The sequence below is a fragment of the Camellia sinensis genome, chromosome 10 (genome assembly GCF_055761805.1).
Source record: "Camellia sinensis isolate YWXY chromosome 10, ASM5576180v1, whole genome shotgun sequence".
Taxonomy (NCBI): domain Eukaryota; kingdom Viridiplantae; phylum Streptophyta; class Magnoliopsida; order Ericales; family Theaceae; genus Camellia; species Camellia sinensis.
The window spans coordinates 12,221,643-12,293,731 of NC_138970.1; the positions used below are offsets into that span (position 1 = coordinate 12,221,643).

At 37.7% G+C, this 72,089-nt stretch overlaps 2 protein-coding genes, 1 long non-coding RNA gene and 1 pseudogene across 8 annotated transcripts; all 4 read right to left on the reverse strand.

The window, feature by feature from the left end:
- Positions 1–7,725: 7,725 nt before the first annotated feature.
- On the reverse strand, positions 7,726–8,778 carry LOC145800150 (putative disease resistance protein RGA1). Its single transcript, XM_082889791.1, has one exon. The coding sequence runs from the start codon at positions 8,776–8,778 to the stop codon at positions 7,726–7,728; it is 1,053 nt and encodes a 350-aa protein (XP_082745917.1).
- Positions 8,779–10,424: 1,646 nt separating this feature from the next.
- LOC145801500 (uncharacterized) lies at positions 10,425–14,485 on the reverse strand. Its single transcript, XR_014343083.1, has 2 exons — positions 10,871–14,485; positions 10,425–10,774 (listed from the first exon to the last, which is right to left on the reverse strand). It is a non-coding gene; the product is annotated as an uncharacterized LOC145801500 (long non-coding RNA).
- An 858-nt stretch (positions 14,486–15,343) lies between these two features.
- Positions 15,344–16,542, reverse strand: LOC145801499 (elongation factor 1-alpha pseudogene; annotated as a pseudogene). The gene has a single exon (XR_014343082.1). The product of XR_014343082.1 is annotated as an elongation factor 1-alpha pseudogene (transcript).
- A 2,288-nt stretch (positions 16,543–18,830) lies between these two features.
- Positions 18,831–37,758, reverse strand: LOC114285292 (disease resistance protein RGA2). 5 transcript variants are annotated; one of them, XR_014343080.1, is made up of 5 exons: positions 35,391–37,758; positions 35,076–35,258; positions 20,383–20,461; positions 20,165–20,305; positions 18,831–19,240 (listed from the first exon to the last, which is right to left on the reverse strand). XR_014343080.1 is itself a non-coding variant. In XM_082893199.1 (2 exons), the coding sequence occupies exon 1, from the start codon at positions 37,652–37,654 to the stop codon at positions 35,399–35,401; it is 2,256 nt and encodes a 751-aa protein (XP_082749325.1). In that variant the 5' UTR covers positions 37,655–37,758; the 3' UTR covers positions 34,985–35,258; positions 35,391–35,398. The 5 variants fall into 5 exon arrangements, 2 of the variants coding, with proteins under 2 accessions (XP_082749325.1, XP_082749324.1); XR_014343078.1 differs by having other exon boundaries at positions 35,358–37,758; XR_014343079.1 differs by lacking the exons at positions 20,165–20,305; positions 20,383–20,461 and having other exon boundaries at positions 35,358–37,758.
- Positions 37,759–72,089: the final 34,331 nt, after the last annotated feature.

Genomic DNA, 72,089 nt, shown 5'->3' on the forward strand with positions numbered 1-72,089 from the left:
TTTTTAACTTTCTTTATGAGACAATTTGGAGGTTAGTCTATGTTTAGTCTATTGTATTCTTTAAACAAATTCTTTCATCCTTTAGGTACACTATTTTTTGTTTTTGCATTTTATATTTTGTGTCATTTCTCCATCATCTCTACCAACCATTATCTATTTTTTGTTTATAACTATTTTTTGTTGGTTAATATTGTTTTACTAGAATTTTTATACTAAAATGGCATGATAGGGTCATTTGTATAATAAAAAGTATGTCACTCATTATAAAGTGATAGATTAAAATCAATACAAAATCATTATTAATAAGTTTTTTGTATTGATTTTATGTTTGTATATTATTACTTTTTGTAAAAAAAATTAATTTGCTTTTAATATTTTTTGATATTATGATGCGTGTTAATTGACAGTTGGTATAGAGTATTACTTCAAAGGCATATAATAGTTTTTCAAAGCTATAAAAAGAAAATCTTATTTTTAATCTATTTTTCAAAGCTATTAAGGGTATTAGTCAATTATTTAATTATTTATCTTTCATATATGTAGCTCCTCTCTTCCTTTATGGTACTTCTCTCCCAATTAATTTTAATCTATCTTTACCTATCCTTATTTATATTATTATATAAACAAAAATATTGTACAATAATTAAAGTTGAAAGTCCTAATGTATTTTTTTCAAAATTTAAAATTGTTAAAATGCGTATGTTGCAATATCAATAATTTCTTCATGTTATAAATTTTATTTTAAATATGATAAGATTTGTTGAATGACTAATATTCAATTTTTGTAAAAAATTCCAATATGTTCCTTCCAAAAGTTAATATAGCAAGTCTACAAAATCATATTTTAAAACTCAAAATTATTAATATTTTTATTTATTTTTATTTTTGTTTTAAATAAGCATGGTAAAGTATAAATAGATATCCAAATAAAATTATACTTATTAATAAATATGGCATTAGTTTTAATTGTAATCACATCTTTTCAAAGTCCTAATTCATTTTTTAATTTTTGTTTGATATTTTAAATTATATGTTATGATGATTCTTTCTTACTCATTAAGTTTTTAAAATTTCTTTAATTATTTCCCTTTCAAAAACCAATATAACCATTTTTTAAAATTAATATATTTTTATTATAAAATAGTGAAGTATTAAAACTACGTTAAATTTTTTTTTTTTTATAACAAAGCATAATGCTAATTATTAATTGTCAATACAACAATATAGTAAAGGAACATTTGAAACAATAAACTTATATATAAAATTTTATTTACGAGAGACAAAATATATAAAAAAATTAAATATAATAATCATATTTTTAATAAATAATATATTATTTTATCTTGTGCATGGCACGGGTGACATACTAGTATTAATGTATGCTAATTTGTGAAGCTTTGCCAAAAAGTTGATAAATTGTTGTTCTGTATTTTCACACATTCTTTTCTAAAGTCTGCTAAGAAATTTTGGACTAGTTGATTTTAAAATCTTACGCTCTAGTCAAATCCATATCGAAGAATCTCGTCGTCTGATTACACCTAGAGTGTTTTTTTTCCTAAAATTTCCTAAAGTGGTGTATTGTGTGGTTGAGATTTAATGTTGAAAAATTGATGTGACTTGTCATTAAATCTCAACCACACAATGCACTACTCTAGGAAACTTTAAGAAAAAAAAACTCTAGAGGATCCTTGCTCGTCTGATTACCTATACTCTTCTTGTTTGGAAGAAAAATGTAACAACCCTCACCTTACTCTTGCCATATTTGCGTACATTCTTGCATGGTCTTGCTTGTTATGTTAATTTGAAGGTTTTATCTTGGCTTGATTTGCTTAAGTTGCTTGCATGATTTTGTCCCTTGCTTAGTGCGTGGGCGTAGCCGAGATCATCTTGAGTTTAGTCCGCCTTTGACCCTTGTACTTAGAACCATCTTGAGGTCTTGTTCAACCCCATCTTCACCTCGGGCATTCTTTGCCGAGATGTTCCGCACTTGAACCTTGTCCGCAGGCAGGTATGGCCTAGGCCGAGATGTGGCGCACCCCGGCCAAGGTGTGGCACAGCTTAGTCAAGTGTCGTCCTCCCTAGCCGATGTTTTTCTATCCTGTTGCTGGATCCTTGTTTAGAGCCGATGTCATCTCTTTGCCGATGTGTCTTACCCGAGCTTGCTGCACACGATTTGTCAGAGGCTGTCTTGTCTATCAATCACCTTTTTGGAGTTGAACCAACCCGATAATGCCACGTGTCCGAGCTGTTTGTTAAGGCAGCCGACAGACCTTGAAACAAATCATTTCTTGTCTCAAATCTTTGTTTTAGAGAGAGAAGCTCTAGAAAGGAGGAAGAAGAGTTCTTGAGTGAGAGTTGTCTTCCAAGCTTGATCTTTGTGGCTTGAATCGTTAGATCCGAGTTTTGAGGTTAGAATCTTGATCCCCTTTGATTATTCTTGCTGAATACCTAGCTGCATTGCATGATCGGATTTGTTTTGCATGTCATGCATCGTTTTGAAGTTGGTTTTAGAAAGAGAAAATGGTTTTTCATGTGTTCTTGAACAAAGTCTCATTTTGATTGAAGAGTTTGGAACGAAAACCATGTTTTTGTGTTTGTTCTTGCATGACCTTCTTGAATGGGTACTTAAGCCCATATGTTTTGAACTCTTGGCATGGAAACTCAGATTTTGTAACAAATTGTGAACTTGCATCCATCTTTCAAATGATCATGTTCTTCATATTCTCCAAAGGAAAACCCAGGTTTCTCCTGACTTTGTTTAGCGGGACCTCGGCCTAGCCCTGGTCAGTACCCGGTGTGTTTTTATGAAACGGGAGCAGTGATTAAGCTCCCAGCTTGTTTTGTTCTGTCTTTGACTTAGATCTGGCATGAATGCCGAGATCATTTGCATGTATATATATATAGAGCTTGCTTTGAGAATATGACTTGCCATGTGATTGTAGGTCCTTGATATTTGCTTTGAGCCTACACCTGAAGAACTAGGTGAGTGGTATTATTGATAAAGCTATGTTATACTTGTTTGATAAATCTTGTTGCCTTGTTTGACAAAGTATTTTGTTAGCATGAATAAATAGCTCTTGTTTTGATGTGCCAAGTATACTCCTCGTTTTGATGCCATCTTTGGAAAGGATACGGTCCTTGTTAAATCGGGCTACGGGCCTAATTAACACAAGTCCCTTGTGCTGGAGGACTCTAAACTTTCGCGGTACTAAGTATAAAAGGATACGGTCCTTGTTAAATCGGGCTACGGGCCTAAGTAACATAAGTCCCTTGTGCTGGAGGACTCTAAACTTTCGCAGTGCCAAGTATAAAAGGATACGGTCCTTGTTAAACCGGGCTACGGGCCTAAGTAACCCTTGAGACTTGTGATATTTGATTGATGAATACGGTTCATCCCTTGATTTGATTGATGAATACGGTTCATCCCTTGATTTGATTGATGAATACGGTTCATCCCTTGCTTCGCCAATGTTATGATATTTGAATGATGAATACGGTTCATCCCTTGCTTCGCCGATGTTTTGATACTTGAATGATGAATACAGTTCATCCCTTGCTTCGCCGATGTTTTGATATTTGAATGATGAATACGGTTCATCCCTTGCTTCGCCAATGTTATGATATTTGAATGATGAATACGGTTCATCCCTTGCTTCGCCGATGTTTTGATACTTGAATGATGAATACGGTTCATCCCTTGCTTCGCCGATGTTTTGATATTTGAATGATGAATACGGTTCATCCCTTGCTTCGCCGATGTTTTGATACTTGAATGATGAATACGGTTCATCCCTTGCTTCGCCGATGTTTTGACATTTGATTGATGAATACGGTTCATCCCTTGCCTTGCTAAGTATGATGTGTTTCGTTTTGTAGGACTCCGGCTATATTCATGCAAAACCTTTATTTTTAGTACCATTCACTGAGTTTTGTACTCACCCCTCTATATATATGTAGGTGATGAGCAGGACGGCGGCGACGCCTAGATCGTTTGGATGCTTGTTTCGGATTTGTACTTATGTCGGCTTGCTTTTGTATTTACGTCGGCGATGCCCTGTTTTGCATGTCTGCAAATCTTGAAAATCATGCTTCTTGACTTGTACTAGCTGTATTTTGTATATGTCGGCTCGAGAAGCCTTTTGATCAAGATGTAACATGTAATTTTACCTTGTTGTATTTAAGTTGTGAAGTTAATTGGAATGTTTGGCATTGCTTTGATTTATGCACAGCTCTTATGGACCACTGGTATATTGATTTATTGCTTCCGCATTTGTGAGCCCCCCCCATATTCATACTCTGATTGTGTTAAGTTTTGAAAAGTTGGCCTTCGGTAATTACGGATTACTGGCCATCACGGCACCAAACTACTAGGGGCGGTTTGGGGTCGTGACAAAAAATGAAATATTTTCCGGCTCTATATGCAATAACCCTATATGTGAGAGTCAGTGGTAAAGTCACAAGCGTCGATTAACAATCTGAGTTACAGAACATTAATCAAGTTTTGCCAAATGGGAATCACATGTTTGCATGAAAGTATAAATTAAGGACTAGCAGTTGATAAATTTGAAACACATTGAACAGGCCAATTAAGGTAATATTAGTAAGCTAAAGAGGCTAAGATGGACAATCCAGAGCTATGAAGAACATTTATTGAAAAATGCAGTAGTTAAATAAAAATAGGAAACACAAAAGTTCAGAAAAGTATTTCACAAGAACACTACATAGATAACACACCCAACAAAATCAACATTAATATCAGAATCCTGAATAACTTAGGTCAAGAGATTCAACACAAGTCCCTTTTAGATACAAGCCATTCCTCGATTGATTGTACATTGAAAACCTGTGACTTCACACTTCGCAGTTCTCTTAGTGATCTGAACACATTCATCGGCTGATTTTCCATTGAACATCTGTGACTTCAGGCTTCGCGGTTCTTTCTCCTAGTTATCTGAAATTAGTAATTTCATATCCATTTCGTGCACTCAGAAAATGTCAAGAACAATATTACATAAAACAAAAAAATATAAGCAATACTTTTTGAGTTCAAAGAGTTTGACTCACCTGGGAGAGCCATGAACTATAATATCTTGTACCCTTCAATTTATTGAAGCCTCCTAAGGCCTCTAAAGTCCTCCCACCCTGCCAAGTTAAGATTCGCACATTTACTAATCTCCAAATTCCTCAAGTTGGCTGGCTTCTTCATGTTATTTGGTAGAGAAATCAAATTGGGACACGCTGCGAAGGTCACTGTTGTGAGCGCGGTGAGGAGTTGCATCTCTTCAGGCAGAGATCTAAGGTTTTCACAGCCTATAATATGAAAGGATCGGAGAGAGGTCAATCGTTGAATCTCTTTCTCTGGCAAACAACTCTGTTGTGTGGTTAAGTACAACATATCAGTGTTCTTAATAGTAATGCATTTATCTTATGTGCCCTTTGCAAAAATGAAAATGAATCTACTTCACACGTTCTATTACACTGTCCATTTTCTTGGCAAGTTTGGTCTAACCTAATGCTATGGTGGGGGTGTGTTTGGGTGGTGCCAAGGACAATTAATTGTCTATTTCATTGGTGGATAGGTTGGGATTATAAGAAAGTGGTTAGGAGATTGTGGAGAGCCTTACCATCTATTGCTCTATGGTCCATTTGGAAGTTAAGAAATGATTGTATGTTTAACGGAGCGTAGCTATGTGGGTCTGAGTTATGTGAGACAATTAAGTTCAGATTTGCTATGTGGGTTAAAGCATCTTCTAAGGGATTCATGTACTCTACCATGGAATTAATTAATAATCTGGATCAGATTAAGCAATGCAGCTGAGGTGGATCCAGTTTGGAATTTTGCTGTGTGGATTCAGTTCTGGATGCAGGTTAATGGTCTGTGTTGGGCCCAGAGACTTGGTTGGTTTTGCTGACGGTCTGGGCAGTTAATTTGAGGTGCTCTTAGTCTTCAGAGGTTAGGTTGAGGGGCTAGCAATGTGATATGTTGCTGGAATCTGGTCTGCAATTGTGGTGCTCTGTTTGCTAAGGTTTATGCTGCTGATATGATGGATGGCTACTGCGTTCTGCAGATGGTGGAGTGGTTTGGCCTACAATTGGTATGTTGCTTTGTTGTGGCTGTAAGGTCTGAGGCTGGGGAGTGGTAATGCTAATGCCCTTTCTGTTATGCTTTTGAGATCCTGAGTCAGATGCTGCTTTGCTTGTGAGAGGATCTGCAGGTGGATGGCTACTATTTTCTGGTGTATGAATGGCTTACAGTGGCTGCTGTGGACTGCTGTATGTTAAGCTTTATTTTGCTGGACTGCCTTACTCAGTGGGTCTGCACCAGCAGATTGGTGGTGTTTTGCTGCTATGCGCTGTTTGTGGCTTGGTTTGTTGGTCCCTGCTCAGATAGGATCAATCTCAGATATGATGTGGCTCTAGGTTCAATCTCAAATTTGGTGTGTTGTTCTGTGGCTCTAGTTTCAATCTCAATATGATGTGGCTCAAGGTCACTAGCCAGGTTTGTTTCTGGTTTTGAGCCAGGTTCAATTCTGTTGCTAGTATGAGGTTGGTCTGTTTTTGGACTATTGGATTTCTTTGTTGTTCTCTTCTTTGTTTCTTTTCTTCTTGGGTTTGATTCCTCACCAAACTCCTGGGGGAGCAAGCTTGCTGCTCATCCCCTCCTTTGTTGATGTAATCTCTGCTTTTGTATGGTTTTTGCATCAATGAAGGTTCTCTTTGGCTGATCAAAAAAAAAAAAAAAGTACAAATGCCCGAGACTGATCAAGTTTCCTATTTTTTTGGGCAACTCTCGAATTTTAACACAATGCCAGATTCTCAAAGTCTGCAAATTGTAAAGTTTGCAAATAGCATTAGGAAGTGTCTCGATATTTGCATTTCCACTGAGGTCTAAAAACCTCAAATGCTTCAAATTGCCAATGGAGTCTGGCAACACTTTCAAACATGAGTTGCTGAAATCGAGAACGTGTAGATACTTGAACTTTGAGATGCATCTGTTAACAAAGCCCTGATTATCACCGGCTCCCACTCCTTGAAATGGAAATAAAATTGTCCGTAGATTCTCTAGTTCGAACAACGATTTTGTGACACCTTCTTTCCCTGAACAATCACAATCAAGAAATGATGCAAGCTTAACTCTCTCACAAATCGAACCAGAACGATAATTTGCAGTACTTAAGCATTCTCCATTTGCCATAAATACTGCAAGATCATGAATGATCTCATGCATTCTACAGGTATTTGATAAATTGCCGTGTTGTTTTTCAATTTTTTCTAAGAAAAATATGAAACATAATCGACCCAAATAATCAATACCATGTATCTTCCAACTCACGATTTAGGCCACATAACTTAATGATCCCCTGCGCCCTCCACAACTGGATCAATTTATCGATCTCAATTTCATAGCTTTTTGGGAAGATTGAACAATATATGAAGCAGCGTTTCAAGTCAGTCGGTAGTGAGTTGTAGCTTGATCTTAACACGCCCAAAATGTCGTGTTTCTTTTGCGCCAATTCCCATAGTTCTTTCTCTTTTAAATCCAACCATTTACTTTCATCGGTCTCCATAAACAGATTGTTACCTAAAGTCTTCGGTGCAAGAGGACATCCGTGGCATTTTTTCACGATTTCCTTTGCAATTTCTGAGAGCTTCGCAATCCCATCATGTTCTTCCCCCAAGTTTTCATGACAACCCGCCCATTTCAAAAGCAATTCATGGCAATCTTCATCCGAAAGACTCTCTAAATTGTATATAGGCTGTGCCAACAGTTGTAGCAACCCATTTGCTTCGTGTAGTCACTACGATCTTACTTCCCTTGGCACCCCCACCTCTCAAAAGGTTACAGAACTTAAGCCAATCTCGGTTATCACTATCACATACATCATCCAAGACGAGCAAACAATTCTTACCATGCAATTTTTCTTTGATGAGCTTCTTTATCTTACTCGAATTGAGGCCAGTGCAAGGCGAATTAGAATCAGTTATGCGTTGAATAATTTTTTGCATCACACGTTTAACGTTAAGATCTTGTGCTACTGTCACCCAAATCCTCAAGTCGAAATGCCTGACTACGGTTTCGTGATTGAACAACAATTTAACCAGAGTGGTCTTGCCAACGCCTCCGATCCCAACAATGGGGATGACAGATATGTTCTTGTGGTCAACACTAGGGGACATTATAAGTTGTAACAACCTTGCTCTATCGTTGTCCCTCCCAACGAATTCCGACTCATTTGCATTGGAGGAGAGTGACGTGCTGGCCGCCTTATGATCAGTTCCAGTTTGTTTTTGATCCTTTGTGACTATGGGATGAAATTTAGTTCTATCGTCTACGATCATATCTAATTTTTTTCTGATCTTTTCGATCCTACGACTCATTTTAAATTTAAACCGGAAATCAAGTGTGTGTGAACATGAATAGAATATGCGTACCAGTTTCTGTATTCCAATGCTTCTATGATTCATTATCCTCATTAACTGTACTTTGCGTCGCAAAGCTTCGTAGTGGAATTCATCGAGCACGTTGTCAGCTTCATAGAAAGCAGCTTCGAGTCTTTCTAGCCATAGGCTTATGACAAGGTTGTTGTTCCCTTGCTGCTGCTGCTGCTGCTGCTTCTGATCAGCATCTACGAGCACCGCCTTGATCATCGACACCCTGGCCTCGAGTGTTTTCAACTCATCTTCAAGACCCCATGCCAAGCCAACTTCCCTTAGAGCAAGAGAACCTATCTTCTCCACAACTTTACTTGCTAAGTTGAATAGAATTGCTTCAGCCATGAATGTTCTTGATGATCAAGAAGATCAAATATAAGATTATAAGCAAATAGTTATTCTTATAGCTGAGAACGAACTCACTCAGCATCCTAGACTGTTTTCAATCTTAATGAATATTTATAGAGTAAACAAAAAACTGATCTAGAAGTTCTTTTTCAACATGATACTCAAAAATTGTGTTTATTTTGTGAAGTTTTTAGTATAAATTTTAGGAGGGTGTCCGTCTTGTCGTGTTGATCGTATACGTGTCATGTCAAAATTATATTAACTTTAACTTAATTTGTTTGTTTTTTATTTTATTATGTCATATTATTTTCAAATCATATTTTGTTCGTATCGTATTAATGGATCATTAACAAAATTTAGTTAAAAATACTTGTGCATATTAAATTTAAAATTTTTTCTTGCAAATTAAATTTCATGAAACTAATCTCAACACTATGAAATTATTGATAAAAATGTTTGATTTCAACTCAATTCTAGTTTTCCAATTCAAAAAAAAAAAAAAAAAAAAAAATCCCTGTTGTTATATATTTTTATTAAATTGGCTTTAAAATAAGTGGCAAAAAATACATTAGCCATAAAATTTTAGTTTATATATATACATATATATTTATTTTATGGGGTTGGATAGAGTTACTTAAGAGAGTCATAAATGCATAACACCTCTTAATGAGAATACCTTAAACAATAAATAGCCCAATATGATAAATTTCATTTTGTACTCTTGCACTTTACTTCCATCTTAGTTTGCCTCGTAATTTTTTAATTGTTTTAGTCAATCCCCTAAACTTTGAGGTAAGTTGTAATTGGGTCTATTAGTATAACACCATTTCAAAAAACTAAGAACATGTACTTCATAGTATTAATTACACTCAGCACCACTACACATTAACCAAAACTCCACTTTAATCCCTCCAATTTAATCCTTAGCAACCCGTACTTTTATCAAAATCTCAATTTAGTTTTTCCGTCAATTTTTAAAACCGTATTATAATATCGAGCCCAATTGCAACTTGACTTAAAATCTAAGGATTTGATTGAGATACTTACAAAGTCAGCAGGAAAAGTAAGATTTGGTATAAAGTGAAATTTGTCCTAACCCAATATTTCGTTATGCCCTCAGAATCTCTTAAGGTAATTAATGAATTTCTTATATCTAAAATTATATTAATTAAAAATAAAAAAATTAATTTTCTCAAAGTTGTGTGTTTAGAAGCTTTTTTACCTTCTCAAAGGTTTTATCTTGGGTAGTGTTTGTGAGGTATGTAATAATGTAATGGAGCTCCAGAATCTGATATATATTGCTTGCTGGATTGATATTTTGCCTCTTTGAGGTTTGGAAATTATGTGGATTTCAAGATTGGGAGACTATCTAAAGAATAGAGGAACGGTGTTTGACTCCTACCCATTAAATGTGTGGATTCCACTCTATATAAGAGAGTTATCCGATTCTGTGATCGGATTCTGTGCACATTGAAGATCTGTTTGTTGTGGTTTTTGGGCTATTTGGAGCGACAGAAATGCAGTAAAATTTGGTGGGTGTGGCGTGGCAGAATTTACTGTTAACTACATTTCAAAGCCAGGTGCAATATTAGTTACAGCAGGCTAATTAGTGTAATGTTAGTTAATCTATGGAGGCAGAGACGGACAATTCAGAGCCATTAGGAACTTTTACTAAAAAGCAGTAGCTCTATAACAACAATAATGAGAAACACAATGCTTAGAAAAGTATTTCACAAGAACACTATATAGACAACATACCCAACAAAACAACATTAATAGCAGAATCCTAAATGCAGCTAAGTTCACACCCAACAAAACAACATTAATAGAAGAATCCTAGAGGCAGCTAAGGTCAAGTGCTTCTGATGGAGATAACAACTCCTTCCTCCCTTTCAGATACAAGCCATTCATCGGTTGGTTTTCCATTGAACACTTGTCACTTCATGCTTCATTGGTTGGTTCTCTTACTGATATGAAATTTCCAGTACATGCACTAAGACAATGTCAAAAAGCCCATCAGAAGCAGCAGTTAATGCTAGAAAGAAAAAAAATATAAGCAATACTTTTGAGTTCAAAGAAATTGACTCACCTGGGACAGCCACAAACTCATATAATCTTGTACCCTTCAATTTATTGAAGCCTCCTAAGGCCTCTGAACTCCTCCCACCTTGCCAGGCTAAGATTCGGACAATTACTAATCTCAAGATTCCTCAAGTTGGCTAGGTTCTTCATGGTACTTGGTAGAGAGGTCAATTTGGGACACGCTGCGATGGTCACCGTTGTGAGCGCGGTGAGGAGTTGCATCCCTTCAAGCAAAGATGTTAGGTTTCCACATCCTATAATTCGAAAGGATTGAAGAGAGGTCAAGCGTCGGATCTGTCTCTCTGGCAAACAACTCTGTTGTGTGGTTAAGTACAAATGCCTGAGACTGATAAGGTTCCCTATGTTTTTATGCAATCTCGAATTTTCACACAGTATTCGATTTGCAAAGTTTGCAAATTGTACAGTTTGCAAATGGCATTAGGGAGAGTCTCAATATTTGCATTCCCACTAAGGTCTAAAAATCTCAAATGCTTCAAATTTCCAATAGAATGAGGCAACTTTCGAAAAGATGAGTTACTCAAATCAAACACGCGCAGATACTTAAACCTCGAGATGCATTCATCAACAAAGCCTTCGTCAGTGGCTTCCACTGCATGAAATGGAAATAGAACAGTCCGCATTTTCTCTAATTTGAACGATGACTTTGTGAGCTCTTTTTCCCCTGAACAATCAGAATCATGAAATGATACATGGCTAACCGTCTTAGAAATTGATCCAAAACGATAATTTTCTGTACTTATGCACTCTTCATTCGCCATATATACAGCAAGATCATGAATGATCCCAGGCATTCTACACGTATTTGATAAATTGCCATGTTGTTCAATCTTTTCTAAGAAAAATATGGAACATAATCGATTCAAATAATCAGCTCCAATATCTTCCAATTCATGATTTAAATCAGATGATTGAATGAGCCCCTGCGCCATCCACAACTGAATCAATTTGTCAATTTCGATTTCATAGTTTTTTGGAAAAATCGAACAATATATGAAACAACGTTTAAAATCAGTAGGTAACGGGTTGTACTTAAATCGTAACATGGGCAAAATGTCATGTTTGTTGTTCTGCTCCAATTCCCATAGTTCTTTGTCTTTTAAATACTACCATTCATTTTCATCATCCTTCATAAACAGTAAGTTGCCTAAAGTCTTTACTGCAAGAGGATATCCGTGGCACTTTTCCACAATTTCCATTGCAATTTCTGAGAGGTTTACATGTTGTTCTCCAATGTTTTCATGAAATGCCCAAAACCACAGCAATTCGTGGCAATCGTTGTCAGAAAGACTCTCTAAATTGTGCATGGGGACTGTGCCCACTGTCGAAGCGACTGACTTGTCACGTGTAGTCACTATGATCTTACTTCCGTTGTTACCATGTCTTAAAAAATTTAAGAACTTAACCCAATCTCGGTTATCACAATTACATACATCATCTAAGATGAGTAAAAATCTCTTACCGTCCAATTTTTCTGCAAGGATTGTCTGTAACTGTCTCAAATTGAAGTCAGCACAAGGAGAATGAGCTATGCATTGAATAATTTTTTGCAACACGTGCTTAACATTAAAATCTTGTGCTACTTTCACCCAAATCCTCATCCCAAAATGCTCAACTACTGCTTCATCATTGTACAAGATTTTAACGAAAGTGGTCTTGCCAATCCCTCCAATGCTAACAATGGGGATGACAGATATGTAGTCACAATCAGCTTGCGGGGTCATTAAAAGTAGTAATATCTGTAGTTTATCATTTGCCCTTCCAAAAAATTCGAACTCATTTACGTTGGAGGAGACTGACGTGCTACCCGTGCTATTATGATGAGTTTGTCTACTTTCTGTTATTGTGATGATGGGAAAAAATCTAATTCTATCTTCTCCAATCATGTCTAATCTCTTTTTGATCTTTTCAATTCTACTACCCATTTCAAATTTGAATCAGAAATCATTCAAGTGTGAACAACATGAAAAGAATTTACGTACCAGCTTCTGTATTCGAATGCTGCTCCTGCTATGATGATGATGATTTAACTTCATTGACTGTACTTGACGTCGCAAAGCTTCGTATTGGAATTCATCGAGCAGGTTATCTGCTTCATAGAAAGTAGCTTGGAGTCTCTCATACCATATTTTTACCACGTGGTTTTTCCCCTGCTTCTCCTCAGCATATGAAAGAACCTCTTTGATGGTGGACAAGGTGCCTTCCAGTGTTTTGAGCTCCTCATCAAGTCCCCATCCCAATCCAACTTCATTGATAGCAAGTGAGCCTAAGCTCCCCAGAACTTTACTTGCTATGTTGAAAACAATTGTTTCTGCCATGAATGTTCTTGATCAAGAACAACAAGATGAAGAAGAAGAAGAAAGATTAAGAGATAGTTATGAGGGTGGGTCATTTCAATTTCAGATTACTATTTATCTTTATTTATAGAAGAATATTTCAAATTCAGTGGTCCAATGCGTTTTGGGTAAACAGTCCACATGTGTTTTTCTTTCATTTAATTTTTTTTTTTCAATTACTAAAATGATATTTGCATATATACATTAAAAAAAAAAACGGACAAATTTATGGTGGACACCTTAAAAAAAATGACAGAATCCAGAGTCATTAGGAACATGTAGTAAAAGGCAGTAGCTCTAACAACAATAATGAGAAACACAATGGTTAGGAAAGTATTCAACAAGAACATTACATTACATTACATATCATAACATGTAGAAAATTTAATGTATAAAGAGAAATAGAGAATTGTATTATTGATTGATATTAATGTTATGGTTACAATGATTCCTATATATAGGAGAGGGTGAGTGTGTAGTAGGTGAGGAGTAGGTGAAGTGGAGGTAGTAGTGGTGTAGTGGGTTAGGTTTAGTGGAGTAGGTGAGGTGGTAGTGGTGTAGTGGGTTAGGTTTAGTGGAGTAGGTTTAAGTGGGTGAAGGTTTAGTGGAGTAGGTGAAGTGGTAGTGGTGTAGTGGGTTAGGTTTAGTGGAGTAGGTTTAAGTGGGTGAAGTAGGTGGAGGGTTAGGTTTAGTGGAGTAGGTTTAAGTGGGTGAAGTAGGTGGAGAGTAGGTGGATTTTAACAGCCCCCCGCAAACTCAAGGGGGATAGGAACTAACCAACTTGAGTTTGGAGAGAGTAACAAAACAAGAAAATACATAAAAATAAAAGAGGATAAGAGACACTGTATGGTCGTGTCAGACCATTGGTGAAGACACTGGATGGTGGTGTCATAACGTTGTAGAGGACACTGTATGGGGGTGTCATAACGGTGTAGAGGACACTGGATGGCGGTGTCAGACCGATGTAGAAGACAGTTTATGGGGTCATGTCGGACCGTTGTAGCAGACAATGTTGTGACAACAGTTGTGACAGTTTACGGAGTCTTGCTGGACCCTTGTAGAAACTAACCGGAATCAATGTCGGGACAGTTTACAGAGTCTTGTCGGACCCATAAAGGAGCTAACCGGAATCAATGTCGGGACAGTTTACAGAGTCTTGTCGGACCCTTATAAAGTCGCACCCTCAAAAGGTGTGCCCAATCTTTCAAAAGGCGTGCCATCAAAAGGCGTGCCCAATCCATAAAAAGGCGTGCCATCAAAAGGTGTGCCCATGTTTTCAAAAGGCGTGCCATCAAAAGGCGTGCCCAATCCAGAAAAAGGTGCGCCAGACACGCGGCGATGCACGTGATCGACAGAACGTGTGTCGGCCTCTTTGTCATGGTCTTTATAAACCGAAGCGGAGGCTGAGGCTTGGAAGCAGAGACAAAAACCTGCTAGAAAAACTCTGAAAAACTCTTCGTTTTCTGAGAGAGATTTCTGAGAGAGATACTCTGTAACACTCTGTTTTCTGAGAGAGATTTCTGAGAGAGATACTCTGTAACACTCTGTTGTCTGAGAGAGATTTCTGAGAGAGATACTCTGTAACACTCTGTTGTCCAGAAAATGGCTTCGTCTTCCCGTGGTCTGCTCACTCTCTTTCCAGACCTTAACGAGTCAACAAGAGAGATAACTGGTGCGGGGGCCAGTGAACCTCAACCAAGCGCCCCAGGGTTTGCTCCGTTGAACTTTCCTATGCGGTCTGTGGAGCAAAAAATGGCAGTGCAAACTGACATTGAAGCCAATCAGTATACTTTGAAGTCCTGTGTGGAGACGATGACGGCAGTCACAAACTTGTCGCACCGGCTGCAGAGTAGGACAAATGAGGTGCAGTATTTAAACGGCCAATTGGCTCTGCTCCAGCGCATGTATAAGGATGCGCGAGCAGAGATAAGTGTGCTGAAGGCGGAAAACAAGGAGCTGAAGCGGAAGGCTACCGTGATGTTCCGATTTGGAGGTCCACCATATGCTGTAGTGGAGAAGCAGGGTGGAGTGAACGTGCTCGGTGGAGTAGGTAGTATGGAGGCAGCGCCGGTAAGGGACACCCAAGAGAAAAGCAAGAAGAAGAGACCTGCAGCAGAGTAGAGAAGAAAAATCCCACTGTGGGTGCGGGTGTGTTGTGGTGGTTTGTTTGTTTGTTGGTTTTTTTTTTTTTTTTTTTTTTTTTTTTTTGTGTAAAATTGTGATCGGGGTTGATCCCTGAGATGAATAAAATATGATTTGGTGTGCAAAGCTATATGGTATGAAGGGAATTGGAAAAAGATTAAAAAGAATGTGAAAGAAAAATAAAGAAAAAATAATAAAAATATATTTGAAATCAAAAAATGAAAGATGGAGGAAATAAGGAAAGTGGTTTGGAGAAAATAAATAAAAATAAAAATAATGGAGTTGGAAATCAAACGGAGGAGAGATGAAGATTTTTTTTTTTTTTTTAATATAATATAATAAAAAGAGATATATATATATATATATATAATAAAGAAAGTGGGGAACAAGAGTGTAAAGAAAAGAAAAAGTATAGGTTGCATCGTGGGTCACATGGGTGAGTAAAAGAAAACAATAAAGAAATGAGTGGGTGCCCTCATGTGCAAGGATAGTGCTGGCACTTCAATAGGTGGTACAGCCTGCTGAGCATCAGCTTTGACAGGAGCTGCCTTTGGACCTTTTCTCTAATAAATGCGTCAAACTGTTGCTGTTGGTGTTATCAAGAATGTGGAGAAGAGGAGGCTTGTCTGATGGCCTCTTGGGCTGTGTAATCATATCGAGGTTGGTGGACCTCTCAATCATGTTGTCACCCTCAAAACCAGAGATGGGGACAAAAGGAATTTTGTCAGGGTTGTAACCAACCTTCTTCAGATAGGAAGAGACTTCCTGCACAATTTCATCATACCTTGCTTTTGAGTACTTAGGAGTGGTAGCATCCATCTTGTTACAGCAGCAAATCATCTGCCTCACTCCAAGAGTAAAAGGAAGGAGAGCATGTTCACGGAAGAACTTGGGCTCCTTCTCAATCTCCTTGCCAGATCGACGATCAATCTTAGCAAACTTGACAGCAATGTGGGAGGTGTGGCAGTCAAGAACTGGAGCATACCCATTACCAATCTGACCCGGGTGATTCATAATAATAACCTGGGAGGTGAAATTTGCAGCTTCCTTGGCTGGATCATCCTTCGAGTTGGATGCAACAAAACCACGCTTGAGATCCTTCACTGCAACATTGTAGATGAAGACGATCGAGACGGTGGTGTATGGGAAGACAACAGTGAGAGGAGAGGCAGTGGTGGTGGACTCGAAGAAATTTCAAGGTATGTGTAGAAAATTCTAGCAGATTAGGTTGAGGTCCGGCGGGCGGCCAAGGCGAGGTTGCCGCCCGCCGGTGAAGCGAAAAATACTAAGTGCTTAACCTTGCTCTGATACCATGTAGAAAATTTAATGTATAAAGAGAAATAGAGAATTGTATTATTGATTGATATTAATGTTATGGTTACAATGATTCCTATATATAGGAGAGGGTGAGTGTGTAGTAGGTGAGGAGTAGGTGAAGTGGAGGTGGTAGTGGTGTAGTGGGTTAGGTTTAGTGGAGTAGGTGAGGTGGTAGTGGTGTAGTGGGTTAGGTTTAGTGGAGTAAGTTTAAGTGGGTGAAGGTTTAGTGGAGTAGGTGTAGTGGGTTAGGTTTAGTGGAGTAGGTTTAAGTGGGTGAAGTAGGTGGAGGGTTAGGTTTAGTGGAGTAGGTTTAAGTGGGTGAAGTAGGTGGAGAGTAGGTGGATTTTAACATAACATACCCAACAAAACAACATTAATAGCAGAATCCTAAATGCAGCTAAGTTCAAGGGCTTCTGATGGAGATAACAGCTCCTTCCTCCTCCCTTTTAGATACAAGCCATTCATTGGTTGGTTTTCCCTCGAACACCTGTCACTTGCTAAGTGGTAAAGAATTGTTTCAACCATGTTATTGATCAAGAAGAACAAATAAGAACGAGCAAATAGTTATGGAAGAACTCAGTCAGCTTGACTCATTTATTGAAGGTGCCATTCAATGGCTGGTTTTTTTTCTTCTGAGAACAGGAAACATGTAATTACTTGGGTATTTCCACAAAATTGTTAGGGAATCACACAAGACAAGTGACGAATTGTTAGGGTATTTTTTCTGTGTGTTATTACTCCTGACAAACGAAGAATTGCAAAACACACTAGACAAGTCATCCACTATTTCTTAATTACCTAATAAAAATAGATTAGTGTTGTTCTGCACATAATATTTTCTACATTACTGTGTAATTAATTTGAAGCACTACATAAACAACATAACATAATATTCTGAAATTACTGTGTAATTACCCTCCCCACTTGAACATTTTCTTCCAAAGACTTCAATCAACATCATATGGGTCCACAGGAATGTGAGAAATTGAAACATTTTCTCGCAAAGACTTAAATAATATGAATGGAGAAAATAGAGTGGGGACAGGGGCAATCTTAATTATATGGTCATCCTTGGCAACTCAACTTGATAACTATTGATTTAACTAGTAGAACTGTTGAATGATGCCCCAGGAGCTGCTGAAGTTTGAGATGTAATAAAACAAATGTGGAATTGAAGTTGTCAAAGTCTGTTAGGCTTGACCTATTCTTCTGCTATTTTTCTGGAAGTTTCAATTACGTAACTGCAGCAGATTTATCTGCATTCTTTATGCTTTTTCTGTTTATATAAGTTGTATAAATAAGTGCTTTAATGATCAATAAAAATTAAGAAAAAGTAGTCTCAAAATTAAGTTTGTTTTTGCTAGCTTTTGCACTTTAATTCTGTCAAAAACCTACAAGAACCTATCATTTTTATGCTGATATTTTTAGAAATAACAAAACAAGCGTCACAACCCAAATATTGTGGAGCGCTGCTCTAAGACAACCAAATAAATACTCCCACCAATTCTAGACGTGTACCAGAAGTAAAGAATTTCGATTCGTTGATGTCAGGAAAATTACGAGACAGAGGATAGTAGTACTCAAGATCTGTTCACCAAAAAAACCAAACTATGTCCCTCCCAGATGAACCCAAATATTACAACTTTTGGAGCTCTGTCAAAACCTTAATACTATATCCTGGAATTAATTAGTAAGAAAGCTAATATATTCAAATTATTATCAAAACTCTATCTGTAGAAAACCCATTTTTAGTAGCACCAAAAACAAAGTTTCCAATTAACAAGAAGGCTCATTAATAGAAAATCTCTACAAAATGAATTCATTCCTTTCATTACTCATACAATATATCTAATACTAGCACATTCAAAACATATTAACATCTTACCCTCAGTATCAAACTACTGCAAGACTACTACATGCAAATGGCCCTCACTTAATAACCAATTTGAAGAATCTATTAACCAAAAAATATTCCGACCAAAAACAAAACAAATGTAATAACACAACTTCGTATAAACATCCCTTTGCCAACCCACTTTCACAAAATAAATCTTTTTTGGGGTTGGCATATGTAGAAATTCACCATTGAAGTTGGAACCAAAAAACATAAATATATCTTCCCTCCCTCCCTCCCTCCCTCCCTCCCTCCCTCTCTTGAAATTTCTTCATAAAGGTATCCTCAGAAAAAACAAGAGCATGGCCACCACTTCACTTCACTTCTCATTAGAATAATCTTGGGTCATCAATGTCTTCCCAGACCAGTAACCAGCCACCAACCCCCTCCCACCAATACTCCATGGAACTTGTAATGTATGTCGGTTAATCTGATTTTTCTTGATTTCAACTAGCTAGCTTCCAGATGTAAGTATAACTTTACCTTTTCTACAGCTTCTCAAAATTGAGAACGCGAGTTCCCATGTCTTCCAAGACTGCTTCCAATATTGCCTGTTTGCACTGCCATCAAATGGAGAGCTGTAATCATCAGAAGGTCCTCTAGAAGCTCTACTTCCATTGCTCTCCTTCTGGGCATTCCTCAATTCCTCATGAAGATCATACTGTGATCGCTGAAAATTGAAAATGATAATTAATATTCAGCAACTCATATAGAACAGAAACAAATCAAGAGATAGTATCATAACTACTTTTATTATACTCAGCACAATGATCATGACAATCTTTTGTTACAAGGTACAAATTGCAGATAAGCCTCAAACTCAAGAATGTAATTTGAACCAAGCTAAAGAAAACACAGCCTTTTAGTCCTAGCAGAAATAGTTTTTGTACTGCAGCTAGTAGTTTTTAGATAGTGCATTAGCTGGTCTTTTAACGGGGCAGTAATGCCCACTACAAGACAAGTATCAGAAAACAGATCAAAAGGCAAAAGTTATCCCTTATTTTTATCCTTCTGATTTGAAGAATTTCTTTGGTATTCCACAGAATCTGTCAAGAAATCAACATTAGGCTGTCCAATCTACAAAATCATTGAGTTATGACCATTCTTTCTACCATAAGAATGTTTACCAGGAAACATTTATCCCCAGATCCCATCTATTATTCATGAGTCAAGTATATAGCATGGACGTATTAAAGCTTTGAGTAGTCAGATTAGCGTTTATACCTCATGTATGTTATATCTGATGGTGTGTGAGATTCATGAGATTGAAAGGAAACAAATGGAGAGGACATTAATGATCCAGTTATTTCCGTTTGAAACTGTGTGAGATTCACAAGATTGAAAGGACACGAATGGAGAGGATAATAATCCAATTATTTCAGTTTGAATTGTAGTTTTTATAAATTTATGTATTTAAGACAATTCAATAGAATGAAAGACCAAAACATGTAGATCAAGATCACTACACATTATTATGAAAAAACGCAATAAGCTCATCAGTTTAAAAACACAATATGCTAAAACAACTAGAGGTTCCCGACCCACATCTCACAGAAAACCTCATCAATTTAAACATATCTTACTAATAGCGTACCTTGGTCGGATCTAGAAGTATAGCATATGCCTCTCCGATCACTTTAAAAAGTCTGTCAGCATCCTTGTGGACTTCATGAGCTATTTCCTTCCAGAGTTGTCCATCATCTCCATTCTCACTTCTTGCCAGGAACTGACCAGCCTATATTAAAATAAACTCATAAAAAAGAATGACAAGGATGACAGAGTGATAGTAAATAACTGCAGAAATCCAAAGACCTTGTCTGGATGATGTCTCAGTGCAGCTTTCCGGTATGCCTTTTTGATTTTGGATGCTGCATCAGACGGTTTAATTCCCCTGAAGTAAGGAATGGCTTTAGAAGCTTAAAATACAGGGTTATCAGGTCACAATCACAATAGTAGCCTCAACAACTTCAATCTCACAAAAGTAACATGACAACTCCACTTGGATACAACGGGAATCATCAGGTTAAGGGTTGAAAGAGACAGCAACATTTTAGACGAAATATACAGTAGAAGGTCAATTCCAGTTTTCTGTGTAAGTTCTAATTGTATGTGCTCATGTTTCCTAGAAGAAAAATGAACTACTTGTCAAATTTACATGCATAGTTTGCATATTTTAGCACTTTTTTTTTTTTTTTTGGGATAAGTTATATAAATAAAGTTTGCTAACTAATAGTGCCAAAAGGGGAGCAACCACAAATACGTAGTACATAATTTATATTATACAAAAAGAAACTGATATCATATGCAGATAACTGAATATAGAGATTAGAAAAAAATTAGATTTAGGACCATCCCACGCTGCTGGCCCGGCTAGAATTAAATTTGTACACCTGGCATTTTTTATTTTTTTTTTGTTCAATAAATTTTTTTTATAAATAACCAAACTTTATAGATAAAGCATCAAGAAGGGGCAAAGAATACAAAAACGGCCACAAGAGACCAACGAAACTAACAAATCAAATTCTCCACAAAATCTGTAAAATACATAAATTTTTACATGGTATCAGAGCAAGGTTAAGACCTTAGTATTTCTCGCTTCACCGGCGGGCGGCAACCTCGCCTTGGCCGCCCGCCGGACCTCAACCTATTCCGCTTATTTTCTACACATACCTTGACTTCTTCAACATTTTCTTACACCCCTCCTCCGCTATGTCGGCGGCGGCACCCGCATCATCGTCTAGCCTCTATCGCCGTTCACCTCGCCTCTCACATATCCGTGATTGTACTCTTACTCGTCGTCGTCGTTGGCGTTTCTGGCGCTGCTTTTCTGCTCGTCACTGCTGTTTTTTTTCCCGATTTGCTCTCTCTCTCTTAGCCATGGATTTGGGTGTGGGGTGTAGAGCTGTGGCTCTGTTGTTGGTAGCCATGTTTGCTGGCTTGAAGGTTTCAATGGCAGCAGTGTACAAGGTTGGGGACTCCGCTGGTTGAACCATCATTGGGAATATTGATTACAAGGCCTGGGCTGCTTCCAAGACGTTTCATGTTGGAGATGTCATCATTTTCGAATACAATTTTCAATGTCACGTGTTGCAAGTGCCCCACAAAGAATACCAAGCCTGCAGAAGTGTAAGACAGTAACATGCATCTTCACATACAGCTTGGGTAATGTGTAACTATCAAAAGCACAAGCTCCTTCATGGGTCCGACAAGACTCTGTAAACTGTCCCGACATTGATTCCGGTTAGCTCCTTCATGAGTCCGACAAGACTTTGTAAACTGTCCCTACATTGATTCCGGTTAGCTCCTTTATGGGTCCGACAAGACTCTGTAAACGGTCCCGACATTGATTCCGGTTAGTTTTTACAAGGGTCCAGCAAGACTCCGTAAACTGTCACAACATTGTCTGCTACAACGGTCCGACATGACCCCATAAACTGTTTTCTACAACGGTCCGACATGACCCCATAAACTGTCTTCTACATCGGTCTGACACCGTCATCCAGTGTCCTCTACACCGTTATGACATCACCATACAGTGTCCTCTACAACGTTATGACACCCCCATACAGTGTCCTCTACAACGTTATGACACCACCATACAGTGTCCTCTACAACGTTATGACACCCCCATACAGTGTCCTCTACAACGTTATGACACCACCATCCAGTGTCTTCACCAATGGTCTGACACGACCATACAGTGTCACCTATCCTTTTTTATTTTTATGTATTTTCTTGTTTTGTTCCTCTCTTCAAACTCAAGTTGGTTGGTTCCTATCCCCCTTGAGTTTGCGGGGGGCTGTTAAAACCTATCACCTACTTCATCCACTAAACCTAACCCACTACACCACTACCACCTCACCTACTTCACTAAACCCACTACACCACTACCACCTCCACTTCACCTACTCCACCTACCACCTACTACCACCTACTCTTCTATATATAGGAATCATTGTAGCATTCAATAATTCAACAATAATAAACATCAATCAATAATACATAAATTTTTACAAAAGCCAACACATCTGAATCTACTAATCCTGCCACCCAACTATACAAAACAGTAAGAAGCCGCCTCTCTAACCAAGAGATGGAATGAGCCACCTTGTGAAACACCCGCCTATTACGCTCCAGCCAAATCAACCACAGTAAACAGTGCAAGGCAAGAATCCAAGCCTTTCGACGCCTTTTCCCCACCCTCCCCCCTACCCAACTTTGCAAAACTGCGAACAAGGAATCCGGTTGAACCCAAACCATCCCAAAAATTGCCACCACAAGCATCCAAAGACGAGAAGAGACTGAACAATGAATAAGCAAATGATCAACCGATTTTGTTGCCCGACCGCACAAGCAGCACCAATTCACCAAAATATGCCCACGAAGAATCAAATTATCAATGGTCAAGATACGACTCAAACTCGCCGTCCACACAAAGAAGGCAACCTTGGATGGCGTGCCCAGCACCCAAACACTTTTCCACGGATAAACCAAGGTGCCATCAAAACATATTTATCCTGAACAAGCGCCCCATAGAACGAGGACACCGTGAAAATACCTTTGGCCGTAGGACAATCCCAAACCAAGGCATCGTTATCCGCCTGTCCAAGATGTAAACCATATAAAAAGCCAAGGAGGTCCACTAATTGATCTAGCTCCCAATCTTGGACATCACGACGCAACAGCACGTTCCACACCCTCAACTGCCTCTCCCCAACCCTCACAGCACCCACTAACACCTCAGAATTAGCAGCAATAGCAAAGATCAAAGGAAATCGAAACTCAAAAGACAAGTCTCCACACCACTTATCCCGCTAAAGCCGAACTCTATCCCCCACACCAATTTTAAACCTCACTCGCTGCCAGAACGCCTCCCGACCCAGCCAAATCCCTTTCCATAACCCATAGCCATGAGAATGACCCACCCGTCCCGAGCACCACTCCCCCGTACCCACACCAAACTTAGCAACCACCACCCGCCTCCAAAGATGCTCCCTCTCCTCGACAAAACGCCACAGCCACTTCCCTAATAAGGCCAAATTAAACAGGACCAACCTCCGAACCCCCAAGCCCCCTTGCTCCTTAGACATACAAATCCGATCCCAAGACACCAAGTGATAATGACCACCCTCACCCCCATCACCCCACAAAAAGTCCCTCTGCAGCTACTCAATCCGCCTCGCTACAGAGACCAGGATCACATGAACAGACATAAAATAAGTCAGAATACTCGACAAAAACACTTCTAATCAACATAAGTCGTCCTCCCTTAGACAAATACTGTTGTTGCCAACCTGCCAACCGTCTTCGCACCCGATCCACCACCCCTTCCCATATCGCTGTCGCTTTAAAGGACGCCCCCAAAGGCAACCCCAAATATGTCACAGGTAAGGAGACCACTTTGCACCCCAAAATGGCTGCCAGAACCGAAGACCTCGCCACCTTCCCTACTAGAATCAATTATGATTTTGCTAAATTCACCCGAAGCCCGGACATTGCCTCAAAACACAACAACACATATCTCAAATGCCCAATCTGGGCCTCCTCCGTATCACAGAAAATAAGCGCGTCATCTGCATAAAACAAATGAGACACCATCACATCCCTTGGAGCCACTCCTACCTCAAATCCATTCAACAAACCTGCTTGCACCGCCCTAGCCAACAAACGCCCCAAAGTCTCCATAACCAGAATAAACAACAAAGGAGATAGAGGATCACCATGCCGCAGCCCGCGATGAGTCGGGAAAAACCCTGCCGGGGAACCATTAACCAAGACCGACATTCGCACAGTAGAAATGTAAAACTGAATCCAATGCCACCATTTCTCCCCAAATCGCATCCTTTCCAACAAATACATCAAAAACTCCCAATTCACATTATCGTAGGCCTTCTCAATATCTGATTTACAAATAATCCCCTCATTCCCTTGACACAACCGCGAGTCCACACATTCATTCGCCACAAGCACCGTATCCAAGATTTGCTTACCCCCCACAAAAGCATTCTGGGATTCCGATACCACCCCTACCAACACTCCGCGCAAACGATTTGCCAAAACTTTAGCCAACACCTTATACACACTCCCCAGAAGACTAATAGGCCGAAAATCTCTAATATCCTGCCCCCCCCCATCGTTCTTCGGAATCAAGGCAATAAATGTAGCATTAAGGCTTTTCTCAAATTCGTCTGACTGATGGAACTACTCAAACATAGCTAGCACCTTCGACTTTACCACCCCCCAACACTGTTGAAAAAGGAAATAGTGAACCCATCGAGACCAGGCGCCTTATCCCCAAGCATACTTTGCAAAGCCTTAAACACCTCCTCTTCTGTAAATGGCCTTTTTAGTAAAGTACAATCTTCTTCAAAAATAACATAAAAACTTACCCCATCCAAACCCGATCGCCACCCCTACCCTACGAATCGAAACAAATGCTCATAGAAACCCACAATACTTGCCTTGACCTCCTCCGAGAACAAAAATTCACTTAGAAAATATGAAGAAGAAGAACTCCGAAAAATATGAGGAAGAAGGAATATATTTCAGTTATATTCAAAACTTCTTATCTTACAAGACCAAATGACACTCCTTATATAGGAGATATTACAAACATCATCATAACCCATTATATGCCACTTACATATTATATATTACCACTATCTACCACTATCATATTATATACATGCCACTATCTACCACCAACACCACTATCATATTCTATACATGCCACTATCTACAACCAACACAACTATCATATTCTATACATACCACTATCTACCACCAACACCACTATCATATTATATGCATGAACACAATTTCCAGCACTCCCCCTCAAGCTGGTTTGAAGATATCTTCCATAGCTAGCTTGCTAGTCAGCTTATCAAATTGCTTCTTGTGTAGTCCCTTCGTTAGCACATCAGCTAATTGTTCACCTGTTGGAAGGTAGGTCATACAGATTATGCCAGCATTGATTTTCTCCTTGATGAAATGTTTATCCACTTCTATATGTTTGGTGCGATCATGTAGAACTGGATTATGAGCTATAGATATAGCTGCTTTGTTGTCACAATAGACCTTCATAGGTGTCGGGTGAGAAAGCTTTAATTCTTCAAGAATTCTTTTAATCCACATTACTTCACAGATTCCATGGGCAACAGCTCTGAACTCTGCTTCTGCACTACTTCTAGCTACCACATTCTGTTTTTTACTCCGCCAAGTAACTAGGTTCCCACCTACAAAGGAGCAGTATCCGGATGTTGATCTCCTGTCTGTAACACTTCCTGCCCAGTCTGCATCTGTGTATACTTCAACTTGAAGATGTCCATGTTTCTTGAATAGTAAGCCTCTCCCTGGAGTTCCTTTCAAATATCTTAAGATCTTATAAACGGCCTCAAAGTGCTCTGCCCCTGGTGAGTGCATGAACTGACTTACCATGCTGACTGCAAAGGCAATATCAGGCCGCGTATGAGACAAGTAAATCAATTTCCCTACAAGTCGCTGATATTGTTCTCTCTCTTTGACTTCTTCAGCCTTAGCAGCTTGTAGCTTCAAGTTAGGCTCGATCGGAGTCTCCGCCATCTTACAACCAAGCATACCTGTTTCTCCAAGGAGATCAAGAACATATTTTCTCTGATTAACGAATATACCTTCCTTGGATCTTGCAAATTCCATTCCGAGGAAATACTTGAGGGCTCCCAGATCCTTAATGTGAAATTCTTTTGCGAGTTTCTCTTTGAGGGCTGCTAACTCTGCTTCATCATTACCAGTTAAAATGATGTCATCAACATAAACAATCAAAATTGCAATTTTACTGTTTTTTGAATGTTTATAAAATATTGTGTGATCTGCTTGACTCTGCGAGAAGCCACAACTGATAACTGCCTTCCCAAAGCGTTCAAACCACGCTCTTGGTGATTGTTTGAGTCCGTATAATGACTTGTTCAATCTGCATACTCTGTCACTTCCAAGTCTCTGCTCAAATCCCGGCGGTAGGCTCATGAACACCTCCTCTTCAAGATCACCATTGAGAAATGCATTTTTAATGTCAAGTTGATGTAGAGGCCAATCTGAATTTACTGCAAGAGATAACAGTACTCTGATGGAATTTATTTTAGCAACAGGAGCAAACGTCTCCTGATAGTCGATCCCATAAGTTTGAGTGAAGCCTTTAGTTACCAGTCTCGCCTTGTATCTCTCAACGCTTCCATCTGCGTTACATTTTATCGTAAACACCCATTTACACCCAACTGTTTTCTTGTCTTTGGGTAGATCAACTATCTCCCAAGTACCACTTCTCCTTAAAGCATTCATCTCCTCCATGACTGCTAATTTCCAATTCGGATCATCCAATGCTTCCTGTATATTCCTTGGAACAAACAAGTGTGAAATCCTAGATGTGAAAGCTCTATGGTTTTTAGACAGTCTTTGATAGGAGAGGTAATTTGCAATAGGATGTTTAATGCAATTTCGGACACCTTTCCTAATTGCTATAGGTACATCAAGGTCGGAAATAGAAGGAATAGGATTACCTAAAATTTCGATGCCAGAACTCGGGTGGACATTCGGGTCATTAGGATGGACATTCGGGTCATTATTCCTCAGATGAAATCGCTTCCTAGTATAAACCTGAAGCTCAGGATTTAGATCATTTTGTAGTACTTCTCCCCCTAAACAAGAATCTTCTTGACTAGGCACCATAGAACTTGGTTCTCCTAAGTGATCATTATCAGACAGATGTGATTTTTGTGTAGGATAAATGACATTGGGGAGCGGGATAGAAATATCCCAAAAACGGTCTTCTACTCCACTTGTCTCCCCCTGAAGAGAAGTGTTGGGGAAATAGGATTTTGTTTCCACAAATGACACATCCATACTCACATGAAATTTCTTGTTTTGAGGATCGAAGCACTTATACCCCTTTTTGTTTGAGGAATAACCCAAAAAAACACATTTTATAGCACGGGGGTCAAGTTTTGAACGAAATTGACTGGGAACATGAACATAGGCAGTACATCCAAAAACTTTGGCGGGTAAATCAGAAAACAATTTCGTGTCAGGAAAAAAAGTTTTGAGACAATCAAAAGGTGTTTTGTATGTTAACACCTTTGTAGGCATCCTGTTTATCAAATAAGAGGCTGTTAAAATTGCTTCACCCCATAAATATTTAGGAACATGCATGTAAAACATTATAGCACGTGCTACTTCAAGTAGATGTTTATTTTTTCGTTCTGCAATGCCATTTTGTTGAGGGGTATCCCGACATGTAGATTGATGAAAAATCCCATTTTTTTTTCAAAAACTCACCCAACTGCTCATTGAAATATTCTGTTCCATTATCAGAATGTAAAATACCAATTTTGGTGTGAAATTGGTTTTCAATCATATTGTAAAAATTTGTGAATAAATTTTTCACGTCAGATTTTTTATTCATCAAATAAATCCAACATAAGCGGGTATGGTCATCAATAAATGTAACAAACCATCTTTTACCAGAAAGAGTAGTGATTTTAGAAGGGCCCCAAACATCACTATGAATCAAATAAAAAGGTTTTGAAGCCTGGTAAGGTTTTGGCAAATAAGTAGAGCGATGAAATTTTGCAAAAATGCAACTTTCACAATGAAAAGAAGAACAATCAATCCCTTTAAATAATTCTGGAAATAAATGTTTCAGATAAAGAAAACTAGGATGTCCTAGCCTATAGTGCCATAGCATTATTTTTTCTCGAACAGAGATTGAACTGGTACTATTAAAGCTCTGAGCTTTTTTATTACTAACAGGTACTTCATCAAAGTAGTAAAGACCTTCAAGCATCCTAGCACGCCCAATCATCATCCCCGAGTTCTGGTCCTGAAATTCACAATGGGATTCAAAAAATGTAACACGACAATTAGAATCCTTAGATAGTTTACTGACAGACAAAAGGTTACAGGCTAAGTTGGGGACGTGAAGAACAGCATTGAGATTAATTTTCTCAGTTAGTTTAATAAATCCTTTTCCTGCAATAGGTGAAAAACTACCATCGGCTATTCTGATTTTGTCATGACCAGAACAAGGGAAATAGGTACTAAATAAATGGGAAAAACTAGTCATGTGATCGGAGGCACCGGAATCTATGATCCACGGAGAGAAGTTTAGGCAAGAGAAGGCTTTAGGATTTCTACCTGTTTGTGCCAACAAAACACTAGGAGTACCGGTTGAGGAGTTGGATTTTATCAGCTTTAAGAGTTGATCAATCTGCTCTTTGTTGAAGGGACCTGAATCGGCTTCATTAGCGGTAGGAAAGCCACGATTCTTCTCTCCTTGTTTGCTGCTTTTCCAGTTGACAGGTTTGCCATGAATCTTCCAACACGTTTCGCGTGTATGGCGAGGCTTGTTGCAAAAATCACACCAGACTCGTGGCTTATCATCAAACCTGCGCTGGTAATTTGCAGCCTTGTTGGCCGCAGCATCGCTAATTAAAGCAGAAATTTCAATTGATTCACCATTACCTTTTTTCTTAAGCATGACGCTCCTTCGGCTCTCTTCCCTTCTGACTTCAGCAAATACTTCGCCAATGGATGGGAGAGGAGGTCTGCCAATAATTCTTCCTCGCACTTCATCGAACTCAATGTTGAGGCCGGCAAGAAACTTGTAAATACGGCTGTCTTCCACAGTTTTCTTGTGGTGGTTGCAGTCGTCAACCGATTTTCATTCGTATGTGTTGAAGATGTCAAGATCCTGCCACAACCTTTTCAACGAATTGAAATATTTGGTGACGGAATCATCTCCTTGACGAATCTCTCCCAACTTCAAAGTTAATTCGAAAACTTGAGATTGATTTCCTAGGTCAGAATACATCTGACTAACATTATCCCACAATTCTTGTGCAGTAGTATAGCACATGTAATTAGAGCTTATATCCTCCTCCATGGAATTGACTAACCATGTCATAACCATGGAGTTTTCAGCGTCCCAATTGTCGAACAACGGATCATTAACAGCAGGAGCCTTCTTGTCACCAGTGATGTAACCGATCTTTCCTTGCCCACGGATATACATCCGGACAGATTGTGACCAGCGGAGAAAATTATCACCATTTAGGCGGATGGTGGTGATTTGGACAGAGTGAGAGTTGGACGTTTTCACCGGAATGGCAGCGGCAGGGGTTGAAGTGGTTCCGGACGTGACTTCCGACATGGCTATGACGGTTTTAGGGCTGCTGTGTTTTTTGTTGCTCTGATACCAACTTAGAAAATATGAAGAAGAAGAACTCCGAAAAATATGAGGAAGGAATATATTTCAGTTATATTCAAAACTTCTTATCTTACAAATTCCACCCCATTTACTTGAATACGTCCAATCTGATTAACCAGCCAGTGAGCATTCGCCATACGATGGAAAAACTCTGTGTTACGATCACCATCCTTCAACCATAGACATCTAGACTTCTAGCGGAAACTCATCTCCTCCATGTGAGCAATGTGACCAAATTCCTGCCGAAATTTCTCTCGGTGAGCCATATCAGCCTCAGACAACACCTCGCCACCTTATTTCTCCTCCAGCGCCTGCAAAGCTACTAAGACTTTTGCCTTCTGCCCCTCCAATTGCCCAAAAACCTCCCTATTCTATCTCTTCAAGTCTAACTTGAGGAGCTTCAATTTCTATGCTAATCGTGAACTAGGCAACCCTGCCACGTTGTAAGTCACCCACCAGCCTTTAACCATCTCCACAAAGCCCTCAGATTGTAACCACATGTTCTCAAACCGAAAAGGCGTTGGCCCACTCTTAATACCCCCGCTATCCAGCAAGATTGGCCAATGATCCGAAGTTAGACGTTGCAATCGCCATTGAATTGTCTGAAAGAAATGCCCCTCCCAATCCCCTGTGACCAGAAACCTATCAATTCGAGACACTGCTCCACCCCCAGACCAAGTGAAACCACCACCCTGAAGCGGAAAATCTACCAATTCTATCTCATCAATGAATGAAGAAAAATGCCGCATTGGACCCCTCCCTGAGGAAGCCCCCAACTTCTCCTCCAGACACCGAACCACATTGAAATCCCCACCCACACACCACAGAACCCCCCACCAATAAGCAATACTCTGTAGCTCCTCCCAAAAACTTGGCCTCTCTACTCCACGAACTGGGCTATATACCCCTGTGAAAGCCCATCTGAAATCATCCTCTACACACCGAAAGAGGCAAGACAACGAAAAATCCCCCAGTTCTACATCCTCCTTTACCACCACTCGTTGATCCCAACACAAAAGAACACCCCCAGCTGCCCCTAGTGCAGGAAGGAAGTCCCAGTCCACAAATTGGCCACCCCAAAGATCCCAAACTATTGCCCCCTCAATACAGTCCATCTTAGTTTCCTGAAGGCACACCACATTTGCCTTTGCACTTCTAAGGACGGATTTCACCAAAACCCTCTTCCCCTTGTCATTCAGTCCTTGCACATTCCAAGACAAAATTTTTAACCGCATGATAACAACAATGGCTAACCGCGCCTTTTTCTGGTACCCCGCACTCCACCTCCCTTAGTTCGATCATAATTAATAGTACATTCCAACCTACGTAATTCCCTGGCACTCTTGACATTATGGCTAGCAGACTCCATCCCTTGCTGAAGAGGAGCATCACCTCTCCATGATTCCTCTATTGCCAAAAATAGTCTCAATGCTACCTCTTTATGGCCCTCAAAGGAGGCTCCCAATAATTGGCTTACCTCATTAATTCCAGACAAAACCCAAGCAAAAACCTCCTTTGGCAACGGTATATCATCTTCTGACCCAACAATATCTCTCTCAAGATCAAGCTCATAGTTCGCACCATTCTCCACAGCCACCTCATCGGAACCTGCCTCAGGCCTGACCACCATGGCCAACCCATCTGTCATATTAGCCCATTGACTTGCTTCACCTTCATACTACTGCGGTCGCAATTCCGAAAGGCCAGCTATACTAGGCCACTGCTCCGTCGCCTCATCAATGTACTGCTCCACCCCCTCTAAATCTGAAGGAGCATCGTCAACGACACCAGACGACGGCTGTGGACCAGTTGGCAACCTCCCGGTATTGCCCATCGAGTCGCGCAACACCGGCAAAGACCCATCATCTGGTCTAGGGCCAAACCCACCCTTCAGCGTGGAGAAGACCCGACTGATAACTGGATTCGCTTGGGCTTCCACTAATTGAACCCCTCCATCCCTCCTTGGGCTCAAAATGACAGCTTGAGATGGCCCACTTCAATGAACCCCTTGTTGTTTGGCCCACTTCTATTTGGGCATTCCCACATTTCTCTTAGCTTGGGCCTTAGCAAAGCCCAAACGTCCCCCCTATTTTCCCCTATTAAAATCCTGACCCAGGCCCATATGGGTTGGACCAAACAAATTACCCCGTCCACCCATATCCCCATTCGCCGCCCCAAATCTTTGCAGATAATCGTTGACCCCCAATTTCCGCCATTTCCTTCGATCTGATTGCAGCACTTCTCGCCCATCCTTATTCGTTCCACCTCCTCCACCGCCTACCATCTCCGGCGCCGTTGGTTCCACCAATGGTCCCTTCTCCACCCATACAGGTAAAGAAAACTGCCACAAACCCCATCGGATGACCATGCGTGTCAGTGTGCCGTGAGAACTTATGATTCGTAGTCGAACATAGCCCAAATCCACTGATGACTCATCCGCTTCCACATAACCACCACACCAATCACCAATGACACGGTAAACATCTTCCCCGCGAAGGTGGATGGGCACCCCCATCACCCAAATCCAAACACTCTTCGCCGTCAAGGTTGTAGCTTTTGAGGTGCAGAGTGTTAGAGGTGACCACCATTCCAACACTAGATCCCTCCCATCAGTAATCCATAGCCGGCGCAGCAACACCTCTGCCTCACGTCGGTTTGGCAAAACAAATAGGAACACCTGGCCTCCTAACGGACGCACCTCCACCTTCCCCAATGTCTTCCACCATCGATTTACCTAATCGGACACAGCGGCAAAACTCATCCCCTTGCCACCCATCTCCCCCACTCCACCAACAAGCGACCTGTCCAACAGACGGAACCATTCCACCTCTGTTGCACCCCGTACTTCCTTAACCCCTTCAGTCACTCCCCACATAGCTGATTGCGATGGACCAAGTCTGGACCCTTTCTTACCCTGCATTGGACCACCATTATGCAGCCCAAAACCTTCAAGGACCAGGGCACTCCTTCCCACCCATCTCCAAAATCCGACATAGGAATGAAGATTTGCTCTCGCCTCTTCCCTGCCGTCACCACTATTTGAAAAGACGAACCACCACTTTCCTTGCCACGAACCCATACAGCCACAGTGTGACTACCCCTGGTGAGACGACCCAAAAACTGCAAGTTACCTGGGTCTTGCGAGGCCAACCGCATTCACGCCACCATCCAACGTACATCATGACCATACACCACCACAGCCCGACGAAGCCCAAGTCCCCTCTCCACAATCGACACACCAAAGCGTCTAGGCAACTCCACCAAAACCTTCTCAAACTCAAAAGATCAACCGCCAAGGAACAAAATCCGCCGTCGTGGGCCACGTTCGTTCAATGCCGGAAACATCAAGACTCATATTCCTCATAACTAAGTCAAATATGGATATTCACCCTGGTATCCACTTCTTTATCACAGAGAGAGGACTATAATTTTTGTTCAATAATAACTTAGAAATGGTTGATGAAACATCATTTGCAACTAACACACATTAAAATATGATCTGAAAATGAATGAAAAGATAACCTTAAATATTGGGGCAAAATGAGGAACTTTTCAAGCCTAATTCCAAAATGCTAAAATTCATCAAAATGTGTGAAAATCAAATATGAAAAATGTAGATACATCAGGCACAACTTATTAGAAACTACAGAAAACAGTACAAAATTATAAAATATATCACTATGCAATCAAAATTTAGGTAATAAATTAAGTTTCATAACAGAAATCCAAGTCCATGGAAATAAAATATGTCATAGGAAACACAAATGCAGAGGACTTACAAAATGAGGTAATGATCCAAGGAGTTTCCTTTTTTACCCTTTTCTTCCTCTGAGGATAGGCGGTGACAAACTTGTCTTAATTCTTTAACATTGCCACCACTTGGTTTGTCTGGTGAGTCATACTGTTGACCCTTATCGTGTGATTGCTTTCAAGAAGAGAGATTAGTCTATGAAGGTCACTGGCTGCTTGTTCCTACAAAATGGAGTCTTGAGGGTCATGGAGGAGATGGAGTTTTGAGGAGAGCTACTCCCGGATTGGACACATAGCATTCATTCATCACATTTGAAATCTCACTACCTTTTGATCAAACAACTGAGGGTTAATGTAGAATAACCACTTCCATTTCTTGGGGGATACACTATAGATGCTTGGGCCAGGTGGCTATCATAGGACACTTGCACTTTTAAGAGCTAACCTAACATTCCACTAACCAATTGTGGAGAATCAGCCGGCTGCTCCTAACAATCAGGAGGTTCCCGTAGCTATATATATATATATATAAAAAAAAATACAACGCTTAATTAGTACACATTAATGTGTGTTTGGGAGGGATCATATTGAGTACACACCTAACCTTTGGCATAGTGCACAAAGTGGTGGTCGCAAGAATTGAACCCATAACCTCGAGGTTATTAGGCCAAGTCTTAACCACTGAACCAATGGTCATCTGTAGCTATATAAAGCCATTAAAAAATGAAAAAAAGGATACCTAACTCAAATAAAATATTTAGCAAGCCACCCATGTCAAAATTTAGCGTAGTTTAGTTCAAGGCATCCATGACAAACAATAGCCGTGTCGAATTTAGTTGTAGTTTTGGCTAAAGTAAGATTTGGTGTAAAGTACAGAGGTGCAAAGTGAAATTTTCCCTGACCCAATATTTTGTTTTTCCCTCAGAATCTCTTAAACTAATGAATTTCATATATCCAAAATTATATCAATTAAAAAATAAATTTTCTGAGAGTTGTGTTTAGAAGCTTTTTACCTTGTCAAAGGTTTTATCTCAAATAGTGTTTGCGAGGTATGTAATAATGAAATGGAGCTCCTGAATATACATTGCTTGCTGGATTGTTATTTTGCCTCTTTAGTTTTGGAAATTTTCTAAAGAATAGAGGAGCGGTGTGTGACTTTGACCCATTAAATGTTTGAATCTCACTCCATATGAGAGAGTTATATCTGATTATGTGATTAGATTCTGTGCATATAGAAGACCTGTTTGTTGTGGTTTGGGCTATTTGGAAACACAGAAATGCAGTAAAATTTGGTGGGCGTGATGTGGCAGAATTTGCTGTTAACTACATTTCAAAGCCGGGTCTAATATTAGTTACAACAGGCTAATATGTAAAACATTAGTTAAACTAAGGAGGCAGAGATGGGACAATTCAAAGCCATTAGGACCATTTACTAAAAAACAGTAGATATATAACAACAATAATGAGAAACACAATGTTTAGAACAGTAGTCCACAACAACATTACATAGATAACATACCCAACAAAACAACATTAATAGCAGAATCCTAACTGCAGCTAAGTTCAAGAGCTTCTGATGGAGATAACAACTCCTTCCTCCTCCCCTTTAGATACAAGCCATTCATCGGTTGGTTTTCCATCGAACGCCCGTCACTTCACACTTCACGGTTCTCTTACTGATATGAAATTTCCATTGCATGCACTAAGACAATGTCAAGAAGCCCATCAGGAGAAGCAGTTAATGCTAGACACAAAAAAATATATATAAGCAATACTTTTGAGTACAAAGAAATTGATTCACCTGGGAGAGCCACAAACTCATAAAATCTTGTACCCTTCAATTTATTGAAGGCTCCTAAGGCATGTAAAGTCCTCCCACCCTGCCAAGTCAAGATTCGGACAATTGCTAATCTCAAGATTCGTCAACTTGGCCAGGTTCTTCATGGTACTTGGCAGAGAGGTCAAATTGGGACAAGCTGCAATAGTCACTGTTTTGAGTTTGACGAGGAGTTGCATTCCTTCAGGCAAAGATTTAAGGTTTCCACATCCTGTAATCTGAAAGGATCGGAGAGAGGTCAAGCGTTGGATTTGTCTCTCTGGCAAGCAACTTTGTTGTGTGGTCAAGTACAAATGCCTAAGACTGATTAAGTTCCCTATGTTTTTGGGTAACTTTCGAATTTTCACACAACACCTGAATCTCAAAGTTTGCAAATTGTACAGTTTGCAAACGGCGTTAGGGAGTGTCTCGATATTTGCATTCCCACTGATGTCAAAATATCTCAAATGCTTCAAATTACCAATGGAATGTGGCAACACCTGAAAACATGAGTTACTCAAATCAAGCACATACAGATACTTGAACTTTGAGATGCATCTGTTAACAAAGCCTTTGTCACCAGCTCCCAGTCCTTGAAATGGAAAGAAAACAGTCCTCAGATTCTCTAGTTCGAACAATGACTTTGTGACTTCTTCTGCTGAACAATCAAAATCATGAAATGATACATGCTTAACCTTATCAGAAATCGGCCCAAAACGATAATTTGTTGTAATTAAGCATTCTTCATTTGCCATATATACTGCAAGATCATGGATGATCTCAGGCATTCTACACGTGTTTGATAGATTGCCATGTTGTTTTTCAGTCTTTTCTAAGAAAAATATGGAACATAACTGATTCAAATAATCAGTGCCAGTATCTTCCAACTCACCAGTTAGGCCAGATGATTGAATGAGCCCCTGTGCCATCCACAACTGGATCAATTTATCAATTTCAATTTCATAGTTCTTTGGAAAAATTGAACAATATATGAAGCAGCGTTTCAACTCAGTTGGTTGTGTGTCGTAGCTCGATCTTAACACGACCAAAATGTCATGTTTCTTTTGTGCCAATTCCCATAGTTGTTTCTCTTTTAATTCTAACCATTTACTTTCATTAGTCTCCATAAACAAATTGCTGCCTAAAGTCTTTGCTGCACGAGGATATCCGTGGCACTTTTTCACAATTTCCTTTGCAATTTCTGCGAGCTTCGCATTCGCATGTTCTTCCCCCAATTTTTGACGACAACCTGCCCACTTCCAAAGCAATTCAAGGCAATCCTTATCTGAAAGACTCTCTAAATTGTATGTGGGAACCGTGCCCACAACTAAAGCGACCCACATGTTACGTGTAGTCACTATGATCTTACTTCCCACGGTACCACCACATCTCAATAAGTCATACAACTTACACCAATCTTGATGATCACAATCACATAAATTGTCCAAGACAAGTAAAAATTTCGTATTATGCAATTTTTCTTGAAGGAGATTCTTTAACTGATTTGAATTGAGGTCAGCACAAGGGGGGGAATCAGTTATGCGCTGAACAATTTTTTGCATCACATCTTTAACATCAAAACTTTGTGCTACCTTCACCCAAATCCTCAACTGAAAATGCTTGGCGACAATTTCATGATTGTACAGCAATTTGACGAGAGCTGTCTTACCAATACCCGCAATGCCAACAATGGGGAGGACAAACATGTTCTCACCATTGTCAACACTTGGGGCCATTATAAGTTGTAACAATTTTACTCTGTCATTGACCCTTCCAACAAATTCCGACTCATTTACATTGGAGGAGAGTGACGTGCTGGCGTCGTTATGCTGTGATGTTGTTGTTGTTGTGACAATGGGATGAAACTTAGTCCTATCATCCGCGATCTTGTCTAATCTCTTTCTGATATTTTCGATTCTACTACCCATTTTAAATTTAAATGGGAAATCGAATGAAAAGAATTTGCTTACCACTTGACGTCGTAAATCTTCGTAGTGCAATTCATCGAGCAGGTTATCTGCATCATAAAAAGCAGCTTGGAGTCTGTCAAACCATACCCCCATCGCAATTGAGTAATTGTTATGCGCCTGATTCTGAGGAAAACCGCCATGGCCGTACAATCTCTCCGCATCTAAGAGCACAGCCTTGATGGTGGACAAGGTGCCTTCGAGTGTGTTCAGCTCCTGCTCAACACCCCATGCCTTGCCAACTTCCCTGATTGCACCGGGCCCTATCTTGCCCAGAATTTTACTTGCTAAGTTGAAAAGAATTGTTTCTACCATGTTCTTATCTCTTGATGACCAACAAGAAGTTGAAGAACAAAGAAAATTAAGCAATAGTTTTAGCTGAGAAATAACTCGAGTCAACCTAGGAACAATCTGTCAGATAATATTTATTTTATTTTCCCAACATACGAATAAGATAAATAAAAAATCACAAAGTTAAGTCATAAACTAACATTTCAATGTTTGTATCGGAGCCAACCATCTCAATATCATCCATGGTATGCAAATCTTTAAAACTAATTTATTTCAATATTCTTAAACCCTAAATCTTCAAAGGCAATACCGTTTTGAGTTAAAAAAATAAGTATAATAGATAAAAGAATGAAGTGAGCTAATTGATAATGAATTATATCATAAATGTATGCTAATGGTAAAGATGATGAAGAAATACAATATTTATATGTTAAAACCCTAAATCCAATAAGGATGATAGTGTGTAAAGAGTATTTTGTGTTTTTAAATATGAAATTTTTGAATAGATAGAATACACTCCATGATGTCCTTAATGGTCATTTCATTGAAGGATATTATTGGAATATAAATTTAATCTATTAACGGTGTGTACTGAGAGTATTAGTGGTGTGTAAATAGAATCACCATTTTATTTAATAAGGGTAAATTATACTAATACCTTTCAAGTTTATGTTTAATATAGATTTCCACTCACATTAAAAAAATTACATTGACCCCCTGTCAGTATTTGTTCATGTCATTTCAAGGGAAATAACAATCATCTTATTTGGTTTAACTCACTGCTTAGAAAATTGAGTTTTTTTTTATTTTCTGTATTTTTTTTAATTTTTATTGTATTTTTTTAATATTTTACGCAAATTTTTTATTTTTTAAATACACCTAATCTAAATATATTTAAAAAAGTATAATATTTTGTGATTTTTTTTAAAATTCACCAGTACAAATAAATATAAAATATATAAAAATTCAATAAATTATCATATTGTGTTATATTCAATGAATTTTTTAAAAAAATTTTGTACAAATTATATATTTTTTAAGTATATTTGGATTAAATGGATCTAAAAAGTAAAAAAAAATAATAATTAAAATATTTTTAAAAATTATTAAAAAATATAAACATACAAATTAAAAACTCAAAATTTTATTTTTGAAAATTCCATGAGGGTGTGGAGTACATTTTTGTTGATGTTATTTTTGTATAAATGTATCTATATGTATTGTATTTTTATACTTTCAAGTTTGATTGGGTGGTTGGTTAGATTTTACGTGAATGGTGTTGTTTGATAATACTGTAATAAATGCAAGTGAATGGATAAGAAAGAAAAATGATGGTTGAAATAAAAATGAAAATTCTATTCATGTATAAAAAAATTATACAAAAAATATCATAAAAATGATCTGGTAGTGATATTGTTGTAAATAAAATTATTTTTATGGGTGTTTTGTTTTAAAGTGAAAGCTCACCATTAAACTATATCATTATGTTTGAAAATTCTGTATAAAATTTATATTTGTATATTATCACTCAATAATAATATGTTAAGGTAGAATTTAATGATGTAAGATTGTAGAGTATAGTAATTATGATAAAAATAAGAAATGGTAAGAAAAGTGGCAAAATGGTCATTTAGAAAATTTTAGGGTAGAACATCAGTAATTTTGTTTTGTTCTTAACGTACACTTAACAGAAAGAGGTAATTTGTAATGAGATTATAAATCTCAGGGAAGTGAATGTAATTTTCAGAATGTGAGGGGAGAAACTCCATTAAACATAAACCTCAAGAGGTGTAAGTATAATTTACCTTATTAATAAATTATCAAATCAATTAACCGTTCATGTTAAATATATATTTACATTAATAATTCAGATAATTTTATTGTTAAATACAAGAGTAGTTAGAAATTTTATTTTTTTTATTAAATAATAAATTATGACTTTTAATTTTCAGAATCACAGAAAATAATTCATATTTTAGGAGCTTTTCCCAAATTAAGGCAAAATAGCAAGCTATTTCCCAAACTAGGCCTAGTTTGGACGGAATTCCCAAACTAAGCTAAAACGTGGTTGTGAACCACGCTTTCACCGTTTTTGTGGCCCTCCCGCGAAAAATTTGTAAAATCGTAAAAGCGTGATTACAAACCACACTTTTAATTAAGAAAGCGTGATTACAAACCACGCATTTAAGGAAATTTGATTTAACCACGCTTTTAAGTAAATTTTTTTTTTTCCAGAAAATGTGTTTGTGAACCACGCTTTTACTGTGCTTTTAAATAATATTTTTTCGTCTTCAGAAAACGTGATTCACAATCACGCTTTCACTCACCAAGGAAAGCGTGGATGACAACCACGCTTTTAACCAAATACAATTTTTAAGGAAAGCATGACCACTCACTATTGATTATTATTATTATTATTATTATTATTATTATTATTATTATTATTCAATCCACATTCTATAATTCGCTCAATCATCTTGTAGATCTCTCTATATAAATTATTCATATAAAATATCGTATTGATAAACAATCTTAGCTACCAAATTTTATTATTTTAATATTTAAAAATAAATTATATAATTTGGAAATTATGTTTCGTATCCATTATTTTTTAAAAAAAATGATAAAATTATATGTACGATTATCAAATCAATTTGATATTTACATAAATAATTTATACATTACATTTTTAAAAAATAAACAGCATGCATTGACTAAAGAGTAGTGAATTGTGTAAAAAATGTAAATTAAATATTTGCTTAATTTACCTGATATTTTTTAAATTGTTATTTAAATATAAAATTTTAAATAAATTTTTATTTTGTTATATAATTCCAATATGATTTGAAAAAGATCAATGATGGACAAAAATAAAAACAACAAATAAAAAATTTAAAAATAAAAATTAAAAAAGAAGAAGAAAATAATGACCTTGAGATACGCACCCTCCCAGAGAACATTTTGCGCAGTTTCGAAAAGATTTTGTCAGGGCTTTTCCCAAACTAAGCCCCTATACGAATTTATTTCCCAAACTAAGCCTACTTTTGCAGAATTTTCGAAACTAAATATTTGTTGCCACAAAATATTTAAATAAAACTTCACATAGCATATATAAAGTATCTAATTTGCTAATTACTACTAAGAACAGGAAAACAAAATAAAAGTATGACTATAACACTTATAACAATTTAGAACGCCGTAGCTAGTTCAAACATAAGTATTCCAGAAAAATAATTTGTGGAAACATTCAACATAACACAGAGCATAAAATAAAGCGACGAGTACAATACTTAACAGTTACATAGACAAATATTAGACAAACATTTCACAAACTCATTGTCGAAAGAGTTATTTTAACACACACAACATATAATTATGGATAACCTAATATAATTCAGTAGACAGATAAACGCCTAATCCTCAAGTTACAATTTGGCCTTGGGTGGGCCTAGGCAACTCTCAACACAACTCAGGCTGAGCTTAGATAACCTCTTAACCTGCCTGGACCCACTTGTAAGGACCAATCCAATTTTAATATTACATTTGAGACCCTTTTCTAGATTTTGGAACTTAAAGTGGTGTTAAGGTAAGATTGAACCAAAAGCTCCAAATTCGATTTTATATTATTATTATTTTTTAGTAGTATTCACTCTTTTGCTCTTTTCTCTCTGTCTACACTTTAAATTTTTCTCTTTCTACACTTTGAATCTTGATATGAGGCCAGAACTTGTTTGAAAGCTTACTTTCGGAGATTTAATTTAGATATAAATTAACCAATAATTACCACTATTTAATTACCATTTACTTTTGGGGATTTCATTTCCACAATTTAATTACCAATAATTACCTATAATTCAAACCGTAATTGTCTCTACTATTTAAGGATGAAATTAGACATTTGGTAATGAATTACTATCCTGTCAAGACCAAAATTTTATTTTAAAAAAGGTATACCATTTGGCATGAAATTATTTGGTTCTTAAAAATACATTTATTACTGGCATGAAATTTTTACATTACAGTGCATACTAAATATATTTTTATTTTCATTTTTTCCAACAAATAAACATAAACATGTTTAAAATATTGGACAAATTACAAAAAAAAAAAAAACTCCAAAGTTTTACATATTTTTTAATTTAAACTCGAAAATTTTAATTTCATCAATTTAAATTTTGAACTTCATTCTGTGTCACAACCTACACTCATGTCCATCTCAGTTACTTTGTTTAACAAGTTTTTTTTTGTTTTTTTTAAATACATGTGGCAATATATTATTTATGCTTTTTAACTTCTTGTAAAACCACTTTTAAACTTGACCATACTAGATCACAAATTATCCTAACCATCCATTTAAATATGACCATGCACCTCACATAGTGGATCAAATCTCTTTCCTTCCCCATCTCTTTCGCCATTGAAACCCACCTGTTTCTCGCTACAGCCTAACGCCGTCAAAACCCACGCTGCCTCTACAATCATCCACCCCTCCCCCTTGCTCCACAACCCATCGCCACCCTCTAAATGCACTGTTACAGTTTGAAAAACATGGTTCCATTTCTTTTGGTAAAAATACTTCAGGGAGTTGTTGATTGGCCGAGGATTTGTATAGCGATCCCGGTTTTCCCTTTCGTGCTTAACTGTAATCCGGATTCGGTTTCGTAAGGGTGCTGTTGTCTTATCCTCTTTCTATCCCTTTCTCTTTGTGTTCGAGCTTTGGGTTGTGTTGGGCAAGTTGGGAATAAGTTGGTTGTGTTTTAAAACGTTAAATCTTTGCCCAGTTTTTGGTCTCTCCGCTCGAGCGGCGCTTTTGACGCTCGAGCAGGACTCTATTGTTGCTTGTCCGCTCGAGCGGGGGTGTTGGCGCTCGAGCGGGGAAATCACCTATCCAGTATTTCGTCTGCAGTGGTAGACGCTCGAGCGGGGGATTGGCCGCTCGAGCGGGAGTTTGTGTCAGACGCTCGAGCGGGCACCATGTTTGTAAAGGTTCTGGGAGCGTGCATCCGCCGCTCGAGCGGGGGATTGGACGCTCGAGCGGGGATCTGTGAGTGACGCTCGAGCGGGGAGACTTTTATATAAAGCCGAGATCCGACCTTTTTGTTCACTTTTCAACATCCTTTCTCTCTCTTACTTTTCCAAAAAGCTATTTTGAGAGTTCCTCTCACTAAAACCCTAACTTCTCTCTTAGGATTGATCTAGTAGGAGTTGTTTTCTCACCTTGGGCCTTTACAAAAGTTGTGTTGATCGTCGAGGGCTATCTTTTAATCTGAAAATTTCGGGATTTGGAGCATTTTTGTTTCTTCATCTCCTTCGTTGAGCCCCATCATTCGAGGTAGGGATAACCTACTCCATCTTATGAGCTTTGTCTTTGAATTTTAGCATTTTGATATGTCGGGGGTTGTTGGGTAATTTTGAGAAAGTTTGGGCCTTTGTGTAATTTTACAAAAGTTGGGGTTTTAAATATATAAACCTATATGCATGTTAGGCATAGAGAAATGAGATTAATGTTGGGACATTGATGGAAATGAAACCTTAGGGTTGTTTTGTGAATTATGGTAATTTGCCCTAATTGGTTTAATTAATTAATGCATATAATTAATTGAAGAAAACGAGGAATTGAATTGAGAATGTTGAAATTGGGAATGTATGGGACTAAAGAGTGTAGTCGAATCCTTTATTGCTCATTTAGTTGAAATGTTGATATATTATCCATTTGTGCATTTATTTCCTGCTTAGAAATAATTGCTTTGGGCTACCGGTGGAGGGTAGTGTTGATTGTTGTAAACAATGCATAATGATTAGGCAAACTAAAACTAATCAATTGGATGTGTCATAGAGTATGACGGTTGATAGAATGCATTAACTTTATGTGTTGGTTGATTGTGCATATGGTCAATGTGTTTATATGCATTATGTGTAGACAGTTGATAGAAGACATTAACTTTATGTATTGATTGATTGCGTATGTGATTCTGTGTTTATATGCATTACTTGTGTATGGGAGGATATGGGGGATGTATTCCACGGTTTAGAGGAAGATGGGCGATGTACCTCTAAACCGGTTAATGGTTAAGGGAAGATGGGGGATGGACCCAGGGATGCAGCTCATATGCTCTCCCATTGTAGTGATGATACAGCTCATATGCTTATCTGTTGAAGTGTTGATACAGCTCATATGCTTATCTATTGGAATGTTGATACAGCTCATATGCTTATCTGTTGTAGTATTGAATATAGCTCATATGCTTATCTGTTGAAGTATTGATATAGCTCATATGCTTATCTATTGTAGTAGTGATATAGCTCATATGCTTATTTATTGAAAAGTTTGTTTGATTTGATGTAGCACTAAAATGTATGTCATCATCGTTTGTGAAGTATGGAAGTAGTTTGTGTGTTATTGATACAACACCAAAATGTGTATCCACCTTAAATTTCGAAAATGTTCTAGTGATGAACTATAATCTCATCAAATGTTTTGGCCAGAGTACTGAACCTTGTTTTCAAACCCAAAGTTGAATAAGAAATGGAAGGTGAATTGTAACCTAGACTTGACCATCATGGAATTGTAATAAGATGTAAATGGAAGTGTAAGTGTTGACCATCTACCAGTTGCTAATCTCTTAGTCATTGTTCATAGTTGGTTTAGTATATTTCTACTGGGCTGTGGCTCACCCTATATGGGGACATCATTTTCAGGTACATGTAGCATGTCACCTCTAAGGACATAGCTTGGGAGGCTAGAGGCGGACATACTTTGGCTGTCTTATTTTCCTTGATTGTATTACATATAGTTTCAAGCCAAGGGCTTAAGGTGTAATTGAGTTAGCACTCTCTTTTGTAACCAAGTGTTAACTTGGAAAGCTGTAAGCCCGTAGGGCATTTGCTTTTGTGTTGTAAACATGTAATACTGTTGTAATGAAATACCCTGATGAATAGATGAATGTGGACCTTTATGTATCAATGCATGTCCCTATATGGATGGGTTTAATGTAATTATTTTGAGGGTGTTACAATTTGAGCTAGGGCATCAAGTAGGTAATGGTGAGTTCGCATTCTTTGGACATCATTGACGATGCGACAGCGGTGGAGCAAGGACATGGTTATGATTGAATTTGGGGAAAGGGATGATGGAGGAAAGGGAAAAGATATGCCACGTGTGCATTAAATTTTTTTTTTTTTTCCTGGTAAACTAAGTTCATAGAGATGAATAGATGGTTAACATTGATATGGAATAAGAAGTTTAAGGTTGAAATTGATAAAATTAAAATTCTACCTTTTAATTTTAAAAATGCACGAAACCCCATATTTTTTTTTTAATTTGTCGTAAAATATTTTATATAAAAAAAAATAGTAAACTGTACACTATCTAAAATAGTAACATAGAGAAAATTCATGTTATGTGTGTAATTTTGTTTTTTTATTGCGTGCATCAATGGATGTTGACAAGGTGGTGTGGCATATTTGAACACCTCTAAAATATTAGTCAATTGGATGGGTAATAGCCTTCCCCATTGGATTAAGCATCCTTAAAATAATATTAATTTATTAAAATGCTTAAAATGCATCAAATGAGTGGAGCCATCGAAGCGCTACCATTAATTTAATTTTATTTATTTAAAAAAAGCCCTAAGTAATTTTATAATATGATAACTTTTGTATATGATTAAGTCACTCTATGCGACAGCAAAACATTTCTTTTCTTAAAAAATAAACTCATGGAAATTGTTGTCTAATTGCTTGAACCTTGTGCCAACTACCAAAGTACAGAAGAAACTTTCAAGACTAGATCAAATTTAGGCAATTTGTGTTGTTTTTAAGGCATGCAAAATAGTTCTAGAACTTTTCTATTTGACTAACAACATTTTACAGTTGTATATGAATTGAAAACATAAAAATAACTATACTTCTTGTCTTAATTCTTTGTTCTCATTGCTCTTTTTTTTCTCATTCTTTTTGAGGTTGGATATGCTTTGTTCATATGATCATTTTTGAATTCATACACATGTATAGATGTCCTATACAAAAATGTTTATTGAATTTGAAACAAAAAGAAATTTTGAATCACATAGCAGCAACAACTTAAGATTTGGAATAAGTGTAAGAACGCAAAAATGGTTATAGAACTGGACACAAAATGTATATAGATGGATAAGATTCTTCAAAATACTAACAAACTCTATACAATTTTATGCGTATATATGTCTTTGTATTCAATGTTATGATCAATTTTTGTGTTTATAACAAAACTATAAGATTTTTAGCTAGTGACCCATTTTTGATTTATAAGATCTGTAAAGGGACAATTCCAAAGATTCCAGTCATGGCAGAGTTTAGAGAAATATCAGATATATGCACGCGCCTTATTGAGTGTCCAGAGACATTATTTCTATGATTTGAATCCATAACAGTCGAATTATAATAGAATTATTTTATTTTATTTTTTATCAGCATAATAAAACAACCTTACCATTGTGGCAAGGGCCTCTCTCCCTGAATATGATCAATTTGTAAAAGGCATGGACTCCAAATAAATAAATAAATAATAATAACTCTACACAACCCTTAATTTAGGCAATGTTTTATCTTTATTACCCATTATGGATATGGATATAAATATGAATGGAAAGTGTTAAATATAGCGATCCCGGGTTTACCCTTGTTGTACAGTGATCCGGACATGTGTCCGTGGATGTTGGTAGTTGGTTATTATCGTGTTTACATTCGTTTTTCTTCATATTTGAGTTATAGGATGTGTTAGGCAGGTTTGTTACAGGTTGGTTGTGCTCGGGAGCCTAGTGTTGCTGCCCAGAATTTTGGACCTTCGCTCGAGCGAGGAGTTGGTCGCTCGAGCGAGAGTGGGGTTCGTGTTTGGTGGGTCGAGCCAGAGTGTGTAACGCCCTCAAAATAATAACATTAAACCCGTCAGATACGACATGCATTTACATATAAACTAACCACATTCCTTTATTTCATTGAGTTTCATTACATAAGTATTACATGTTAACATCAAAACAAAATGCCCTACGGGCTTACAGCTTTCCAAGTTAACACTTGGTTACAACAAAAGAGTACTAACTCGTTTACACATTAAGCCCTTGGCTTTAAGTTACATGTAATACATCAAAAGTAAAACAACTACACTATGTCCGCCTCTAGCCTCCCAAGCTATGTCCTTGGAGGTGGCATGCATCCTGTACCTGAAAATGATATTCCCATATAGGGTGAGCCACAGCCTAGTAGAAATGCACTAAACCAACCATGGACAATGACTAAAACATTAGCAATTGATAGTTGGTCAACACTGATACAATCACATAAATAACATATTTATGTCAACAAGTCCCAATTACTTTTCATTTTCCCTTTAACAACAGATAAGCATACTAGCTCTATCATCATTTCCACAGATATGTATAAAAACTATATCTCACATTCAGATAAGCATAAAAAACTATATCCACATTCTCAACAGATATGTATAACAACAATATCCACAGATAAGCATACAAGCTGTATCCACACTTCACAAAGATAAGCATATGAGCTCTATCTTCACTTCTCTAGACAAGCATATGAGCTGTGTCTACGGAGTTCATCCCCTATCTCCTCTCAATACCTATCCGGTTTAGAGGTACATCCCCTATCTTCCCCTAAACCGCGGAGTACATCCCCTATCTCCTCCTCTACACATAACGTATACAAACACAATGGTTCTATATACAATCACCCAATACATACAAATAATGTATTCTATCAACCGTCAAGTTCCATGACACATTTCATTGATTAGTTTCAGTTTACCTAATCATCATGCATTGTCTACAACAATCACGACTATCCTCCACCGATAGCCCAAGCAGTTATTTCTAAAACAGAAAATAAATGCACAAATGGATATTCAATCAACATTTCATTTCTTCATTCTTCTCAATTAATTATCCCAATTAATTAAACAATGTAGTTAGGGCAATTCCCATAATTAACATTTCAACCCTTAGGTCCCATTTTCATCAATGATTCAACAATCATTCCATTCTTTTATGCCAAACATGCATCTAGGTTTATAATGAATTAAACCCTAACTTTTGTAAAATTACACAAAAGCCCCAAACTTTCACAAAAATTACCAAACCAAGACCAACATCTCAAAATACCAAAATTTAAAGACAAAACCCATAGAGAGGAGTAGGATATCCCTACCTCAAATTCGGAGTCCCAAAGGAGAAGACGACAAATCCCAATGTGCTCCAAAACCCGAGATTTTCAGATTAAAATGAAGCCCTCGACGATCAACAACTTTTTTGTAAAGGCCAAAGGTGAGTAAATCACTCCTACTAGATCAAAACCTAGAGAGAAGGTAGAGTCTAGAGTGAGAGGCTCAACAATGGTGATTTTGGAAAAGTAAGAGAGAGAAGAGAAAGTGAAAAAGTGATTTGAAAAGTCACAATTTCGGGACTTTAACCCAGGTCTCCGCTCGAGCGTAAAACACCCCGCTCGAGCGTCCACTCACAGACTTCCGCTCGAGCGGCCAACCGCCCGCTCGAGCGCAGAATGCACTCGCCCAGCACTTTTGCAGAACCAGGACTCCGCTCGAGCTCCCAACCATACGCTCGAGCGGCCACTCACACAGATCCGCTCGAGCGGCCAACTCCACGCTCGAGCGTACAACACTGCACAACAAATACTGGATGGGTGTATTACCCGCTCGAGCGCCAACACCTCCGCTCGAGCGTACAGGCCAAAAATCTGGGCAACTAGTTTTGGTTTCTAAACTCAACCAACCTGAAACAAATCCGCCCAACACATCCTATAACTCAAATACGAAGTAAAAGGATGTAAACAAAATAATAAACAACTACCAACATCCACGGACACATGTCCGGATCACGGTATAACAAGGGTAAACCCGGGATCGCTATAGAGTGGCTCGCTCGAGCGAGCGGTTGCACCTGGTTCTGGACCTGAGAGCTGTCTTTCTTGGCTCGAGCGAGCTTCCTTCGCTCGAGCGGTCTGGGTTTTTCTTCGCTCGATCGAGAACTTCTTGGCTCGAGCGAGAGTTTTCTGTGTCTGGTCGCTCGAGCGACCAATCCTTCGCTCGAGCGAGCGTGTTTTATATCAGCGGACAATAGCGTTTTAAACATCACTTTTTCATTTCCTTTCTTTGATCAAACCCTTAATCCGAGCCTCTCTCTCTCTAAACTTACATTCTCTCTAAGATTTGATCTCCTTAGGGTGTGAATCTAGCCTAGGGCCTTTGTTAAAAAGATAGAGGGTGTTGAGAGCTTCGATTTAATCTGAAAAAGTTTGGATTTGGAGCACGTTGATCTTCGAGTCTTCATCTCCTTTTTGGCTAAAACTTCAAGGTAGGGATACCCTACTCCTCTCTATGGATTTTGTCTTTAAATTTTGGTATTTTGAGATGTTGGGCTTGGTTTGGTAATTTTGTGAAAGTTTGGGGCTTTTGTGTAATTTTACAAAAGTTGGGGTTTTATTCATAATAAACCTGGATGCATGTTTGGCATAGAGAAATTGAATGAATGTTAAATCATTGATGAAAATGGGACCTAAGGGTTGAAATGGCAATTATGGATAATGACCTAATTACATTATTGATTAATTGGGATAATTAATGGCGAGAAATGAGGAAATGAAATGTTGATTGAATATCCATTTGTGCATTTATTTTCTGTTTAGAAATAACTGCTTTGGGCTATCGGTGGAGGATAGTCGTGATTGTTGTAGACAATGCATGATGATTAGGCAAACTGAAACTAATCAATGAAATGTGTCATGGAGCTTGACGGTTGATAGAATACATTAACTGTATGTATTGGGTGATTGTATATAGAACCAATGTGTTTATATACGTTATGTGTAGAGGAGGAGATAGGGGATGTACTCCGTGGTTTAGGGGAAGATAGGGGATGTACCTCTAAACCGGATAGTGATGGGAGAAGATAGGGGATGAACTCCGTAGATACAGCTCATATGCTTGTCTAAAGAAGTGAAGATAGAGCTTATATGCTTATCTTTGTGATGTGTGGATATAGCTTTTATGCTTATCTGTGGATATTGTTGTCATAAATATCTGTTGTAGAATATGGATATAGCTTATTTGCTTATCTGAGAATGTGGATATTGTTGTTATACATATCTGTTGAGCATGTGGGTAGTGCTTATATGCATATCTGTTGAAAAAGGGGAAATGAAAAGTAATTGGGACTTGTAAGTCGTTTGACATAAATATATGATTTATGTGATTGTATCAGTGTTGGCCATCTATCAATTGCTAATATTTTAGTCATTGTCCATGGTTGGTTTAGTGTATTTCTACTGGGCTGTGGCTCACCCTATATGGGAATATCATTTTCAGGTGCAGGAAGCATGCCACCTCCAAGGACATAGCTGGGAGGCTAGAAGCGGACATACTTTTGTCGCTTAACTTTTGATGTATTACATGTAACTTCAAGCCAAGGGCTTAATGTGTAAACGAGTTAGTATTCTTTGTTGTAACCAAGTGTTAACTTGGAAAGCTGTAAGCCCGTAGGGCATTTTGTTTTGATGTTAACATGTAATACTTATGTAATGAGACTCTATGAATAAAAGAATGTGGTTAGTTTATATTTAAATGCATGTCTTATCTGATGGGTTTAATGTTGTTTTTTTTTAGGGCGTTACATTAAAAATTGTTTCTCCAAATATTTTTTTAATATTTAATGTAGTAGTGGCCTTTTGATCACAATCTAATAAAAAGTAAACCACAATGGACTATGATGCAAATTAACAACTATACTTTGTATAATAATTACAAAAATCATTTGGTGAGTTAAGAATTATTTTTTTTTAGTATTTATTTTAGCTATTCATTTTAAGAAACAAAAAAAGTTCTTTCCTAATTTTAAAAATTGTTTTTTCACTAAAATGGAAATTATATACCTGTGTCAACCTTTCTTTCATTTTGAATAATAATAATAATAATAATAATAATAATAATAATAATAATAATAATAATACCAAACAAATCAAATATGTATATAGATACGGATATGAAACCCTAATCCTAGAACTTTGGGTTAGAACATTTTCACAATTCAAAAGCCTAATTTCTAAAATCCTAACCCTAATTTCTGATTTCACAATTCAAAACCATTCAAAACCCTAACCCTAATTTTTTATTTCACATTCAATTGAAAACCCTAGAACATTTTCACAATTCAAAACCACAAGATTTTACCAATTCAAACCACAATTTCAATTCACAAAGCCGATTCTACCCACATAGTACCCACATTCACATTTTCACAAACATAATAAACACATATAAAATTCAAACTGAGAGAGAGAGAGAAAGATAGATAGTCATACCAGCGAGAGAGGGCAGAGAGCGACCCACAGAGAGAAAGAGAGAGAGAGAGCAGAGAACCCACGGATGGAGAGAGAGATTGTGAGACCAGAGAGAGCAAGAGCGAGAGCGAGTAGATCGACTAAGTGTAAAAGGCGTGGTTGCAAATGAGGGGGGTGGGGTGTTTTTATATAAGTTATAAAAGTGTCACTACGAACCACTCTTTCATTTAAAATCGGGTTTTGGTTAAAAGCATGGTTATAATTCACGCTTTCTTCACTCAACAATAAAAGTGTGGTTTATAATCACGTTTTTTGGAATTTTTTTTTTTACTTAAAAAAAATCAAATTTCCTTAAAAGCATAGTTTGTAACCATGCTTTCTTAATTAAAAGCGTGGTTTGTAATCACGCTTTTATAATTTTACAAATTTTCCACGGGAGGGCCACAAAAACGGTGAAAGTGTGGTTCGCAACCACGTTTTAGCTTAGTTTGGAAATTCCATCCAAACTAGGCCTAGTTTGGGAAATAACTTGCTATTTTGCCTTAATTTGGGAAAAGCCTCCATATTTTAAGTACACCTTAAAGGTGTACTTATAATTTATAATTTATTTATTTTTTATGCAATAATATATTGTCCATCCTCCATTAGATTCTTATTAAGGTCAATTACAGTGAATTTCTCTGAAGTTTATAAAAATGCAGTAAGTTTCATGATTGTGACTTAATTATATTAATTTTTCTTTTATTAAGATTAAATAGGCTGGACTTAATATAAATGATAACAAAAATATAAAAATAGACAATGAAAATTTTACAATTTTATTTTAAAAAGATGATAACGTCATTGTTCTCATATACATATATATATATATATATATAATTAACAAATTATTAAAATCTCAAACTCAATATAAATATATCAAAATTGTTAGGCTTATTATATTGGAAAATGCTATATCTCAAATTTCCTACCAAACAAATGGCCAAATGTCTCAGCGATGGACTGAGGGGGGGGCCTGGCAGGGGCGACCGCCCCCCCAAAGTTTTGAAAAAACCCCCTAGATATAGTATTAAAATTACAAATATTTTAAAATTATATAGGTTCGCCACTCCAAAGTTTTTGCAAGAAATTTAAGAACCGCCACCTCCTAAATTTTCTACTTTAAAATTTAAAAATTTAATTATTTTTTTGATAAATACTAAAAATAATAATAATAATAATAATAATTTATTTTTTAAGTATAATTACTTTTTATTTTAAATTTAGTAATGTTAAAATAATTGAGAATTTATTTGTGAATATGTTAAAGTTTTTTTTGTCTGATTAGGACCCAAAATTTTTAATTGTTTGGTTATAACTAAATTAAAAAAAAAAAAAAACTACTCATGTGTAACCTGTCCCACACTTGAAAATGTCCCAAAATTCTTATTAACCTAATTGTTTAGGCCCTCTTCTCCACTTTACTCTTTCTTTCTCTCTGTAAATGATATGAAAGCTTGGAAAAGAACTCGCAAAACGTACAAAATATTCATGGTCAAGAGTGCATTTTCTTCAGTTTCCACGGCGACAGCAGAACGTGCATTTTCAGCAATGAAAATTGTAAAGACTAGATTGCGCAACAAGATGGAGGATGATTTTCTTTTAAGCTACTTATTAACTTATGTTGACATAGACATTGCTCGAGATTTTGATGTAGATTCCATCATAGATACTTTTTATATTATGAAAGAACGTCGAGCACAACTTTAGATGCCTAAGTAGATATGTAAAGCAAATAGTTGCTTTTTTGAAAATTAATATGGATTTACTAGAACATATCCAATATATATTTTGATAATATTTTGTAATTATATATAATGAATAGAAACATCTAATTATATATTTTTGTGATATTTGGGTAGAAATTGGTATTGTATATCACATGCTCATTACAAATTTTTTGATTACATATACACTCGCCCCCCCAATATTAGAATCCTGCGTCCGTCTCTGAAATGTCTTAAATGAAAATTTACAGTTTCATTTAACAAAGATGATAACGTCATTTTTCTCATATATATATATATATATATAATTAACAAATTATTAAAATTTCAAACTCAATATAATTATATCAAAATTGTTAGGCAAATTACGGACTCCAGATTCATATGAGACATTTAGTCATTTGCTTGGTAGAAAATTTAGTATCCCTAACATTACCCTATTATATTTGTTTCAAATATCAAAGGGAGGTCAGCACAACTTGGAATGTGTGTGGGTTAATCTGATTTTTCTTGATCTCAACTACCTAGCTTCCAGATATACAAGTATAACTTCAATACCTTTTCTATAGCTTCTCAAAATTGAGAACGCGAGTTCCCATATGTTTTCCAAGACTGCTTCCAATATCGCGTGTTTGCACTGCCGTCAAATGGAGAGCTGTAATAATCAGAAGGTCCTCTAGAACCTCTACTTCCGTTGCTCTCCCTTTGGTCATTCCTCAATTCCTCCTGAAGGTCGTACTGTGAACGCTGCAAATAAAAAATGGTAATTAATATTCAGCAACAGCAACTCATAAAGAACAGAAACAAATCAAGAGATAGTTTCATAACTACATTTATTAGACTCAACACAATGATCGCGGCAATCTTTTGTACAAGGAACAAATTGCAGATAAGCCTCAAACTCGAGAATGTATTTTCAACCAAGCTAAAGAAAAGTCTTTTAGGCCTAGCAGAAATCATTTTTGTACTGCAGCTAGTCGGTTTTAGATACTGCATTAGTTGGTCTTTTAATGAGGCAATGCCCACTACAATACAAGTATCAGAAAAAGTGATCAAAATGCACAAATTATCATTTATTTTTATCCTTCTGATTTGAAGAATTCCTTTTGGTATTCCATAGAAATTTCCTGTTAGGAAATCAACATTAGGCAGTCCAATCTACAAAATCATTGTATTCATGAGTCAAGTGTATAGCATGGAGCTATTAAAGCATTAAGCAGTCAGATTAGCATTTATACTTCATGTATGTTATATCTGATGGTGTGTCAGATTCACGAGATTGAAAGGAAACGAATGGAGTAGGCAATGATCCAATTTTTTCAGTTGAAACTGTCTCGTGGACTTGTAGTTTACATGAATTTATATATTTGAGACAAGTTGATAGAATGAAAGACCAAAACATGCAGATCAAAATCAATACACAAGATTAGGAAAGAACACAGTAAGCAAATCAGTTTAAGAACAAAATATGCTCAAAAAATTCCAGGTTCCCAACCCACATCTCACAGAAAACCTCATCAAGTTAAACGTATCTTGCTAATAGCATACCTTGTTTGGATCTGAAAGTACAGCATATGCCTCTCAGATCATTTTAAAAAGTCTGTCAACATCCTTGTGGACCTTATCAGCTATTTCCAGAGTTGTTCATCATTTCCACTCTCACTTCTTGCCAGGAATTGACCAGCCTATATTCAAATAAACTTATCAAAAAGAATGACAAGGATGAGAGAGCAATAATAAATAACTCAAGAAATTTAAAGACCTTGTCTGGATGATGTCTCAGTGCTGCTTTCCGGTATGCCTTTTTGATCTTGGATCCAACATCAGATGGTTTAATTCCCCTGTAATAAGGAATGACCTTAGAAGCTTCCAATACAGAGTTATTACGTCACAATCAATCACAATGGTGGACTCAACAACTTCAATCTCACAAAGTAACATGACAAATCCACTTGGATACAATAGGAAGAATCATCAAAACAAGGGTTGAAAGAGACAGCAACATTCTAGATGGAAATACAGTAGAAAGTTAATTCCCGTTTTCAGTAGTCTGTTCTAATTGTATGTGCTCGTGTTTCTAGAAGAAAAATGAACTACTTGTCAAATTCACATGCGTTACATATAGTTTGCATATTTTAGCACCTTTTTTTTGGGTAAGTAAAAGATTGTTAACTAATAGTGCCGAAAGGGGCACAAGTTACCACTAATACATAGTACATGATATATATTGTACAAAAAGAAACTGTTATCATATGCAGATAACGGAATATAGGAATAAGTAAAAATTAAACTTAGGACCATCCGCTGCTGGCCCAGCTAGAATTAAATTTGTACACCTAACAGTAAGCCAAAAAACAAATTACATTACTAGATTCTTGTTTTTGGTTCATTAAAAAACTTAGAAATGGTTTATCAAACATCATTTGCAACCAACACACATAAAAATATGATCTGAAAATGAATGAAAAGATAACCTTAAATAATGGGGCAGAATGAGGAATTTTTTGTTGGAAAAATTGGTTTTTATAGGCTTATTTTGGCCAACTTTGAGCCCAAATGCCCAAACTAGAGAGGGCCCCAAACGTCTTTTGGGATGGGTCCAAAGAGGTGATGTGTTTCTTGCCGCGTGGCAAGTCACACGTTGAAAACGGTTCGTCAAAACCATTGATGAGTGAATGAGAACTTGACGTCGTTTTCGGGTTCGTGAAATGGACAATTAAAGAAGTAAATATGGGTTTCCTTGAAATGGGTTGTCCCATATTGAAACTTGAAGAGAACTTATGTGTGTATATAAGTTCTAGATGACAACACTTGGGTCGGGCTCTAAGGGGCACTGTAAGTTTGTAGAAGAGAGAAGTTATGGACAATGTGAACCTTAGCCCAAACCACCACACCCACATCGCCGCCGTCCGACCAAGCCGTGCCGAGCACGGTTGTGGGTCGGGTCGGTTCTAATATTAATTTTTTTGGAGGAAATTTATTTGAACTTTTTCCAAAATTCTTAACGAAATTAATTCAAATTTTGTGCCAAATTTGAATTTAATTTTTCTGCCCATTTGTTACTTCCTCTAGTCCAATTTTCCAAACAGATCAAACTGTTCAAACAATTTTTGAGATCTGTTGAAACCCAGACAGATTCAAATCTTCCAGACAGGTTCAAAACTGCCCAGAACAGATTCAAACTGCTGTGCCGCTATCTGTTGAAACTGCCACCGAATCTGTTTGAATTTCAAACTAAATCTGTCCAGTTTTTTGCACTTGTTTATGCTCAAAATCAGACCTGTTCGGGTCTGTCTTTTTGCCTATAAATATCTTCCATTTTCAGCAGTCTTGGTGGTCGAAATAGGGACTGAAAAATTCATTTTTTGCTGTCCAATTTTTCGCTTTGTTGCATATATTCTTCATATAATTTTAGGAATAAATTTAGAGTGTTTAGAACACAGGTTTTGTTCGCCGTATAAATTATTTGGAGTACTACTACAATTTGTGAAGATCATTGTATCTTGGGAGATAGACGCCACTTAACTGTAAGCACCATAGCGGGGCAAATTTGTCTTAAGGACTTGATCTTTTAAATTCTTTACTTGGTTTGGTAAAATAAATTCGGTAAGTAATTTATTTTTATTTGTTTGATTTGTTTCAATTTATTTATTGTACACAGAAGATTGTTCCTACACTTTTCAAGCCTGATTCCAAAATGCAAAAATTCATCAAAATGTGTATGAAAATCAAATATGAAAAATGTAGATACATCAGGCACAACTTATTGGAAACTACATAAAACAATACAAAATTATGAAATGTATCAATATGCAATCAAAATTTGTATAATAAATGAGTTTCATAATAGAAATCCAATTCCATGGAAATAAAATATGTCATAGGAAACAAAAATGCAGAGGACTTACAAAATGAGATAATGATCCAAGGAGATTCCTTTTTTATCCTTTTCTTCCACGTGGCGACGAGCTTGTCTCAATTCTTAACATTGCCGCCAGTTGGTCAGTCTGGTGAGCCACATCGTTGAACCTTGTCTTGTGATTTCTTTTCAAGAAGAAAGGTTAGTCTATGAAGGTTAGTGGCTGATTGTTCCTACAAAATGGAGTCTTGAGGAGAGCTACTCCCAAATTCGACACATAGCATTCATCCTTCAGATTTGAAGTCTTACTACCTTTTGGTCAAACGGCCAAGGGTTAATGTAGAATAATGACTTCCATTTCTTGGAGGACACACTAGAGATGCTTCCGCAAGGTGGCTACGGCAAGGTGGCTATCACGGGACACTTGGCAGTTTAAGAGCTAACCTAGCATTCCACTAATCAAAGTGAGGAGAATCAGCCGGCTGTTCCTAACAATTAGGAGATTCCCATTGCAATATAAAGCCATTCGAAAATGGTAAAAAAGACATCTAATCCATCTCAAATCAAATATTTAGAAAGACATCTGTGTCAAAATTTAGACTAGTTTAGTTTAAGACATCCGTGCCAAACAATATCTGTGTCGAATTTAGTTGTAGTTTTGGCTAAAGTAAGATTTAGTGTAAAGTGAAATTTCCCCTATCCCAATATTTCATTATGCCCTTAGAATCTCTTAAACTGATGAATTTCATATATCTGAAATTATATCAATTAAAAATAAAATATTAAATTATCTCCAAGTTGGGTTTAGAAGCTTTTTTACCTTGTCAAAGGTTTTATCTCCATTAGTTTTTGCGAGGTATGTAAAAATGTAATAGAGCTCCTGAATCTGATATACAGTGCTTGCTGTATTTTTATTTAGCCTTTTGAGGTTGGAAATTATGCGGATTTCAAGATTGGGAGACTATCTAAAGAATAGAGGAACAATGTGTGACTTCGACCTTTATGTGTGGATCCTACTCCATATAAGAGAGTAGTATCTGATTCTGTGATCAGATTCTGTGCACATAGAAGACCTGTTCGTTGTGGTTTTTGGGCTTCCAAATGCCACTTCTTCCCGTCGCATCGACGAATCTAGTCACAAGGTTTCACTTTTCAGTGAGTGAAAGATTTGTTCCCGGGTGTACGTTGAAAACTTCTATAGTAGAAGTCATTTGAGGGGGCTTGGCCACACTCTAATAAGTTCCCATCCCATCTCTTTTTTTTTTTCATTAAACAATAATGGACTTGGCTTCGTTCACTCCACAATCATTGAATCTGGATCCGGAAGTGGCTGCACTCTTTAGAAGTAAAAGAAAGACGGTAAATAACGAAAAAGCTTGCCTTGGAAGAGTCTAGGAATTAACTACATATGACTGACTATACTTCTCTTTGTCCCCCGCTGGGTCAGCCTCAAGTGACAGAAATGCAGTAAAATTTGGTGGGTGTGACGTGGCAGAATTTGCTGTTAACTGCATTTTAATGCCAGGTGTAATATTAGTTACAGCACGATAATTAGTGTAATGTTAGTTAATCTAAGGAGGTAGAGATGGACAATTCAAAGCCATTAGGAACATTTACTAAAAAGCCATAGATATGTAACAACAATAATGAGAAACACAATGTTTAGAAAAGAATTCCACAAGAACATTACATATACAACATACCCAACAAAACAACATTATTAGCAGAATCCTAAATGCAGTTAAGTTCATACCCAACAAAACAACATTAATAGTAGAATCCTAAATGCAGCTAAGTTCAAGGGCTTCTGACACAGAAAACAGCTCCTTCCTCATCCCTTTTAGAGACAAGCCATTCATCTGTTGGTTTTCCATCGAACACCAGTCACTTCACACTTTGTGGTTCTCTTACTGATATGAAATTTTCATTACATGCACTAAGACAATGTTAAGAAGCCCATCAGAAGCAGCAGTTAATGCTAGAAAGAATAAAAACACAAGCAATACTTTTGAGTACAACGAAATTGACTCACCTGGGAGAGCCACAAACTCATAAAATTTTGTACCCTTTAACTTATTGAAGCCTTCTAAGGCCTACAAAGTCCTCCCACCCTACCAAGTCAAGATTTGGACAATTACTAATCTCAAGATTCCTCAACTTGGGTAGGTTCTTCATGGTACTTGGCAGAGAGGTCAATTTGGGACAAGCTGCAATAGTCACTGTTTTGAGTTTGAAGAGGAGTCGCATTCCTTTAGGAAAAGATTTAAGGTTTCCACATCTTGTAATCCGAAAGGATTGGAGAGAGGTCAAGCGTTGGATTTGTCTCTCTGGAAAACAACTTTGTTGTGTGGTTAAGTACAAATGCCTAAGACAGATTAAGTTTCCTATGTTTTTGGGTAACTTTTGAATTTTCACACAATACAAGATTCTCAAAGTTTGCAAATTGAACAGTTTGCAAATGGCATTAGCGAGTGTCTCGATATTTGCATTCCCATTGATGTCAAAAAATCTCAAATGCTTCAAATTACCAATGGAATGTGGCAATACCTGAAAACATGAGTTACTCAAATCAAGCACATACAGATACTTGAACTTTGAGATGCATCTGTTAACAAAGCCTGTGTCACTAGCTCCCGGTCCGTGAAATGGAAAGAAAACAGTCCTCAGATTCTTTAGTTCGAATAATGTCTTTGTGACTTCTTCCCCTGAACAATCAAAATCATGAAATGATACATGCTTAACCTCATCAGAAATCGGCCCAAAATGATAATTTGTTGTAATTAAGCATTCTTCATTTGCCATATGTACTGCAAGATCATGAATGATCTCAGGCATTCTACACGTGTTTGATAGATTGCCATGTTGTTCTTTAGTCTTTTCTAAGAAAAATATGGGACATAATTGATTCAAATAATCAGTGCCAGTATCTTCCAACTCACCAGTTAGGCCAGATGATTGAATGAGCCCTTGTGCCATCCACAACTGGATCAATTTATCAATTTCAATTTCATAGCTTTTTGGAAAAATTGAACAATATATGAAGCAACGTTTCAACTCAGTTGGTTATCTGTCATAGCTCGATCTTAACACGACCAAAATGTCATGTTTCTTTTGTGCCAATTCCCATAGTTGTTTCTCTTTTAATACTAACCATTTACTTTCATTAGTCTCCATAAATAATTTGTTGCCTAAAGTCTTTGCTGCACGAGGATATCCGTGGCACTTTTTCATAATTTCCTTTGCGATTTCTGAGAGCTTCACGTTCACATGTTGTTCCCCCAATTTTTCATGACAACCTGCCCACTTCCAAAGTAATCCAAGGCAATCCTTATCTGAAAGACTCTCTAAATTATATGTGGGAACTGTGCTCACAATTGTAGCAACCCGTATGTAACGTGTAGTCACTATGATGTAAACCTTTCTTCAGCTTAGTCACTATGATGTAAACCTTTCTTTAGCTTAGTGAAGAAAGCCACAGACTTCTTATGGATAGAAGAGTGCGAAGTCGCCTTGGCCGACTTGAAGAAGTATTTGACCACAGCTCCAGTTCTCTCAAATCCTGTACCTGGAGGGGAGCTGTTCTTATACTTGGCAGCTTCAGAGCTGGCAGTGAGTGCAGTAGTAATCAGAGAAGAAAAGGGAGAGCAAAGGGCTGTTTACTATGTTAGTAAAACCCTAGCTGATGCAGAGACCAGAAACCTACCATTGGAGAAGCTAACACTGGCTTTAGTAATGGCTTCCAAGAAGTTGAATCATTACTTTCAAGCCCACAAAATTATGGTGTTAACCAAGCATCCCTTGAAGTCCCTGTTGCAGCAGGGAGATCTGACAGGCAGAATAGCAAGATGGGCAGTGGTGTTGGGCCAATACAACCTGGAATTCAGACCTAGAATAGCAATCAAAGGCCAAGTTTGGGCGACTTCGTAGCTGAGTTCACACCAGGTGCCATCATACATCGGGCTTCGTTGAGCCGAGGTATACGATGTCCAAGTGAACAAGGAGAAACCTAGCTGAAGATAGCAGAACAAAGGAATGAAGAGAAACTCAGGCCATGCAGTATTTACATCGGCGACTCCTTCCTTCTGTTTGTTGATGGGAGTTCAAACCGACAAGGAGTGGGGGCAGGAATAGTGCTAGTATCGCCAGATGGGCAGATATTGGAACAATCCATTTGTTTGAGGTTTAAAGCCTCAAACAATGAAGCAGAGTATGAAGCACTGATTGTAGGATTAAATCTGGCTGTAGCAATGGAAGTTGACGAGGTAATAGTCTTCTGTGACTCCCAGCTTATCGTCAACCAGGCAACAGGCGAATACGCAGCCCGAGATAAAAGGATGCCGGCCTATGTAAAGGAGGTGGGTGGACTGATAGCCTTATTCCAAAATTGCCGACTACAGCAGGTTAGTCAAGATGACAACAGTCATGCTAATGCCTTGGCCAACCTGGCTAGTGCAATGAAATTATGAGAGGGAAGGACAATAATGATTGAATACAATAATTATTCCAAAACATTATTTTCTTTCCAAACTCATTCTTCAAGCATTATTCAACTATGACATCCTATTTTGATTGAAAACCCCAAAAGTTAAACGTAATTCCTTTATTTTCTTTAAAAATGCTTTTTTAGCCACAAACCGGTAAAAATTTCAAAACTAATCAAATCGAAGTCCGTTTTTGTTTAAATTAAAAACATAATTCTTTCATAACCTTACAAATATATTCCAAGTTTACACTTTTGCAATTGGGGCATCAACTTTTTATTTTTCTCAAAATTTCTCTTTCAAGCAAATAAAACACAAAATTTTTTAAAATTCTAATTAAATTATGTACAACTCTAAACTCCATATAATCAAGCAAAAGTGCATAAAGAAGTGTAGAAAAAATCTCTACTTAAAAATTTATTCAATATTCCTCAATATCAATTTATTTTTCTCAAAAAAATAAATTCCAAAACTCAAGGACGAGATAAATATTTCAACATTAATTTCTCAAAATAAATTATCTAACCATAATATGATGTAGATATAATCCATACAACTATTAAATTCTATTTTTGGATTTCTTTTACAAAATTAACAACACAAAATGATTTTTCCAAAATCAATATCAAAATACCAACATTCTTAACATTACAACATAATTTTTCTTCCAAAAATTATCAAACAAAAACCTGAAAAGATACCTATATACAATACCTCTTATAATGATATATTTTTTCAAAATAATCCTAACATAGTTTTAATGTAAAAATATGAAGAAAGTCCTTACATCAAATAATAAAGAAAAACAGATCTGGAAGGCAAACATCGCCCAATCATGAATTCGAGACTACCATTGCGAAGAATACGACGAGCTCTCCACCTTTCATTTATAACACTTTTGTAAAATCTCATTTTAAAGACTCTCACTCTAAGCTCAAAGATTTTATCATTTATGAGGGAAAGAGACGAAGCAAAGAGCTGCCTAGGCTCTCTGCCACACCAAATGAGAAGGAAGAAAAAAAAAAGAATGAAAACAATTGAGGGGAGCCAACTAATTTGAAAAGAGGGAAAGCAAAAGGAGGTGTGGGGACAGCCCCTCATGGATTGTCTCCCACTACACTTATTATAATATGTATAAAATTTGTAATAATATGTTAAAATTTTATAATATAAATTATAAAATAATATAATTTTTCTCACCATATGATACATATCATAAAATCAACTATCAAATATTTATTATAATCCCTATATAATAAATAATAACAACTTTGAAGGTGGTTACTACCAATCCTATAATTAAAAAGGACCAAATAATTAAACACGAGTCACTAAACAAATTCAAATTAAATTGAATCTAAATCATGGGTCTCATCCATAAGTCAAACATGGTTCAATTATACACTAAAATAGACCAAACTAATTTATCTCAAATCATGGTCTAAACATTAAAATTAAATAACAAAATTCTGCTATAAATTAAACTGAATGCCAATCAGTCCGCGAATTTTCATAAAATAAATATACATCAATAAATTCTGAAATGTTTACCCGACGTGCTAGACTCGTATGTGAACAACATATAAAAATTTCATAATTTTCTGAGAATGGTAACTATTTTTAAAAAATACAAAACCAAACTATTTTTGCACAGAATTTACGCAGCACTCAAATTCGAAAATTTGCTCAATTAAATTATGCACTGGTTATTAAAAAAAATAAAAAGTAAAAATTTAGGGTCACTACACCAATTTAATATTGTAATATTGTGTATGTTTCAGTTTAAGACAGTTTAAATTTTAAAATAAAATTTGAAAGTTTTAATTAATTAATTTTTATGTAAGTTGATTGATCTTTTGACCTAGCCAACTAGGCTGAATCATTTTTTGTTTGATTGATTTACTAGTTTAACCGCGATTTTAATGGTTTTATCAAAATATATTCGTTGGATTTGTTTGATTCGAAATAAACTAAAGATTGACATGATTAAAGATTGAACGACTAATTGCTTGATTAGAAATAAATTTTCTGCTTAAACAATTATTAACTTTTATTTTACAATCTCACATCGAGAAAATAAGAAAAAAGTGAGTTGTTTCACTTTTATAAAAATAAACCTTATGCTCCTATTTAATATTGTAGTGTTATGCATGTTTCAGTTCAAGACAGTTTAAATTTTAAAATTAAAATAATATTTAAAAGTTTTAATTAGTTAATTTTTATATAAGTTGGTTCGTCTTTTGACCTAACTGATTAAGTTGAACCGTTTTTGGTTTAACTGATTCGTTGATTTGTCAAAATATATTGGTTAGATTTATTTGATTCGAAATAAATTTAAAATGGATCTAACTAAAGATTAAATGACTGATATTGTTTGATTCGAAATAAACTTCCCGCTAAAACAATTGTGAATTTTTATTTTACACAATCTCGTATTAGGAGAAGAAGGAAAAAGTGAATTGTTTCAATTATATAAAGTAAATATATATTCCCATTTAATATTATAATATTATACATGTTTCAGTTGAAAACAGTTTAAATTTTAAAATAAAATAAAATTTAAAAGTTTTAATTACTTAATTTTTCTATAAGTTGATTCGTCTTTTGATCGATTTTAACAATTTATCAATATATATAGTTTTATTTTTTGATGGGACTTAAGGCTTGGTTTGGTTTGGTTTGGTTTATATAGTTTTATTTTTAAAAAGTATGTTTAAGGTTTATGATAAATTTTAACATAGAATAAACTAAAAATAAAAAATTTATAAAATGAAATTTATTTTTATTTTATCATAAATATATATTTTTTAATTAATTTTATTTTTTCATCTTTACCAATTAAATTATGACAACTCCAATATTTATTCTAATAAAATGGTTAAAATTTAATTCATTTTAAATTAGTTTTCTATACTTTTTAAATAAATTTTATGTTATTATTTAATTTTAAAATTATTTTTAATTATTTATGGGTTTTTCTGCTAGTATATTATATAAGAAAAAGAGAGTTTCTAGTAAAAAGGCTTGTGAGGGTTCAAAATCTCATTCCACAATTGCTAATTTTTGTGATTTTAAAAATAATTCTATTTGCTAACAATCTAATTATAGATTAAAGAAAAAAAAACAAAAAATCACCTAAAATTTTGAATTACAAGTTCCTAAAATCTCTCTCCTAATATTTTTCTCTTTCTTAAATCTCATCTCATAACAAAGTAATTAGACATTAAAAAAATATTATACATTAAAAAAAAATCTCATCTCATAACAAAGTAATTATATATTTAAAAAAAAAGTTATAAATTAAACAGAACGTAAAACCACAATTGTTAATTTTTGTAATTTTAAAAATAGTACTATTGGCTAACAAAACAACTATAGATTATAAATAAATAATAATAATAAAAAACATAACAATCTAAAATTGCTAATTTTTGTAATTTTAAAATAATATTATTGGCTAACAAAGTAACTATAGATTTAAAAAAAGAAAATGAATAATAATGTCCTAAAATCTCTCCCATAATATTTATCTCTTTCTTAAATCTCATAATCTATTTATCTATATTATATATTATATCAATGTGACTTTTCTTGTTAGAGACTTTAACTGTTTCAAAACCTTAAATTTAATTTTAGTATTTTTATAAAGAAAAAATTAAAACATCTGTTAGCTATTTCAAGGACATAAATATTAACCTTCAAAATTATTTAATGCAAATATTTTTCCGGTGACCCAAAAAAAAAAAAAATAAGAAAGAAAGAAAGAAAAAACACACACACACACACACACACACACAAGTCTCAACCCCCTTCTCCCTCTCAAAAAAATAAATCAAGCCTTAATTGAAAAAGAATATAAATCTCATACAATCTTTTTTCTCCTAAAATAAATCTAATAAAAAAGAAACTTTCTCATCTCCTATAAAATGTATACTATAGCGATCCCGGTTGCCACTTTTACTGTTCTGTTGTATTCCGGACTCGATTCCGTGAAGTTGGTAGTGGTATCTATCTTGTTGCCGTCCTTTAATTCCACTTGTTTGAGTTTTAGGATGTTTTGGGCAGGGTTGTTACAGGTTGGTTAGGCCGTGGTTTCAATCCCCTGTTGCCCAGTTTTTAGGCGTTCCGCTCGAGCGGGTCTTCTTGCGCTCGAGCGGGGATTGCACACCTCCAGTATTTCGTGTCCCTGCAAAACTTCTGCAGATGTGATTTTTACGCTCGAGCGGGTTTGTTGGCGTTCGAGCGGGTAGTACTTTCTGGGTTTAAGTTCTGGGAGGTGGAGATCTACGCTCGAGCGGACTGGTTTTCGCGCTCGAGCGGAAGTGCTTTATTCTTGTGTCTTGGCGCTCGAGCGGGCCTTGTTGCGCTCGAGCGTGTTCAGATTTTTGTTCTTGGCGCTCGAGCGTTGTGTTCTCCGCTCGAGCGGGTCTTACGTATATGAGTTATCCGCTGGGTGATTTTAAATCACTTTTTGCTTTTCTTTCTCTCTCCTACTTTTTCTAAAACCCATTTTTGAGAGCCTCTCTCTCTAGAAACTCCCTTCTCTCTAGGGTTTGATCTAGTTAGAGTGTCCTCCTTCTCTTCAGCCTTTGTAAAAGTTGTGTGGATCGTCGAAGGCGTCGTTTTGATCCGAGAATCTTGGTCTTTGGAGCACTTTGGTTTTGGTTTCTTCTCCATCCGAGCTCTAACTTCGAGGTAGGGATATCCTACTCCTCTTTATGAGCTTTGTCTTTAAGTTTTAGTATTTTGAGATGTTGGGGTTGGTTTGGTAATTTTGTGAAAGTTTGGGGCCTTTGTGTAAATTTACAAAAGTTGGGGTTTTAGCTGTATAAAACCTAGATGCATGTTTGGCATGGAAAAGTGAAATTAATGATAAAACATTAATGAAAATGGAACCTAAGGGTTGTAATGTTAATTATGGAAAATGCCCTAATTACATTGGTTAATTAATTTGCATAATTAATTATGAGAAATGAGGAATTGATTTGGAAAGTTGTGGGATTAAAGGGTGTAGTTGAATTATTTATCACTCACCTAGTTGAAATGTTGATTATATATCCATTGTTGCATTTATTTTCTGTATAGAAATAACTGCTTTGGGCTATCGGTGGAGGATGGTCTTGATTGTTGTAGACAATGCATGATGATTAGGCAAACTGGAACTAATCACTGGAATGTGTCATTGAGTATGACGGTTGAAAGAACACATTAAATTTATGTGTTGTGTGATGATGTGTATAATTATTGTTTACATGCATTGTGTTGTGTTGGAGGAGATAGGGGATGTACTCCACGGTTTAGGGGAAGATAGGGGATGGACCTCTAAACCGGATGTTGTTGGGAGGAGATAGGGGATGGACTCCATAGATAGAGCTCATATGCTTATCTATTAATGTGTTGACAGAGCTCATATGCTTGTTATTGGAAGTGTGGTAGTGCTCATATGCATATCTGTGGAAGTGATGATATAGCTTGTATGCTTATCTGTTGGTGTGTGATATAGCTAGTATGCTTATCTATTATGAAATGGGAAAGTGCTTAATATGAGTTACTGCCTGATATGAGTTGTTTGGCCAGGTTCTGAGCCATGGTTATAAATTGACAATGAGAAAGGAATTGGAAAATGAATTGTAATATGGACTTGTATGTCATGAAACTGTAAAGTGTGATAAGGGAAAGTATCAGTGTTGGCCATCTATCAACTGCTAATCTTTTAGTCATTGTTCATATTTGGTTTAGTATATTTCTACTGGGCTGTGGCTCACCCTATATGGGAATATCATTTTCAAGTACAGGTAGCATGCCACCTCCAAGGACGTAGCTTGGGAGGCTAGAGGCAGGCGGACTTTTGTTGTTTTATTTCTTTGATGTATTACATGTATATTCAAGCCAAGGGCTTAATGTGTAAATGAGTTAGTACTCTTTTGTTGTAACCAAGTGTTAACTTGGAAAGCTGTAAGCCTATAGGGCATTTGCTTTTGTTGTTAACATGTAATACTTTTGGTAATGGAACTCTGATGAATAGAAGAATGTGGAACTTTTATATATCAATCCATGTCTATATTGATGGGTTTAATGTTATTATTTTGAGGGCGTTACAACTTGGTATCAGAGCGTACCGGGTTCGAATACTTTGGGTACGTGGGAAGTGATTAGGATCACAATGGGTTTGTCTCGCTTGATTGAGACTTAGGTGTAGTGTCATATGTTATGTGCTTAATTGATAACATGCTTATATGACTATGTGGGTATGGGATTTAGTTTCTAGGATGTTGATTGGATCCTTGGGTTTCTATGAGTCTTGTTGGAAAGGCACTTGATCAATGTTGTTTCTAACCGGAACTCTAGTAACGCCTCAGGACTATCATTATCCGGAAATGAAATTCGTAAGTGCTTATGTGTTTATGTGCTTCCGTGGACTGAATTACAGTTGTCCATGCATTAGGACGCGAGTGTTATAGCTTCGGCACATTTATGAATGTGCTAATAGTCTTGGTTGCCTTTATTAGGATGTCAGGACGAGGACGCGGTAGGCGTGGCAGGCGTGGTAGGCAGGAGATGCCTTTACCGAAGGAGGTTCCGGCAGTGCAGGAGGGAGTTGGTCAGGCCAATGTGGCCGAGCCAGCGGGTCAGCAGGCTATGAGTGCCTTGGCACGAGAGATAGCAAGAGCTTTGGGTATTCTCAGAGCTGGGAATCAGGCAGCTGAGGCAGGGCCTTCTTTCTTGAAGAGGGAGTTCTTCCGGTCTAACCCGGATGAGTTTGTTGGGGATCCAAAGGAGCCACTGAAGGCTGACAAGTGATTGGAACAAATGAGTAAGACGTTAGAGATGCTTGGCATCGAGGACGGGGCACTGAAAGTGGCCTTGGCATCCTTCCAGCTAAAGGGAGATGCGGGTCAATGGTGGAAGTACGAGAAGGCTCGTGTGGGTGGTACATGGGAGGCATTTGTAAATGCTTTCCAGGAGAGGTTCTTATCTGCAGTGGCTAGGGAGAAGCTGAGGGATCAGTTTAGCCGGCTTAATCAGCAGGGTATGTCTGTGGCAGAGTTTGAGACCACTTTCACTAGTTTGTCCAGGTTTGCACCTGAGTTGGTGGCGTCCGAAGAACGCCGTTGCTATGAGTTTGAATGGAAGTTGAGGCGGGGCCTCAAGTTGAGGGTTGGTGGGTCTTACATCCGAGAGTATAGACATTTAGTGGATGCTGCAGCTCACATGGAGCTCATGATGCAGGAGGAGGATGAGGGGCAGAAGGGCTCCAAGAGGGGCCAGGATGGTCAGGGTGATGGCAGGAGACAGAGGGGTTATAACCCTTAGCAGCCTCAGGGTGGAGTTGCTAGATCGACCTTTCCGGTGCCGAGTGCAGGCTCGGGAAGAGGCAGTCAGGGAGGCCTGACTTGTTTTGCGTGTGGCTAGCTGGGTCACAAGTCTTCGGTTTGCCCGCAGAAGGGCGGAGGTCAGAGAGCTGCTTCTTCTTCAGCTAGACCCCAAAGTCAGAGTTTGGGCAGGGGGCAGCCCTTATCTTGCTATCAGTGTGGTCAACCTGGGCACCTGAAGAGGTATTGCCCGTAGTTGAGTGCTACTTCAGGAGCGTTTGGTTCTAGGCAGACGCAGAGTTATCAGCCAGCTCAGTCTGTGCAGGCCTCGAGGGCCAATCCGGGAGCTTCGTCATCTCAGTCAGTGCAGCAGTCGTATGCTCCGAGGGGTGAGCAGGTGGATCAGGGGCCTACAGGGCGCGTGTATGCTGTTACCGCGCAGGATCTAGTACCGGCTCCATCAGTAGTGAGAGGTACCTTTTTGTTTTGCAACTCGGTTGCTAATGTGTTGATTGATACGGGTGCATCTCATTCTTTTGTATCTGCTGCATTTGCATCTGTTTTGGAGTTGGAGTTAGCACAGTTAGCATCTCCTATTTGTGTAGTGTCACCTCTTGGGGGTGAACTGATCTTGAAACAAGGTGTTAGAGGTTGTGATATAGAGGTCGCTGACCATAAGCTTCCTTTTCCTTTTGTAGTTATGCCCATGAAGGGTTTTGATGTTATTATGGGTATGGACTGGCTATCGTCATACCGGGCTGTTATTGATTGCTACCGCCAAAGGGTCACGTTATGTACCTTGAGCGGGGAGTGGTTCTATTTCTTGGGAGACCGGGTTGGTAGTGTTTTGCCACCAGGGTATGATTCGCGAGGGCGGAGTGAGCTTAGTGGTCTACTTACTAGCTTCGAGAGTAGTGAGTGTGGTGAGACCCAGATTGTGTTGCCGAGGGTGGTTTGTGAGTACTCGGATGTCTTTCCCGAGGACCTTGTTAGTTTGCCACCCCATCGAGAGATAGAGTTCTCTATTGATCTAGTGCCCGGCACGGCGCCGATTTCTATGGCACCTTACCGTTTTGCTCCAGCAGAGTTGGTTGAGTTGAAAGTTCAGCTCCAGGAGTTGCTGGATAAGGGCTTTGTTCGTCCTAGTGTTTCACCGTGGGGAGCACCGGCCCTCTTCGCTAAAAAGAAAGATGGTGCCTTGAGATTGTGTATAGACTACCGGAAGTTGAATCGGGCTACGGTCAAGAATAAGTACCCTATGCCCCGTATAGATGATCTGTTTGACCAGTTGAAGGTTTCCCGTTGTTTCTCTAAGGTAGACTTGAGATCGGGTTACCATCAGTTGAGGGTCAGGGAGGAAGATATTCCTAAGACTGCATTCCGTACGCGGTATGGCCATTATGAGTTTCTGGTGATGCCATTCGGGCTTACCAATGCACCGGCAGTCTTTATGGACTTGATGAACCGGATCTTCCGGGAATTCTTGGATCGATTTGTAGTCGTTTTCGTGGACGACATTCTTATCTATTCGCCTTCTGAGGAGGAGCACGAGGAACACTTGAGAGTAGTGCTTGAGTTGCTTAAAGCCCATAGGCTGTACGCCAAGTTTGGGAAGTGTGAGTTCTGGCTGAGGGAAGTCAAATTCTTAGGCCACGTGGTATCCGGGGAAGGGGTGTCTGTTGATGCATCCAAGGTTGAGGCAGTGCAAGATTGGGCGCAGCCTAAGAGTGTGTTTGAGATCCGCAGTTTTCTGGGATTAGCTGGGTATTACCGTCGGTTTGTGAAAGATTTCTCCAGGCTAGCTTCGCCGTTGACCAGATTGACGCGGAAAGGGGTCAAGTTTGTATGGAGTGAGACTTGTGAAAATTCGTTCCAAGAGTTGAAGGTTAGATTGACCACTGCTCCGGTTTTGATTATTCCGGAGAGAGGACTGGGTTATGCAGTCTATTGTGATGCCTCACGAGAGGGTTTGGGTTGCGTGTTGATGCAAGAGGGGAAAGTGGTAGCTTATGGCTCACGTTAGTTGAAAATTCACGAAAAGAATTACCCTACACACGACCTAGAGTTAGCAGCAGTGATCTTTGCCTTGAAGATTTGGAGGCACTACCTTTATGGTGAGAGGTTCGAGGTATTCTCGGACCACAAGAGTTTGAAGTATCTGTTTACACAGAGAGACTTGAATTTGAGGCAGAGGAGATGGATGGAGTTCATTGAGGACTATGATTTTGAGTTGCACTATCATCCGGGGAAGGCCAATGTTGTGGCCGATGCCCTTAGTAGGAAATCCATTAGTGATGTAGCTTGTATAGCCATCCGAGAATGGGGGATGTTAGGTGTACTTGGCGAGTTTGATTTGCATCTGGGCGAATCTGTTGAGGCTGCGGCCTTGTTTTCTGTTGTTGCGCAGCCTACACTTGTGACTCGAGTGTTAGAGGCACAGAGAGGTGACCTTGAGGTAAAGTCCTTCCGAGAGAAGATCTCCGGTGGGAAAGTTGAGAAAGGTTTGACGGTGTATCCCGACCAGAGTGTGAGATACCGAGACCGTTTGTTTGTGCCGGAGTCTTGCCGAGAGGAAGTACTCCGAGAGTTCCATCATTCGCGCCTTGCGGTGCATCCGGGAGGCACTAAGATGTATCGAGATTTGGGTCGCCAGTTTTGGTGGCGGGGTATGAAGAGAGATGTGGCTGCTTTCGTATCGAAGTGCCTTACTTGCCAGCAAGTGAAGGCCGAGCATCAGAGGCCAGCGGGTTTGTTGCAACCCTTGCCTATTGCCGAGTGGAAGTGGAAGCATGTCACTATGGACTTCGTTGTAGGTCTTCCGAGGACTCAGCGGGGTAGTGATGCTATTTGGGTGGTTGTAGACCGGTTGACTAAGTCGGCGCACTTCATTCCTATGCGCGTGAGAGATTCGGTAGACCATCTTGCCGACTTGTATATTCGGGACATAGTGAGATTGCACGGGGTCCCAGTGACGATCGTCTCAGATAGAGATCCTCGTTTCACTGCTAGGTTGTGGCAGAGTTTACAGAGTGCCTTGGGCACTAAGTTGACCTTTAGTACAGCCTATCATCCTCAGACTGACGGGCAGTCCGAGCGTACTATTCAGATCCTTGAGGATATGCTTCGGGGTTGTGTCCTTGACTTTAGTGGGACGTGGGAGAGGCACTTACCATTGGTGGAGTTTGCCTACAACAACAGTTTTCAGTCTAGCATCGATATGGCACCGTTTGAGGCCTTGTATGGCTGACCGTGTAGGTCTCCGGTTTGTTGGGCCGAGGTAGGTGACGCACCTCTGTTGGGTCCGGAGTTAGTTAGAGAGACGACGTAGAAAGTTGAGCTTATCCGTAGGAGGCTTGTTACAGCCCAGAGTCGCCAAAAGAGTTATGCTGACCGTAGGAGGAGGCCTTTGGCGTTTGAGATAGGTGATCATGTCTTTCTGAAAATATCACCTAGGTGAGATTTGATGAGGTTTGAGAAGAGTGGGAAGTTATCCCCTCGGTTTATTGGGCCTTTTGAGATCCTTGAGAGGATTGGCGAGGTTGCTTACCGTTTAGCGTTGCCGCCGCAGTTGTCCAGAGTACATAACGTCTTTCGTGTTAGTATGCTTCGGAAGTATGAGCCGGATCCGTCCCATGTGTTGGATTGGACCGACTTAGAGGTAGATGAGGATGCCTCGTATGAGGAGAGACCGGT

Bases quoted from the DNA above. Each gene is read 5' to 3' on its own strand.
- LOC145800150 (XM_082889791.1), bottom strand. From the start codon at position 8,778: ATGGCTGAAGCAATTCTATTCAACTTAGCAAGTAAAGTTGTGGAGAAG.
- LOC114285292 (XM_082893199.1), bottom strand. From the start codon at position 37,654: ATGGTAGAAACAATTCTTTTCAACTTAGCAAGTAAAATTCTGGGCAAG.